Source organism: Stegostoma tigrinum, chromosome 31 (assembly GCF_030684315.1).
Source record: "Stegostoma tigrinum isolate sSteTig4 chromosome 31, sSteTig4.hap1, whole genome shotgun sequence".
Classification (NCBI taxonomy): domain Eukaryota; kingdom Metazoa; phylum Chordata; class Chondrichthyes; order Orectolobiformes; family Stegostomatidae; genus Stegostoma; species Stegostoma tigrinum.
The window spans coordinates 1,760,260-1,821,913 of NC_081384.1; the positions used below are offsets into that span (position 1 = coordinate 1,760,260).

The 61,654-nt window shown below is 47.7% G+C and overlaps 2 protein-coding genes across 3 annotated transcripts in view; one reads left to right on the forward strand and one right to left on the reverse strand.

Annotated features, from left to right (window-relative positions):
• The window catches only part of LOC125466245 (insulin-like growth factor-binding protein 4), a 75,502-nt gene extending 74,821 nt beyond the window's left edge, over positions 1 to 681 (forward strand). The window contains exon 4 of the mRNA XM_048560525.2: positions 1 to 681. This exon is cut by the window's left edge and continues 4,905 nt beyond it. The gene's annotated coding sequence lies outside the window, so the exon portion shown is untranslated.
• Positions 682 to 19,430: 18,749 nt separating this feature from the next.
• LOC125466135 (tensin-4-like) lies at positions 19,431 to 57,132 on the reverse strand. 2 transcript variants are annotated; one of them, XM_048560318.2, is made up of 15 exons: positions 57,030 to 57,132; positions 47,658 to 48,378; positions 43,553 to 43,695; positions 43,058 to 43,178; positions 39,002 to 39,368; positions 37,531 to 38,024; positions 36,199 to 36,285; positions 34,066 to 34,194; positions 31,879 to 31,968; positions 31,265 to 31,342; positions 30,462 to 30,542; positions 27,455 to 27,623; positions 25,962 to 26,030; positions 23,754 to 23,780; positions 19,431 to 22,252 (listed from the first exon to the last, which is right to left on the reverse strand). In XM_048560318.2, the coding sequence occupies exons 2-15, from the start codon at positions 48,271 to 48,273 to the stop codon at positions 22,111 to 22,113; spliced, it is 2,613 nt and encodes an 870-aa protein (XP_048416275.2). In that variant the 5' UTR covers positions 48,274 to 48,378; positions 57,030 to 57,132; the 3' UTR covers positions 19,431 to 22,110. The 2 variants fall into 2 exon arrangements, with proteins under 2 accessions (XP_048416275.2, XP_048416276.2); XM_048560319.2 differs by lacking the exon at positions 57,030 to 57,132 and adding an exon at positions 48,813 to 49,143.
• Positions 57,133 to 61,654: the final 4,522 nt, after the last annotated feature.

Sequence of the window (61,654 nt, forward strand, 5' to 3'; positions counted from 1 at the left end):
CCTCTGGGATGCTACATGCTGACAACTCCCTGATGGACTTGTGCCCCAAGGGGTTTTCCTTTACAAATTTTCCCCGAGAGACAGCTTACATAGAAGAGCCTAAGTACTTGGAGCATTCCACAGCAGCTAGGCCAGCCCCATCCTCCCTAACAGTGGGGGCATTAAAACCTCAATACAAAGTGACACTTTGGTGACTGCGTACTCTCAGCTTGATGCAGCCGCACACAAAGGTGGCCGTCAGGAGAATTGGTTTAACTGGCATCGTAACAAGATCAGATCCTGAATCGATTTCCCCTACTTCCACCAGGCTCTGCTCTTTCAATCTGACCTCATGCTTGGTGTGATGAAAATGTGAACAGAAACTCGGTTTGTTTGATGTTGTTGAATGGGGTCAGGCTCAATGGTGACCTGTTAGTGACAGGAGATGGTGTGAGGAACAGAGGCGGGGTTCTGAGGGCTCTGTAGCTATCTGTGGACAAACCGTGAAATCCAAACCTGATGGATATGATTTTCAATGGTACAGATCCTGGGGACAGGTGACTACCAATTCAGTTGACCTATATATGACAGTTACTGGTGACAATCTTTAATAGCCTGTGATATTCAGAATCTTTTTAAAACACTATGTTAGAGCGTGTTTTTGCAAAATATTGGAATGTAATAAATGCAGATTCCATTGGTGCTGCTGTGTCATTTCCTGCGCTTTGTTCAGTCTCTCTGGGTTGTCTGGTCTAACTCATTGTTGCTCTGTTGTTTGTGGGATCTTTCTGTGCATGAATTGATTGTTGTGTTTTCTGCATTATGACACTTTGAATCCAGTTTAAGTAGACCTATTTCATTGGCTGTTCAGTGCATTTTGATGACCTTAGGTCACATCAAGGTGCTATGGAAACTGCGCTCCCTGATTCAGCCCTCACTGCTCCACAGGAATCTATTTTCACTCATTCCCATGTCAGACTGAACCAGGTGGCCAGCTCAGGGAGAAAACCAGCTTGAAGGACCCTACCTCTGGGCCCTTGCTGTCCAGCCCCCAGCCCCCTCTGCCGTTTTGCCAGTGAATGGAGCCAGTAACTGGTGGCTTACTGCCTGGCAATGAGGCCTTAGATTGGTCATTAATACCCAATTAAGGTTTTTATCCCACACTTGGACTGAGTCAGCGATGAAGAGACTCTCTCCGAGAGACCTGTCACCCAGGGTTTCAATGAAGTAACATGAGGGAGGATTCTCCTTATGAGACTCGGGGTGGGGGGAGCACTGCAGGGCACTCTCTGGTGGAACCCCTTCCCCACCCCATTTCTCTTTCCCCTATTTGGCCTCACAACAGTAGCCCCCCCAACACCCAAATCCAAATATTGTCAGAGATTTGATCCATTGTGGTTGAGCTCTACAACACCCCGCTGTCCCCCCATCCCATCACCCCCCCCCCGCCAACCCAGGCAGTACCAGCCAATGCCCCACCTGGCACCCACCAGTAGTGGAGAAGGGCAGGTAGCCCCCTGATTGGGTGAGGGGGTGGCTCCAGCACTTTGTGGGAGGGGAATCCCACCTCCAGCAGCCAACACTCCTTTAGCCTGGGAGGGGATTACAGTGCCACGTAACTCAGCTTCTCTACATGCTCCCCATCAAACAGTCCACTAGCTTGGGAAGGGACCTGACTGTCCACCATTCTGTCTTCAGCTGCTGCAGTCTCTCCTGGACACTGGGCCCACGGTGAGAGGCAGGCTGTGGGCCGGGAGGTCAGAGTTTTGGTTCCTGTCCCAGCGTGGCACTCCTCGCCACAGGATCTCCTCGCTGTAGATGGAGAGTGGCAAAGGTTCACCCCATGAACTCCTGGGATGATGAGGTTGGTTCAATAAGCAGACATTGAGGCCTTACTTCTGGTGTTTAGAAGGACAAGGAAGGGTCTTATTGAAACAAATAAGATTCTGAGGGTTTGACCAGGTAGATGCTGTGAATGTGTTAAACCCTCAAACCCCTGAACCACCACCCACCGTACACCAGCTACTAACTCAGCAGAATGGACACTGCCAGGAGCAGCCAAGAAGTGTTTAAGGAGACCCCAGAGAAGTATGTGAGTGAAAAGAGGCTAGAGGGGTTTGCTGGTTTGGTGAGACCAACGAGGAGACTTATGGGATGACAAACACCAGAGAGGCTGAATGGCCTGTCACTCTGGTAACTCTCCTATACCTCAATCAGTCTGAAGTTTTAGCTTTGACACTGGCCAGAAATGTGAAGGGTACCAAGGGAGATCAGCTCGTTTTATACGTCTCCATCAAGAAGGCGAGAAGTCTCAATGGAAAAGCTCAGTATCCAGGCCCACAGACTGAGGGCAGCAATAGTCATACATTCTCAGAGAATCTGTTACATTCGCAGGAAGCTTCAGAATCTCAGTGATGGCATGAATGCAGAATTGACACCGAGACAAAGTGGGAGATGTTCAGATCGGTGAGGAAAGCGTTTCAGTGAAGAGGTTAGCTTTAAAGTAAGCAGAGGTTTGTTCAAGGAAGTCCAGAGTTTAGGGTTCAGTCTCCTGAGCACAAATGGGCTGGACAAAGGGAGTGAGGAATCCTGAAAATGTGACTGTTAGAGGGGAGTAGCATTCCTGCAGGATGGTTTTTAAGCTGGTGGAGGTTACAGAGGCCAGGGGGGGATTTGAAGATAAGAATTTTTAAATTAAGGTTTTTGTGGTCTAGACATCAATGTCTGTCAAAATGCTGACATTTTCAGAACTGTTGATGCTGGGCCTTTTCAGTCACTCACCACATTACCCCCAGTAACATCCAGGCCAGACTCTCGACGTGAGATCAGCACTTGCTGGACAAACTGTCCCTCATTTCTAATGGCCAGATTATCTTCATTTCTGTTGCTTCTGCCTGAAGACGAAACACTCTCACTCTCACTTTGGTGAACGAAAGTTGATATCCACAGATTAGCAAACACCACAAGACTCTTCAAAGTGGTAATAAAACTTGGACTCATTAATCCCCATAGTCAAAGAGTTCAGATTTCCTGAGATTCTAGCAGGCAGGATAGATGGAGTGAAGACACAAATTACGCATCAGTTCATTGAAATATATAGAACAGGTTTGAGGAGCTGAATGGCCTGGATCCAGTCTTCTAATGAATAGCTGAGACTTGGTGTCTGCTAAAAATGCCATGAATAACAGTAAGTATTCACTGTTAAACAAAATCTTAGATTTTTTGGTCTTCTGCAATGTTTGAATGAGAACCAAGAATTGGCCAAAATGTTCATTTAGTTTGAACAATCTAATCCAGAAGTGTCGCACTAATTTTACATCAACGCTGACTGATGCTAAAGAACATGTTGAGCAATTTTACTGCAAACAAGGACCAGTTGCTGGTTATTTCTTTTCATTGCTGATATTGCCAGGTCCATGCCTTTTGTCTGCGATTGCTCACGCACCAGGGATTAGGATTGAAGGGATTCTGAGCCAAAGATGAAATATCACAGCTGCTTTAGAATAACAGAGTGAGAGCGAACTGTGCAGAAATTCTTACGAAGAATCAGACTGATCAAACGATCCTGAGTGGTATTCAGAATAAACGTGAAGTGTGGCTTCTGGCATGAGAACAGCATCAACAGCCACAATCATCCTGAGGATATCGGTTTAAAAGAAATCCAATTCAAACAACATTCCACTGGAGCTCAGTTGACATTCGAAGGTTGGAACACGAAGGGAACACGATGAACTCCAATCAGAGTCTCATGATAAAGAGCTGATTAATTTCAGAATGAGGATGAGGAGGAATTGCTTCAATTTAATGTTGTAAATCAGTGAAAATCTCCAGCTCAAAAGGCAACGTTGAGGACAGAAATCAGTCATGAGCTAATTGTCAGGCCCAGCCAAATCAATTGGATGAATAACTGCCATCTGTTCACATTTCTTGGCTAATTGAATTTATACACACACACACTGACTCTCACTGGGGTACAGTCCCACACACACTGACTCTCACTGGGGTACAGTCCCACACACACTGACTCTCACTGGTGTACAGTCCCACACACACACTGACTCTCACTGGGGTACAGTCCCACACACACACACTGACTCTCACTGGGGTACAGTCCCACACACACTGACTCTCACTGGTGTACAGTCCCACACACACACTGACTCTCACTGGGGTACAGTCCCACACACACACACTGACTCTCACTGGGGTACAGTCCCACACACACACTGACTCTCACTGTGGTACAGACCCACACACACTGACTCTCACTGGGGTACAGTCCCACACACACACTGACTCTCACTGGGGTACAGTCCCACACACACTGACTCTCACTGTGGTACAGTCCCACACACACACTGACTCTCACTGGGGTACAGTCTCACACACACTGACTCTCACTGGGGTACAACCCACACACACTGACTCTCACTGGGGTACGGCCCCGCACGCACTGACTCTCACTGGAGTACAGTCCCACACTCACGGACTCTCACTGGGGTACAGACCCACACTCACGGACTCTCACTGGGGTACAGTCCCACACACACACTGACTCTCACTGGGGTACAGTCCCACTCACACTGACTCTCACTGGGTACAGTCCCACACACACACTGACTCTCACTGGGGTACAGTCCCACACACACACTGACTCTCACTGGGGTACAGTCCCACACACACTGACTCTCACTGGGGTACAGTCCCACTCACACTGACTCTCACTGGGTACAGTCCCACACACACACACTGACTCTCACTGGGGTACACTCCCACACACACACACACTGACTCTCACTGGGGTACAGTCCCACACACACTGACTCTCACTGGGGTACAGTCCCACTCACACTGACTCTCACTGGGGTACACTCCCACACACACACACACTGACTCTCACTGGGGTACAGTCCCACTCACACTGACTCTCACTGGGGTACAGTCCCACTCACACTGATTCTCATTGGGGTACAGTCCCGCACACACACACTGACTCTCACTGGGGTTGGGTGGGGGGATAGTTCCGTAATCACTGACAGTGGGACCGGAGGCTCTGTGTTGTGTTGTGTCAGTCTGTATGCAGTGTGTCAGGGTGAGTCTGTGAGGCCATTCTGTGGTCAGTATTTCAATGTCATTCCATGTCTCGATTCTTTATGTAGAGGGTTTTGATTCTGTGGAGTTTGTTTGTGCAGAGCCCGGTACTGAAACAGTTAAGGGAATGGGATGTAGCTTTATTTTCAAATATGTAACGAGTTCTTCAAGTATGAAGACTGAGGCTGGATTTGATCCAAAGTGTTACTCAGTAAAGTACCTGGTCAATGTACAAACTGAAATTATTGAACCAACACTGGAATGAAGCGTTAGTGATTCTAAGGAGTTTATGGTGCACAACCATATCTGTAATTATTAAAGTCTATTCTAGCAGGACAGAGTGAGCAGGAATTGGAAGTTGCCCTGGCACCTAGAGCCATGCAGGGGCTGACTGAAACAACTGTCTGTAAATGGAGCAAAGTTCACCATTCTGATGATCAGGAATGTTCTGTGTTAAATACACAATTGTGAAGCTAGTTAGGCAGTTCCCAGGCTCCTTGCAGCTGGCAAATACAGTCATAGGTTTCTCGAGCTGCTTTGAAAGTATGCAACACTTTGTAGCTCCCAGGGGCTCCAGTCGTACATCTCTTCCCATTGTCGTGGAGACCGGGGGTGCATTTGTTGCTGGGCTCTGGGGTTTGGGATTTTCTCCACCTGGTCTCTGTAGGGCAGCTCAGCTCAAGCTGCCTGGATCACTGCTGAAGTGTTTTACTCACATTCCCTCCTATTGGGGGGGACTTGTGTTTCTCCCCCGACGGCAGCTTTTATTTAATTTTTCATAAAACAGAGAGGACATATCTCACTTTATTGAATTTGTTGATCATCTTTTAAATATGGAATGTGGTAAAAATGGCACTTATCAAATAAGTGAATTATCAAATAGATAAATAGGAAAGGAATAGAGGGATAAGGATCCTGTAAGTGAAGGCAGTTTTAACATGGAAGGGCAAAATGTGTTGGAGCAGGGTGGGAGGGCCGAAGGTCCTGTTCCTGTGCTGCATTGTTCTTTCTTTATTAAATTCATTTGGGGGAAGTATTTATTGCTCATCCCATTATTGCCCCTGGAGAAGGTGGTGGTGAGCTGCCTTCTCAAGCAGCTGCTGTCTTTGAGCTATAGGGAGACTCACAAGATTTTGACCCCATGATGGTGAAGGAAAAGTGACATACGAGAGGGTGACAAATTTTGGGGCTGATTTCCAAATGCTTGACCCTCAAATGATGTTGACGACAATGAATCGGATGGAAAAAGTTGCTGGATGCAAAGCATTAACTCGATTGATTTCTGTCTTGACAGATACTAAACTGAGCTTCTCCAGCAGCTTCTGTTTTTATTTGCAATAGAGGAGGCGTGTGAAACTAAAGCTATCAGCAAAGTCAGACTGAGGTCAAGAGTGTTCAAGGACGAAAGAAGAAACTATCAAAGCACCGGGCGTGGTAGCTGCTTTTTGGATTTTGAGAGAGAAGGAAGTACTTTGAGGAAAGACAGACACAGAGTGCAGCTGTTCGAGGGCACCAGGATTTGAAGGGAGCTGCGTATATGATGGGGTTATCAGCAGGAAAGTGGATCAGGAGTGAGGAAGATTGTCGATTTGGAGAGGGAGCAGAATTGGAGCACAGAGCCTTCAGAGCTCCTGTATTAATGGGGGGATCAGACACAAACTACTGGCCCAGGAGAACTGCAAATTGCAAAGAGGTATTGATAGATGAATGAATGGGAAAATATATTCACAAAGTGGGTCTGAGTTAAAGAGAAGAAGACCAGCAGAGGTGGTGTTAACTTGGGCCCTGATCTTGGATACTTTAAGAGATGTCTCTATTCACTGGACCCCAAGTGATGCTCTGGATTGAGAAGACACAGCGAGTTTGCTGTCAACGCCTGCACTTAGAGTCTCTGACCTTAGGAGGGCACAAGGTAGAATATTCAGAAAGAGCAATCCGTTAAAAGGTCAAAGGTAGCTTCTCAGCCCCATCCTAACTAAATAAGACTGTGTGAAATGAGTTGGATAACTTTCAGAGGTATAGCACAGATGCAATGGGGTGAATGGACTCCTCGTATGTTCTATGATTTAACAAATGGACTTTCAACATCATTTATACAGGCTGGAATGCCCCAGTGAAATTCTAAAGAGGTGTTAATAAAAACATTTCAACCTGGCTCACATGAGGAGCGATGTGACCAAATGTCTGGTCAAAGTTCACTCCACCTCAGCTAGATAGCACAGAACGAGGCCATTCAGACCATCAATCCTCATGACAATCCTTGCGCACCCCACCATCACTGTAGTGTAGAGGAGGCGATGGCTGAGTGGTATTATCACTGGGCTGTTAATCTAGAGACCCAGGTAACGTCTGGGGACCTGGGTTCCACAGCAGATGGTAGAAATTGAACTCAGTAAAAATCTGGAATTAATAGTCTAATGATGATAATGAATCTGTTGTCAAATGTGAGCTAACTCCATCTGGGTCACTAAAATTCCTTAGGGAAGGAAATTTGCCATCCTTACCCACTCACTGGGTAATTAGGGATGGCAGTACATGCTGTCCTGAAGAATGATGCCCACATTCCATGAATACATTTAAAAAACCTTCTATTAATTTCTCCCTCTGTGTAATTGTCTGATTTACCCCAAAACAAAGGGACTTATTCACCTTGGCTGCGGCTATGTGATTGAGCTGGACAGTTTCTGCAGACACTCTTCTTCCTGCCTCACCCGTTAAATTTCTAGGTGACTGTCAATCCTTAAAACAAATTCACAAAATGAACTCACGCCAAACCTGGAAAGAGCGCCATAATGAAAATCACTCCACCATGGGAAATGTATCGCCCTCAACGAGCACTGGGTTTGGGAGCAGTGGGGGTGATGAAGAACTGGTGAACCCCATTGTTTGGGAAAGGTGTGGAGGGGTTCAATGGGCATCCTTCAGACTGCACCATCGCTCCACATTCTGCACCATCAGAACCCAGTTGCATGGATGTGGGTATCTGGCTGGCATTGACTGTCAACATCCAGCTGTCACTCCTTGTCCATCCTGACCCTGGGATCACAGGCAGGATGACTATCTCATACTAACAGCCTTGACTGGCATTGCTGTTCCCCACAGGAGAAACAGTCTCTAGATCCACTTGGTCAGAGGTCTTTGTCATTTAAAGGCCTCTATCAGACCCTGGGAGATAGTAAGAACTGCCAATGCTGGAGTCTGAAATAACACAGCATGAAGTTGGAGGAACGCAGCAGGCCAGGCAGCTCAGAAGAGCAGGAAAGTTGATATTTTGAGTCTGGACCCTTCTTCAGAAATCTGAAAACTTTCTGAAGGGTCCTGACCTGAAACATTAGCTTTCCTGCTCCTCCGATGCTGCCTGGCCTGCTGTGTTCCTCCAACTCTACACTGTGTTATCTATTAGGCCCTTTGTCTTTGATTTAATACAGGCAGCTCCTTCACTCAAATCCTGTTTGCATGAAGTATGCCTTTCTGGTGTTATCCTTGTAAATCTCCTGTGCCTTTTTATAACACGCAGGCTGGGTTCAGGCAGTGTCTAAGTGTAGACCAATCAGAAGCAATTTCAGTTTTGCACTGCATCCTGAAGTGTGGTACTTGGTGAAATGTTTTCAAGCAGAGACGATGACCTAGCAGTGTTATCGCTAGGCTGTTCATCCAGAGACCCAGGAAATGTTCTGGGGACCTGCGTTCGAACCCTACCACAGCAGATGCAGGAATTTGAATGAAGTAAAATTATCTGGAATTAAGAATCGGAAGATGACCATGAATCCATTGTTGATTGTCAGGAAAAACCCATCTGGTTCACTAATGCCCCTTCGGGAAGGAAACTACCATGCTTACCTGGACTGGCCTACATGTGACTCCAGAACCACAGGAATATGATTGACTCTGAACTGCCCTCTGGGCAATTAGGGATGGACAATAACTGCTGCCTTGGAGTGACGCCCACATCCCACGGCAAGCTCATTCATAAAGTCAGAAGGTATGGGATACGGGGTGATTTGGCTGTCTGGATGCAGAATTGGTTGGCTGACAGGAGACAGAGAGTGGTTATAGATGGTAAGTATTCTGCCTGGAGGTCAGTGCTGAATGGTGTCCCGCAGGGGTCTGTTCTTGGGCCTCTGCTCTTTGTAGTTTTTCTAAATGACTTGGATGAGGAGGTTGAGGGGTGGGTTAGTATGTTTGCTGATGACACAAAGGTTGGAGGTGCCGTTGATAGTATCGAGGGCTATTGCAGGCTTCAGTGAGACATTGACAGTATGCAGAGCTGGGCTGAGAAGTGGCAGATGGAGTTCAACCTGGATAAGTGCGAAGTGATGTATTTTGGAAGGTCGAACTTAAATGCTGAATATAGAATTAAAGACAGGGTTCTCGGCAGTGTGGAGGAACAGCGGGATCTTGGTGTTCAAGTGCATAGCTCCCTCAAAGTTGCCACCCAGGTGGACGAGGTTGTTAAGAAAGCATATGGTGTTTTGGCTTTCATTAACAGGGGGATCGGGTTTAAGAGCCGCGAGGTTTTGCTGCAGCTCTACAAAACCCTGGTGAGACCACACTTGGAATACTGCGTCCAGTTCTGGTCGCCCTATTATAGGAAAGATGTGGATGCTTTGGAGAGGGTGCAAAGGAGGTTTACCAGGATGCTGCCTGGACTGGAGAGCTTGTCTTATGAGGAGAGGTTGACTGAGCTCGGACTTTTCTCACTGGAGAGAAGCAGGAAGAGAGTTGACCTGATCGAGGTGTACAAGGTAATGAGAGGCATTGATAGAGCCGATAGCCAGAGACTTTTCCCCAGGGCAGGATTGACTGCCATGAGGGGTCATAGTTTTAAGGTGTTAGGAGGAAGGTATAGAGGAGACGTCAGAGGGAGTTTCTTCACCCAGAAAGTTGTGAGCACATGGAATACTTTTCCAGTGGTAGCCGTGGAAGCAGAGTCATTAGCAACATTTAAGCGACTGCTGGACATGCACATGGACAGCAGTGAATTGAGGGGAATGTAGGTTAGGTTATTTTATGTTTGGATTAGGAATATTCCACGGCACAACATTGTGGGCCGAAGGGCCTGTACTGTGCTGTACTTTTCTATGTTCTATGTTCTATCCCATTAATGAATAAAGGAAAAAAAGGACCTTCAGCATCACCTTTCCTGATTGTGTATCTGAGATCCCTTCGCTCCCACACTCACTGTGACTTCTATCCAATCAGGAGTATCTGAAGATGGGGTTTAGGGGTGGGGGGAGTCAGAGAGTGGGAGTGGGAATGGGGGGTAGTGGGGTGCTGGTGTACATTCCTAAACAGGGGGCTCAGGTGGATGAAGGCCCAGCTTTATTGGGAGCCTGAAGGGACACAAGGTAACTAGAGGAGATTGCAGAGAGAGGGAAGGGTGAGGACGCAGAGGGATCTGAAAACAAGGAAGAAAAATGTGAAATTTTGTTCCATTCAGCAGAGCAGATGGGACTGCAAATATAAAACTCACGCGATGGAAAATGGGTCCCACATGGTCCACAGGGAGAGACGGTCTGAACATTCCAGCGGCTTGTTCCACTGACAGAGAGAGAGAGACAGAGAGAGAGAGAGAGAGAAGGTGGGAAATAGTGGACATCACTCAGCAATGCCAGAGTACAGGGCAACACAGCGCCCCCCCACTGACCCCGGGGGGTGGTGGTGTGGGGCGAGGGGTGGGGGAGGGGGTTGCTGCAAGTAGAGTGGGCAGAGGTGGAGTGTATGCAGACATACGGAATATCTGTGGGGTAAGTTGGGTGGGGGTGTGGGGCGGAGTGCACTGAAACATGTAAATGTTCAGTCAGATCGAGCCCGGGGTGGGGGTTATTGAGATCAATGGATTGGGGATGGGGGTGAGGGGAGGGGCGTTGCCTCAGGCAGGACCCATTTCTATCCCAGCCACTGGGAATCTGTTCAGGAAGACAGCCTTATCCTGACAACTCCCTCCCAACCCCCACAAAAACCCTGACATTGTAAATAGATTCACAACCTTGGCTCCTCAACAAACAATGCCTTCTGGACCAGGGTGAAACCTCACCATGTTGACCAGCTCATGTGCAATTTCAGGCATCTGTACCTGCCCTGTGCTAATCACTTCATATGAGGGGGTGAAGGCTCACTAGGTTGACCAGCCTGCCCAAGCAACGAAGCTGTGCGGTCCACTCCCAGCAAACCTGGCCCAGGCAAAGGGGACGTCAAAAGCTTTAAAAACTCCCCTCCCCCCACTGCACCCCAAAACCAGCCCAGCTCACCCCCACCTCCCTAACCTGTCCTTCCTCCCACCTATCCCCTCCTCCCACTGCACCTCCATTTCCTACCTACTAACCCCCATTACCTGTCTGTCCTCCTCGGACTGACCTATCCCCTCCCTACCTCCCCACCTATACTCACCTTTACTGGCTTCATCCCCACCTCTTTGACCTGTCTGTCTCCTCTCCACCTATCTTCTCCTCTATCCACCTAATATCCGCCTACCCCTCTCTCCCCATTTATTTCAGAACTTCCTTCCTATCCCCCATTTTCTGAAGAAGGGTCCAGGCCCAAAACTTCAGCTTCCTGCTCCTCTGATGCTGCTTGGCCTGCCGTGTTCATCCAGCTCTACACCTTGTTATCTCACAGTCTCCAGCATCTGCAGTTTCTACTATCCCAAGCAAAGGGGCTCTGTTTAATAAGGGCTTAAACAACAGAAGGGTCAGAGAGGGGCAGGAAGAGCCAGGAATGGACTATGGGGGCCGGGGTTGGGGGGGGGGGGTGGTTGGTGACAAAACCATTGGCTGGGTAGGGGGTTTTGGAGGGTACCAGGAACCATCAGGGAAGAGGGGGAAGAGCTGAGAGGAAAAGGAGAGAGCCCAGGGACAGGAGGGAGAAGGGGAGAAGGCCACATTATTGCAGGGGGAGGGTGGGGTGGTTGGTCACAATGGGGTCATGAGTGTGTTGGAGAGGGAGAAAGTTGATTGACTAAGGTACAACAAATACAAAGGAACTGCAGATGTTGGAGATCCGAAACAGAAACTAAAATGGTTAGAGGACGTCAGCAAATCTGGAAACATCTGCTGGGACAGAGAAAGAGGGAGGGAGAGAAGTGATGGATCTGTGGTATTATAGGGCAGATGGTGTAATTTGCATTTAATAGGAATGTGGAATTAAGTGTCTAATGATGACCATGAAACTGCTGACAATTGTTGGCAAATTGTCTTGTTCACTGATGTTCTTCAGGGAAGGAAACTGCCATCTTACTTAGATATCAAGGTGTAGAGCTGGATGAACACAGCAGGCCAAGCAGCATCAGAGGAGCAGGAAAGCTGAGGTGGATAGAAGATGGATAGAGGAGAAGATAGGTGGAGAGGAGACAGACAGGTCAAGGAGGTGGGGATGGAGCCAGTAAAGATGTGTGTAGGTGGGGAGTTAGGGAGGGGATAGGTCAGTCCAGGGAGGACAGACAGATCAAGGCGGTGGGATGAGGTTAGCAGGTGGGAAATGAAGGTGCGGCTTGATGTGGGAGGAAGGGATGGGTGAGAGGAAGAACAGGTTAGGGAGGCGGGGACAGGTTGGACTGGTTATGGGATGCAGTGGGTCGAGGGGAAGAGCTGAGCTGGTTGTGTGGTGCAGTGGGGGGAGGGGACGAACTGGGCTGGTTTTGGGATGCGTTGGGGGAAGGGGAGATTTTGAAGCTTGTGAAGTCCACATTGATACCATTGGGCTGCAGGGTTCCCAAGCGGAATATGAGTTGCTGTTCCTGCAACCTTCGGGTGGCATCATTGTGGCACTGCAGGAGGCCCATGATGGACATGTCGTCTAAGGAATGGGAGGGGAAGTTAAAATGGTTTGCGACTGGGAGGTGCAGTTGTTTATTGCGAACCGAGCAGAGATGTTCTGCAAAGCGGTCCCCAAGCCTCCGCTTGGTTTCCCCAATGTAAAGGAAGCCACACCGGGTACAGTGGATACATTATACCACATTGGTGGATGTGCAGGTGAACATCTATTTAATATGGAAAGTCATCTTGGGGCCTGGGATGGGGGTTAAGGAAGAGGTGTGGGGGCAAGTGTAGCATTTCCTGCGGTTGCAGGGGAAGGTGCCGGGTGTGGTGGGGATGAAGGGGAGTGTGGAGCGGACAAGGGAGTCGCGGAGAGAGTGGTCTCTCCGGAAAGCGGACAGGGCCGGGGATGGAAAAATGTCTTGGGTGGTGGGGTCGGATTGTAGATGGCGGAAGTGTAGGAGGATGATGCGTTGTATCTGGTTGGTGGGGTGGTGTGTGAGAACGAGGGGGATCCTCTTGGGGCGGTTGTGGCGGGGGTGGGGTGTGAGGGATGTTCTGCGGGAGGCGCGGGAGACACGGTCAAGGGCGTTCTCGATCACTGTGGGGGGAATGTTGCAGTCCTTGAAGAACGTGGACATCTGGGATGTGCGGGAGTGGAATGTCTTATCATGGGAGCAGATGCGGCGGAGGCGAAGGAACTGGGAATAGGGGATGGAATTTTAGACCTTAAGACATAAGACCATAAGACTGTAAGACATAGGAGTGGAAGTAAGGCCATTTGGCCCATCAACTCCACTGTTTTAAATCATGGCTGATGGGCATTTCAACTCCACTTCCCTGCACTCTCCCTGTAGCCCTTGATCCTTGTGAAATCAAGAATTTGTTGATCTCTGCCTTGAAGGCATCCAACGTCCCAATTGTTTGCAGGAGGGTGGGTGGGAGGAGGTGTAGTCTAGGTAGCTGTGGGAGTCGGTGGGCTTGAAATGGACATCAGTTTCTAGCTGGTTGCCTGAGATGGAGACAGAGAGGTCCAGGAAGGTGAGGGATGTGTTGGAGATGGCCCAGGTGAACTGAAGGTTGGGGTGGAAGGTGTTGGTGAAATGAATGAACTGTTCGAGCTCCTCTTGGGAGCAAGAGGCGGCGCCGATGCAGTCATCAATGTAACGGAGGAAGAGGTAGGGTTTGGGGGCTGTGTAGGTGTGGAAGAGGGACTGTTCCACTTAACCTACAAAGAGGCAGGCATAGCTTGGGCCCATGTGGGTACCCATGGCCAACCCCTTTGTCTGTAGGAAGTGGGAGGAATCGAAAGAGAAGTTGTTGAGGGTGAGGATGAGTTTGGCTAGGCGGATAAGGGTGTCGATGGAGGGGTGTCAGTGTATGTGTGACTGTACCCCAGTGAGAGTCAGTGTGTATGGGACTGTACCCCAGTGAGAGTCAGTGTGTGTGTGGGACTGTACCCCAGTGATAGTCAGTGTGTGTGTGTGGGACTGCACCCCAGTGAGAGTCAGTGTGTGTGGGTCTGTATCACAATGAGATTCAGTGTGTATGGGACTGTACCCCAGTGAGAGTCAGTGTGTGTGTGGGAGTGTACCCCAGTGAGAGTCAGTGTGTGTGTGGGACCGTACCCCAGTGAGAGTCAGTGTGTGTGTGTGTGTGTGGGACTGTGCCCCAGTGAGAGTCAGTGAGTGTGTGGGACTGTACCCCAGTGAGAGTCAGTGTGTCAGTGTGTGTGTGGGACTGTGCCCCAGTGAGAGTCAGTGAGTGTGTGGGACTGTATCCCAGTGAGAGTCAGTGTGTGTGTGGGACTGTACCCCAGTGATAGTCAGTGTGTGTGTGTGGGACTGCACCCCAGTGAGAGTCAGTGTGTGTGGGACTGTATCACAATGAGATTCAGTGTGTATGGGACTGTACCCCAGTGAGAGTCAGTGTGTGTGTGGGACTGTGCCCCAGTGAGAGTCAGTGTTTGTGGGGCTGTACCCCAGTGAGAGTCAGTGTGTGTGGGACTGTACCCCAGTGATAGTCAGTGTGTGTGGGACTGTGCCCCAGTGAGAATCAGTGTGTGTGGGACAGTACCCCAGTGAGAGTCAGTGTGTGTGGGACTGTATCCCAGTGAGAGTCAGTGTGTGTGGGACTGTACCCCATTGAGAGTCAGTGTGTGTGGGACTGTACCCCAGTGAGAGTCAGTGTGTGTATGGGACTGTACCCCAGTGAGAGTCAGTATGTGTGGGACTGTACCCCAGTGAGAGTCAGTGTGTGTGGGACTGTATCCCAGTGAGAGTCAGTGTGTGTGTGGGACTGTACCCCATTGAGAGTCAGTGTGTGTGGGACTGTACCCCAGTGAGAGTCAGTGTGTGTATGGGACTGTACCCCATTGAGAGTCAGTGTGTGTGGGACTGTACCCCAGTGAGAGTCAGTGTGTGTGGGACTGTACCCCAGTGAGAGTCAGTGTGTGTGTGGGACTGTACCCCAGTGAGAGTCAGTGTGTGTGGGACTGTATCCCAGTGAGAGTCAGTGTGTGTGTGGGACTGTACCCCATTGAGAGTCAGTATGTGTGTGGGACTGTACCCCAGTGAGAGTCAGTGTGTGTGTGGGACTGTACCCCATTGAGAGTCAGTATGTGTGTGGGACTGTACCCAGTGAGAGTCAGTGTGTGTGTGGGACTGTACCCCATTGAGAGTCAGTATGTGTGTGGGACTGTATCCCAGTGAGAGTCAGTATGTGTGTGGGACTGTACCCCAGTGAGAGTCAGTGTGTGTGTGGGACTGTACCCCATTGAGAGTCAGTGTGTGTGTGGGTCTGTACCCCAGTGAGAGTCAGTGTGTGTGGGACTGTACCCCAGTGAGAGTCAATGTGTGTGTGGGACTGTCCCCCAGTGAGAGTCAGTGTGTGTGGGACTGTATCCCAGTGAGAGTCAGTGTGTGTGTGGGACTGTACCCCATTGAGAGTCAGTTTGTGTGTGGGGCTGTACCCCAGTGAGAGTCATGTGTGGGACTGGACCCCATTGAGAGTCAGTATGTGTGTGGGACTGTACCCCATTGAGAGTCAGTATGTGTGTGGGACTGTACCCCAGTGAGAGTCAGTATGTGTGTGGGACTGTACCCCAGTGAGAGTCAGTGTGTGTGTGGGACTGTACACCATTGAGAGTCAGTGTGTGTGTGGGACTGTACCCCATTGAGAGTCAGTATGTGTGTGGGACTGTACCCCAGTGAGAGTCAGTGTGTGTGTGGGACTGTATCCCAGTGAGAGTCAGTATGTGTGTGGGACTGTACCCCAGTGAGGGTCAGTGTGTGTGGGACTGTACCCCAGTGAGGGTCAGTGTGTGTGGGACTGTATCCCAGTGAGAGTCAGTGTGTGTGGGACTGTACCCCAATGAGAGTCAGTGTGTGTGGGACTGTACCCCAGTGAGAGTCAGTGTGTGTGGGACTGTACCCCAGTGAGAGTCAGTGTGTGTGTGGGACTGTACCCCAGTGAGAGTCAGTGTGTGTGTGGGACTGTATCCCAGTGAGAGTCAGTATGTGTGTGGGACTGTATCCCAGTGAGAGTCAGTGTGTGTGGGACTGTACCCCAATGAGAGTCAGTGTGTGTGGGACTGTACCCCAGTGAGAGTCAGTGTGTGTGGGACTGTACCCCATTGAGAGTCAGTATGTGTGTGGGACTGTACCCCAGTGAGGGTCAGTGTGTGTGGGACTGTATCCCAGTGAGAGTCAGTGTGTGTGGGACTGTACCCCAGTGAGAGTCAGTGTGTGTGGGACTGTACCCCAGTGAGAGTCAGTGTGTGTGTGGGACTGTACCCCAATGAGAGTCAGTGTGTGTGTGGGACTGTACCCCAGTGAGAGTCAGTGTGTGTGGGACTGTACCCCAGTGAGAGTCAGTGTGTGTGGGACTGTATCCCAGTGAGAGTCAGTGTGTGTGGGACTGTACCCCAGTGAGAGTCAGTGTGTGTGTGTGGGACTGTACCCCAGTGAGAGTCAGTGTGTGTGGGACTGTACCCCAGTGAGAGTCAGTGTGTGTGTGGGACTGCACCCCAGTGAGAGTCAGTGTGTGTGGGACTGTACCCCAGTGAGAGTCAGTGTGTGTGTGGGACTGTACTCCAGTGAGAGTCAGTGTGTGTGTGGGACTGTACCCCAGTGAGAGTCAGTGTGTGTGTTGGACTGTACCCCAGTGAGAGTCAGTGTGTGTGTGGGACTGTATCCCAGTGAAATTCCAGAATTAATAAATCTGGAACAATCATTGGGAAGTTTGACTGACAATAAATCGCTGTTGATGTGATGCTCAGTGTAGCTACTTGGCTGATCCTGATAGTTTCCTCTGCTCAGAAAGAAATCCTCTGAAGTATTTAGGGTCTGTGCTTTACCTCTCGGGATGAGGTTGTGTTTTTGGATGAAAGCTCATTCCTTTGTGACCATCCATCAAGACGTGGTGTCTGTCTCCCTCTTCTGGCACCTCTGTGTGTCAGCAACACGTTCCATCATTCATTTTGGCCTGTCTGAAAGTACAGTGCACTGCAAGATACCTGTCAGTCCCTGGGCATGTTCCATTTCAGTTGACTACTTTCTGTCTTGGTCAAATATCTGGCCACATTTCCTCCAACACCCTGAATAGCTCTTGCTCCAGGAAAGTCTATTAATATATATTTGTCATTTCATTGAGCTCCAGTCTCAACTAGATATTTTGGAGATGGACAATTCCAATGTCTATTCCCTTCGTGTGAGGGTCCGCATCCTGCTTTTCCTTGAGGAGGGGCCTGACTTGAATGTGAAGCAGCTGTCACTTTGTTCCAGCCTCTTCCTTCCAGAGGAGATTGTTTCTCTCGGTCGAACCTATCAAAGTTTTTCTCTTAAATACCTCAATTCAATCATCACTAAATTGATTTCAGAGGGATTTCAAGTGTGTTAAAACTCCCAGAATTGAGGTGCTGCTGTGGTGCAATTGTAGTGTCACTGTCTCTGAGCCAGTGTGTATCATAACGCCTGAGTCTAACATTGACCCCAAAAGCCCCTGCTTTAGACAAAGTTGATGTTTTGTGATGTTCACACCATTTATTGCGAGTTGAGACCAACAGGAAGGACAGGCAGAGGCAGTGACAAATGAAGGAAGAGGCAGATCTTATTGGGGGCTGAGTGGTGTGGGTGAGGGTGAAATTTGTGGCAGAATTGGACAAGACTCAGCGATGTCTATATCAAAGGCAGCGATTTCTCATTCCAGAGAAAATAGGAACTGCAGATGCTGGAGAATCTGAGATCTACACCTTGTCATCTCGGTCTCCCATTCCAGCTGTGTTTGCTAAGCAATGAAGGTGAGTTTTGCACTGCAGCTGAAAGTTGCCAAGTAAAAGGGGCATTGTTGCTTGTTAAACACCTTATCAATGTTACAACTCACCTCATTAATATTCCGCTTCCTACCTTACAGAATGTGCTGAATAAGCGCGATACTGAGTGGGCACCTAGTAGATTCAGCTCGCCACTTGCTTCAAAGGACCTCCATGTTGGGCACTGGGCACCAAAATCTCAGGGCAAGGTCCGTAGCCATCAGCCACACTCACCTTGTGCCCACAGGCATTGGCATCTGACATGTGGCAGCTCCATGAACTCCCATTGGCATGTAGAGTCACAGAGCATTGAAACAGGCCCTTCAGCCCAACTCATCCATGCTGGCCAGGTTTCCTAAACTAGTCCCATTTGCCTGTGTTTGGCCCATATCCCTCTCAACCTTTCCTATCCATCTACTTATCCAAATGTCTTCCAAATGCTGTAACTGTATCAGCATCTACCACTTCCTCTGACAGTTCATTCCACACACGAACCACACTGTGTGTGAGAAAAATTGTCCCTCAGGTCCCTTTTAAATCTTTCTCCTCTCACCCTAAACCTATGTCCTCTAGTTTTGGACTCCCTCCCCTGGGGAAGACTTTTGCTATTCAATGCTGCCCCTTGGGCTACACTGGGTAACTCTCACTGTAACATTGCAGCAATAACGCAGTGTGCCCGGGGGCACACACCTGGCTCACAACTGACGCCTGAGAATCTATCTCCCTCTGCCTTAAAAAATATGCTGACTCTGCTTTCAGTGCCTGTGCAGGAAAAGCGTTCCAAAGACGCACAATGCTCTGGGAGGAAAAAAAAGTGGTGAAATCTGTTCGGAATGGGGGATCCCTCATTCTACATTGTCGCCCAAGAGGAACGCTCTTCTCCACGTCCCTCTGAGACCCTTCAGCATCTGCCAGTTTCAGTCAAGACACTCCTTTCTCTTCTAAACTGCAGCAATACAAGCCCAGTCTTCCCAACATTTCCTGACAAGCTAACCATTCCTGGGATTAGTCTGAGGGGCCTTTTTGGAACTGGTTCCAACACAGTTAGACCCTTCATCCAATACAGACAGCAGCCTCTGCACAGTGTGGGCAGGACTCTGGGTTTTTACTGACACATCGCACCATGTCTCCTGTACTACACAACAGCTTCATGGTCCCACTGTGGAGTTAGTGAGTGGGAGAGAATGGGACATTTTGAAGTTACTAAAAGAGACAGCATGGTTTACTGGGAACAGGACACAGGCTGTCCCAACTTGGAATTATTTTTTTTAAATGCCATTCAGTGTTTGATCTCAGATAGACATATTTTATTTTGTAAGTACAGTATCAAAAATGATAAACACCAGCATTAATTAAGTTACAGACTGTTTGGAACATCCTAAAGAAGGGGCTGGATTGTACACTCACTTCAGGTGTGGCCCACACCCTGGGTAAGGCCCGAGGGACGGTCTACAGTGTGACATCCTGGCACCATATTACAGAGGGTCAGCGAGTGTGGCAAGTGGCTGCCACTTGCAATTCTGCAAGAACTAACTAGAGAGCCCAATCACTTTATTAATCCTTTATTACCTGCTGTGTTTTTCAGGGTCAGCTGTGAAACTGTTTGGGAATGTTTGGCCACAAGAGGCAGCACAGTGGGAGGGTCGGAGGTGGTGGGGTCACATGGATTCAGGTTCTCCCTCATCCCCACAAAAATCATGCAACCCAGTCCGGTATTACACCCAATGACATGACCTGGAGAAATGAGACATAATCCGTACCTCTCAGAATAAAACAGCTTGAATTCTGGAAACAGGAACCATCTGTGTTTTTAGATATACTGACAGAGACATTGCTGAGGGTAATGCAGTGGATCTTGTGGTTATACACTTTCTGATGGCATTCGATTGAAAGCCTGGGTTCAGACTAGTTTACAAGATTCAAGCCTGTGGGATGCCAGGGAGAGAGCCAATGCTGGCTCAGAGAGAGTTAGCAATGATAAAGGGATGTTTTTCAGGTTAGACTGAAATAAACAGCGGTGACTCTAAGGGACCAGCATCAGGACCACAGTTTGTCTTTGAGTTTTCACAGCACAGAAAGAGGCCCTTCAGCCCATTGTGTCTGTGCTGGTCATCACACATCCAACTATTCCAGTTGCATTTTTCCAGCACTTGACCTGTAGCCTTTGTGCTACAGCATTTCAAACACTTGTCTGAGCAGTTCTGAGAGACGTTCAAGCTTTCCTGCCTCTATCGCTTTTTCAGGCAATGAGTTTCAGATACCCAGGGTTAATTAATTTAGTCAACCTGAGGAAACAGGACACAAACTCTGCAATGTAGGTAAAGCGAAGGAGGATCGCAATAGGATTCAGGAGGACAGGGAGAGAGTTGATGTTGGGCAGACAAGAGGCTGATGCAATTTAACCCCAAGAAATACAAAGTGATGCACAGCTGAAGGGAGCAGGTAGAGGGAATATACAGGTGATGATAATTTTTTAAATGAGGGTGAAAGAAATGAAAAAGTTCACAAAGTTACACCAAATGTTTTTAAAATAGCTCTGTTCAGAGGCAGGGTATTTTGTCAGTTTCTGTAAACTCCCTTTTAGAACCCTGTGGGGAGGGATTTACTGAAAGGGGATTTGATTGGGAATGAGAAGGTGATTGTGGAGAGACTGGTGAAGCTGGGATTAGAAGGTTTAGAGGAGATTTGATATCAGGGTGTTTGATGGTTTGTTTGAGTGAATGAGGCAGCACTGTTTTCACTGGGAGGAGGGTCATTAACCAGAGGGGACTCCCACGGTGATTGGAAAAAACATCCAGAGGTGACATGATGACATTTTTAATGCAGAGTCAGATCATGATGAGCCCTGCCTCAAAACATCATTCAGGGAACTCACTAAATATCTGAAAGAGGACATTCATGAAGCTGTCGAGAAGTGGGCTGAGAGCCAGCACAATAACAATGGGCTGAATGGCTTCCTCCCTGTTCTAGCACTCTGTGATGATTCTATCACAAATCTGTCCAGTGCACTTGCAGAAATTCACCATTCTCCTTCGTCAGCACCTTCCAAACCCACAACCACTTCCATCTGAAGGATGAGGGCAGCAGATACATGGGAACACCTCCAACTGCGAGTTCCCCTCCAAACCACTCACCACCCTGACCTGGAAATGTATCCCCGTTCCTTTACTGTCACTGGGTCAAAATCCTGGAATTCCCTCCCAAAGGGGCATCGTGGGTCTACCTCCAGCACATGGGCTGCAGCGGTTCAGGAAGACAGCTCACCCCCACCTTCTCAAGGGGGTAATTACGGACGGGCAATAAATGCTGGGCCCAGCCACATCCAAATCCATAGAACTAAAAGGAAGAGCAAACCGAGGTTTTGATGCCTGTTGGAGGGAGTGAAGACAAGCTAAAGAAGGATGAATTCTCTGAATGAGGTGGGTAGTTTGGTAACAGAGAGAGGTTGAAGCTAGAGGAATGGGAGGAGAGTTTGGGTGATTAAATTGACACGGCAGGTCAATCAATAGTAGATGAGATGGAGAGGTGATGAGTTGTTGATATTACTAACATTATGGTGATGTGATAATGATGTTGGATGTGGAACAATTTTCATGAGAAATATGTTACATTCGACAATGCTGCAAGGCAGGGAACAGATGCTGCAGTAGGATTGTAATGTTATAATAAATATGGCTTTTGTAAAAAGCTGCACATATATTCCATGCACTGACAGAGCACCAACAGGATATCATTCCAGCACAGCCTTGTGTTCATGGAGGGTTACTGACAAATCTCTCAGTGTTTAGCTGCAGCTGTGAAACAAGATACAAGAGGTGGCATTGTGGAAGTGCCCGGTTAACCAGCCAGTGGGATTTCACTGCAGTGCATCAGCCTCCAGCTCTGAGTGACCCACACTGACCACCATGAGCAGGGTCCCAGCATGAACTCTGCAAGCTTGAGTTTTGGAACTCTCCACAGTTTCTCTGCTCCTGCTCACATTCTGTATGGTTCCAGGACAACTTTAGACACAAGGTTAATGATGAAGTGAGCAGAATGCTCCTGCTCAAACTCTGCAAATAGGTGACAGACGTTTTCTGATGAGTCACCTGGTTTCTTCGCCACAAAAGCAAAAAGCCTGAAAGTAAAACAGAAAAACAAATTAGGGGAACATCATGCATTCAAAATAAAAATGACCTCAAAAGCCATCTTCACAGAAACACTGCACATTAGTATTTCTGGTTCTGGAACAGTCTGTATTTGACTAAAAGAAGAAAAAAAATCACAGAAATGTAATGAAATCTAACAGTTACATACTTCCCACGAGGTGGATCATGTCTGAGAGTTTGATTTCCACTCGGTTTTCTTACAGTTTCCTGTTACTAACCATTTACTCCCTGACAGAAATTTCAAACTAACTTAAACCTCCAACCTCCCACACTCAGTCACTCTGTGAAAACACAGAGTCCAATCCTAATTTCCAAGGGAATGGGTGCTGGAGGTGGGGCACAGGGAGGTCACAATTGGTTCTTAGGATTAATTGGACAGGCCTTTGCTCCAACTGTGACCCCTGACCCCAACTGTGGTCAAAATGTGCAACAAGGCGTAATGTGAGACTGAAGCAGGCAGACAGCCAAAAGATCAGGAGGCAGGATTTCTTCATTCCACTTACATTAAACCAGTACACACATGACAGGGAATTGAGTTTAAGGTAGCACGGTGGCTCAGTGCAGTACTGTCTCACAGCACCAGGGTCCCGGTTCAATCCCACCCTGAGGTGACTGCAAATTGCTCAAAGACGTTCTCCCTGGGTCTGTGTGGGTTTCCCCTGGGTGCTCCAGTTTCCTCCCACAATCCAAAGATGTGCAGGTTAAGTAGATTGCCATGCTAAATTACCCCATACTGTCTATGGATGTGCATGCTGGGTGGGGAATAAACGGGTTACAGGGAGAGTGGGTCTGGGTGCAAAGCTGTTTGCAGGCTCAGTGTAGAATCAATGGGCCAATGGGCCTGCTCCACACTGTAGCGATTCTGTGATGCCAGGATTGATTGGGGCTAGATAAGGAAAGCAGAGGGTTTACCTGGAATGGCCTGGGGATGCCCTTTGTGTGTCCCCATGTGGCTGACGGGAACATTAGGAACAGGAATAGGCTATTTAGCCCAGAGAGGCTGTCCCACACCCCATACAATCACTAAACACTTCACTGCCCTCTTCCTTGCCCATCCTCAATTCTGCCACGGGGGAAATCAGAAACAGTGTCAGTTTCCCAGGTAACCCAGGGATGGTCTTGGAGGGGAGGTCAGCATCTCCTCAAACGTTTGGGCAGCTGACCCTTGACGCCAGCTAACTGTGGTCGACAGTGCTCTGTCCAATTGGAGCGATGATCCCTGTTTGAGTCAGCTACCCAATTGAGTTTGATTTGTGGAATGGGTCATATTATCTCCCAGACCAAGGAACAATTCGCCTGAAACTGGGTCCCCAAACCAGAACTTCTCCACTCCAGCAAACTCAACAGAGTCTTGATCGGGGCCGGGCTGACCCACACCCAGCCCCCACAGAGAGGTTAGCTTCAAATCAAAAACCATCCTCCCACCACTGTGCCCAATTATCTGTGACCACTCACTAAGCAAACTCTTACCTGGAAGGTTCATTATCCTTACGCCACCTGGAAAACACCAAATAATGGGAGAATGTAAATCTCTTCCAGATTCCCCGCTCAGTCATTCACCCTGCTACCATTTTAACTGTTTCACCTGCAGTTACTTTAACTGCTGTTGTATAGACAAGTGCACAGCAAGATCCCACAGGAGCAAAGCACTGAACGCTCAGTCAGCCTACATTCAACAGGATTGACTAAGGAACACTGATGCAGAAAATCTCACTCCTGATCAACACTCAGCCCCACCCACCCCAGTGAGGAGATACAGGAGGTTAATGTTATTAATAGCTCCATTGGAAGGAACAGCACAGAAAAAGCACTGAAGGCGCACAGACGTTACCTCTGGAACTGCCAATTTCCCCATTGTTTTGTTTCAGCTGCTTTGATAGAGTCTCGCCATTTGGCCTGAGGTTGGACTAGTTAACAAGGCAGGATTAACCCATCAGGGCTAGAGCCTCCAGCAGTGTACCACACAGGCAGCTTCACCAAACTGTAACTCAAAACATTAAAACCAAGCTCTGCAAACATTATCTCAGTCAGGGATGGATCAAGCAACAGGCCAGTCTCCTGATGGGAACACTGTTGCTGAGACTGTGCTCAGGAGGAGTAGGGGTTAGGGGTGAATCTCTGCTTCCTGTATCTCTCCATCACCCAGGGGGGGGGGTTCCTGTTGAATCATTGATCACAGTGATTGGTGAATAAGCTCTCACTGGATCAGGATCCTGATCTTTTGAAATCTGGACATTTCAGAGCTATCTGTGCATTTTAGGAGAGACTGACCTCATGCTGGAGATAGTGACGATGACAAAACATTTTCCACAACTATCAATCAATTCTGGGAAAGTAACTAATCTGCGGGATCGCAGTGACGGCCAGCTGTTCATGTCAGAGGGGCGTTTGAAACCACTGGGAGAGTGCCGCACTGTCAGAGGTTTCATTTTCCCAAGGCAATGCTCAACCAGTGCCCCTTCACCCCCTTGGGACTAAATAGAGTCATGGAGCTGTACAGCAGGAAAACCCATCCTTCAGTCTAACTCTTCAATGCTAACCAGATATTCCTAAATTAATCCAGTCCCATTTGCCAGAGTTTGGCCCATATCCCTCTAAACCCTTCCTATTCATGTATCCATCCAGATGCCTTTCAAATGTTGTAATTGTACCAGCCTCCACCACTTCCTCTGGCAGCTCATTCCATACATGGACTGCCCTCTGCATGAAACAGTTGCCTCTCAGGTCATTTGTAAAGCTTTCCCCTCTCACTTTAAACCTATGCCCTCTACTACTTTGGGAAAAGGCCTTATCTATTCACCCTATCCATGCCCCTCCTGACTTTATAAACCTCTGAAAGGTCACCCCTCAGCCTCCGACGCTCCAGGCATAGTAGCCTCAGCCTATTGGGCCTCTCCTGATAGCCCAAGCCACCCAACCCTGGCAGAAGAAGAAGAGGAGACAGGCGAGCCCCACCATGCCCTAAGCGCAATGTTTATCCCACACCCAGAGCTGGTACTTAACCTTCACCTTGTGGGATCTTGCTGTGGTCAAACTGGCTGGTACAGAATGATAGTGACTGCATTTCAGGAAGTGTTGGATTGATTGGAAAGCACTTGGAGACATTCCGCAATGGTGAAAGGTGCTACACAAAAGCAAGTCTTCCTTTCAGTAATGAAGGATGTACTCCAATCCCCTGGATTGAATGACATATCAATGAAGTAGTGTACATTGGCTACTTGTTACTCACTGTTCCCTGTGAGCTTGTTGGGACAGAATAACTGAACATTCAGGGCATAATTCTGCTTTTCAAAAAGGAATTAATCATTTCTCCTAACTCGAAATGTTTTGAATCAGAAGGCAGTTCCTGTGTTTGTCAGAGTGTGTGGGATTTCTATTTGGAACACCCAATGCAGGGTGGAACTCTGTGAGGTGACCTCAGCTCCGTGCCCAAACCTGCCTCTCTGCCTCTGGGACAGACTTCTCATGTCAGCACCTACCAGCTCAGCCACGTAAGTGAGCTGTGCTTTAAACCCCCAGCTCTGCTCACTCCCCACCCTGGGGTGAGGCTCAGTGTCACGCTTCGGTGTGGAGGCGTGGGGAGGTTTGGTGGGGGTGGGGGGGTGGAATGAGAAGCCAAATGCTCACTTTGCAGTTGCATTGCAGACTGTACCCAGACTAACACAGCGACTGACTTACTTCCTCTGCAGTGGATCCAAACCACAGTGATTGACAGAACCGGCAGAATAGTGTCGTCTGAAAAAAAGCCTTCAAAAGAGAAAGGCAGAAGAAGATCAAAATGTGACTCCAAATCACCTCAGATACAAACCCATTACTTCAACAGCTCAAGGTCAAACAGTTGGAGTAACCAGCCCTAAAATCCGCTCCTGTGAGGAACAAGGTTGAAGGCCTGAGGATAGAGTGTGGATGAATCTTTCACAGTTGGAGCTCACTGTCCACAGATCCCAAGCCTGTCCTTACAAGGCCAGCCACCCCCCCCACAAAACCCTCAATTTCACCCACATCGTGTGGCTACTCCCTGCAGTGACTGACCAACCCCCACCCCAACATTATGCTGAGACTTGGGGAGGGGAGAACATGAAAACAGGAGCTGGAGAAGGAGATGCTAACAAGTTACCAGGTAGCACTGGGCGAGAGTTACACACAGAGCACAGGAAACAGGGGGGTCTAGACGTGTGTAATACCACTAAATTGATTAGAAATTATTAAAAAAACACAGTTGGATTTTATGACGATTGGAGAATTTTCACAAGTTGCCCAGATGTTGACCTCTGAACCCAAAAGTGGCTTCGAGCGCATATCGCTCCTGGACCCTCCCTGCAATGTTCCTACATCTCAGTTACAGAAAAGCCCAGGTTCCTCTGAATTACAATGAGTCCTTGGATCAGTGGGGATTGAGATTCCAAAATTTAACCTGGGGCACTTGGAGCAAGGGGTTTGTGAGCAAAGGGAAATCATTAAAAAAAACAGCAGCATTGTCTTTAACTGCACACTGACCCCCTCCCTAGCTTTTACAGCTTGTTTTCAGGAATCATGTGAAATGGTTTGGTTTCTGGTGGAAGCAGAACAGGAAGTGCTGCCCATGGTCTTCCTGGTGCATCAAAGAGCAGGAATACACCCCTCTCCCTCATAGGTGGGTCCTCAGGTCTCTCCTTGCCCAGGATTGTCTCAGAGACACCCCCCCCCCCCCCCCCGCCGCATGGAATCACACCATCACCACCTTGCCCCCCCACCCCCAAACCCATCACCAGGCTGATCCTGCTCTCGTCGCTCCGCAGCTTCAACTGAGACTCAGATTTGTGGCCTTACTCACCCTCTCCATCACCCCCACAACCTCACTTCTCCCCCCCACCACCCCCACTCTCCCCACCCCCTCCCCAACCCTTCGCGCACTCCTCACTCACCCCAATTCCCTCACTCTGCACACCCTCCCCCAACCCTCTTTCTCACTCCGTACTGCACCCCACACCACAATTACTCCACACCCAACTGGAACCCCTTCCCCCAATTCCCCACCCCGTCCCTCACACCCCACCCCTCCCTCCCCTTGCTCTGCATGTACGTGGTCTCGCTTCCTCCCCCTCACCCTGCCCACCCCAAGTTAAAACCTGCAGGAAAGGCTTCTGTGTGTGGGAGGAGGCCACTCTGCCCGATGTTTTGCAGCTACTCACTTCCTCTTGCTGTCAGTCAATGTGATGCCTTGATCAGTCACTTTGAACTGGACGACGATGGGTTGAGGCCGTGGCTCCTTTTCTAGTGTTAAGGAAGCTGCCTTGAGCACAGCCTGCGGCCCTGTCAGAGACTCCATGTTTACTGAGCTCAGGTACAGAACACAATATGCTGGGAAAGGAACAAACATCTCGTCAACACCTGGCTCAGAGGCACTTTCCAAATCAAACACAGTCACACTGTTTCCACAGTGCCTTTTACACTCACAGGTACCTCACAGCCAATAGGCAGCCATTGTAGTAATGTGGGAAGCACAGCTGCCAACTGGTGCACAGCAAGCTCCCACACTGGGATAAAGTCCATTTAATCTACCCCCGTGATGTGGTTTGATGGTTAACTGTTTGTCCCGGGACTCTGGGGTGAACTCCTTTTCAAAATAATAGCCTCAGAGCCTTTTTTTTGTTTGCCTTGTCTGAGGGAGAAGGTGGAGACTCGGTTTAAAGTCCCACCTCAAAGACAGGGATGATGCTATTTTCCAGGGAATGACTCATGAGCTCTCCCTTTGGAGAGCTGTGACTGTGTATGGAAACAGCAGGTTCGCTGTGAGTGATCATCATGCTCAGTAAACAGCCCAGGGCTGATAGCTGGGTTAATGTTAATGTGGAACCGGGGTGGGGGGGATCCGACAGCAATGGTTCTCTGTAGCATTATAATGAACTCATCAATTAAGAGTGGTATCTCAGGAAAGACTTCGTCACTTCTGTGAGATCTATCACATTGTGTTATCAGAGGCTTCCATCAGAGAGAAGTTGCAGAAGCTTGAACACACACCAGCAGGTTGAGGAACAGCTTCTTTCCAGCTGTTATCAGACTGTTGGGTGGACTTTATCCTCAAACAATGTAACCTGCAACGTGACCCATATGTCTCAAAGTCTTTTTCATCTGTATATCCTTTGCTTGCTGTGATCTGCCCGTACCACTCGTAAACAAAGCTTTTCACTGTATTTTGGTACACACAATAAAATCAAAATATAACAAAAGGCTGCTAATGGCTGCCCGAATATTTTAATCAAGTTTAAGAACTTTAGGATCTTCAAACCACACCATCACTGGCAACACTTTAGTTGCCCCAGTACCCCTTGCTGGCGTGCCCTGGTGTCTACCATCTCTGCAGTCTGTGCTCCGAAATAAGGGTTGTTAAATAGAAGTTAAATGCTGTGGATGCTGAAAATCTGAAACCAAAACAGAAATTGCTGGAGACTCAGCAGGGTTGGCAGCAACTGTGGAGAGACAAACAGAGAGCCAACATTTCAGGTCCAGTATGATCCTTCTTCAGGAGTGAAAGGGGCTGGAAAATGGTGATTCTGATGCTGTTGATGGGGGCGGGGGTTTGGGAGGACTGGGATGGTGCCCAGATCAAAACATAAATGAGGGTAAAAGGGGAGGTTGGGATGTAAAATGGATGGAATTGTGCAGAGGACAAAATGCGTCAACTCTCCTGACAGCAAAGCTAACAAGACCCAGCTGAGGGATGGTGGGGGAAGAGTGAGGAAATTGGATAATTGTGGGCAAGCTGTGAAGTTGCGGAACTCAGTTTTGAAACCGAGAGTCTGTGAAATGCTATTTGATGTTGTTCGCGGCCATCAGCCTCCTTTATTCTGCATGGCCTCTAGAACCTGTCAGTAGTAGATGGCTGTGTCTAAACAGGAGAGGCATTGCTCTCAGGTAGAAGATGGTTTATTGCAACGACAACATTCAGAGAGTTATAGAGTCATATGACATGGAAACAGACCCTTCGGTCCAACCAGTCCACATGCTATCATGTTCCCAAACTAAACGAGTCCCAGCTGCCTGCTCCTGGCCCCTATCCCTCCAAACCTTTTGAATTCATGTACTTACACGAGTGTCATTTAAACTGTGTTCCTGTACCGAATCCACCACTTCCTCTGGCAGCTCATCCTACACACTAATCACACTCTGCAAAAAAAACTGTCCCTCGTGTCCTTTTTGAATCTTTCTCCTCTCACTTTGAAAGTACGCCCCCGGGTTTTGGACTCCCCCACCCTGGGGAAAAGGCCTTTGTTATTTATCTTATCTATGTCCCTCATGATTTTATCAAATTTTATAAGATCACCCCTCAACCTCCTACACTCCAGGAAATACAGTTCCAGCCTATCCAGCCTCTTTATACCTCAAACCCCCCACTCCCAGCAACTTCCCAGTAAACCTTTTCTCAACACTCTCCTGTTTAATAACATCCTTCCCGTAGCAGGGCGACCAGAACTCCAGAAGAGGCCTCACCAACATCCTGTACAAACTCAACATGACATCCCAACTCTTATATTTAAAGATGTCAGCAATGAAGGCAAGCTCGCTAAACACCTTCTCAACCACCCTGTCTACCCACCATGCAAATTTCAAACAATTATGTACCTGAACCCCTAGGATTCTCATTAGTCTACCACGTGGAACCTTGAGGACTCTCTAGAGCCAGACAGAATCCCTCAGTTCCCTACAAAGGCCAGTATAAAATCCCTGTCTCCACCCAAACACTAGGACCTCACATGATTGGGTGGAGCTAAGGCAACTTCAACATTAACCTTTCCAGAACCATTACCTTGGACAGCAGTCACATTCCTTTTCTCATGTTAAATCCCATCTGTTTCTAACAAGGGTTCAGAGATAATGGGAACTGCAGATGCTGGAGAATCCAAGATAACAGCTGGATGAACACAGCAGGCCAAGCAGGGTAGGCCCGAAACATCAGCTTTTGTGCTCCTGAGATGCTGCTTGGCCTGCTGTGTTCATCCAACTTCACACTTTGTTTCTAACAAGGAGCTGATTTGATCTGAATCATATATTTTATTTTTTCCTGATTATTCACAAGGCACCTTCATTACATCGGAGACTGACTCTGTCCGTTACTCTGATACTGACCCAGATAGAGAGGGGGTGTGGGGTCACTCTGTACCCAATCTCCTCACTGATACCCCACCAAGAGGCACTGACCTGCACTCTGCTTTCTCGGGGGAGACATGGAGCTGTCGGTTGAGTCTGGACTACCTGCTTCACTCTTGTCGTTCAAACAGTCTGCGAGAGAAACAAACAGTTCAAGGAGGACGGAGCAGAGAAACCACTTGCTGTCCTAATCTTTTCTCTCTGTCCTACCTCCTGCTTGTTTCTTTCCTCCATCGTGTAGCCACAGTGGCCCCCCCCGCCCAACACCACACCGCGCACATAGCCCAGGCCAAACAACCCCTGCCCTCTCTGCACCTCACCAACCCCGGGTGGGAGACCAGGACTGACCACTCAGGTGTATAATCAGTGCACACATGTAGACTGGGCCTTGGGTTCTACTTGCAGCCTGGGGCAGGTTTAATCTTGGTAGCCTCAATAAGAGGTCAATGTGGCTGGGTACCGAGGTCTGTTAGTGTCCCATGGATTTCTTTATGAATAGTCCCAGAGGGTGGTCCGTGTACCCAGCTGCTGGTGTGAGACGGGACCCACATGGTCCGGTGTTTGAGCACATTGTCCAGACCCTTGACTCTTGCTTCATGTTATCCACATGTCACCAACTGCTTTGACCCAGCTCTTAGCACAGGAGCACTGACGCCACCTCCTCTTGACCTCTGACCTGACCCCAACCCCTCATCTGACTCCTAAACTGACCTTATAACCCCGGATGTGACCCAGGCTAAGAATCTGAAACCGCTCTCTGACATGGAACTCATCCTGACCCTTATCCCTGACCTTGGCCACTGAGACCCCTCTCCTGGTCTGGTCACTTTTCCTGGCAGGTTTTGGTGTCTCACCTCTGTCTGGCAGGCGTAGTTTACAAGGTAAGCTCATGGCAGTGATGCAGTGTTGGTAGACAAGAGCTGACAGGCTCCCTGTTAGATAAACAGATCACTGTTAAAGCAGAAAAGACTGACCAATTCACAACAAGCAGATAGTCTGCTGACAGTTACCCCTCAGTGTAATGGTTAGAGGTGGCAGGCAGGTGTACCGACTGTGGGTCCAGGGCTGAGAGACTGAGGCCCAGGCTCTGTGCTGATATAGTTTTGTGAGGTGGCTGACTTGCTCACCAAGCTGGCTGGCTACAGTTCAGGCGCTTTGTCACCATGCGAGGCAATATTATCAGTGCGGCCTCTGCTACAGGAAACCAGTCAGCCCAGAGAGCAAACCAACAGCCTCACCCACACCCTGAGCGACAAGTCTTCGCACGAACCTTAAACATCGTAGTGAATGTGTAAGAGAGATTTTTGGATGGTGTCAAACCCTTAGTGTTTGTTTCCTTGACACGCTATTGTACAATGGCATTTGTGACCACACATAACTATATACAGTTTTTCATGAATAAAGGTTATTTTTGGAAAAGAAAAACAGTGAAACACACAGAACAAAGAAGCTCTGGGATGTTTCTTACCAAAATATGGCTCTTGGGGACATCCTTTCAAACACACTCCTTTTCGGGAGAATTCAATCAGAAAATGCCGGACCAAATCAGAGGGAGAATCTGTTTACAAAAGGGAAACAAGGGAATTAGAGCGGAATTGGGGATATCATTTTACTACATTTATAACCTAACAATGGAGCTCTCATCCTCATTCTGACAGCTGCCAGCGTATTTCTCTGTATCTGTCTGCCTGGCTGTGTTCCTTCTTTAAGATTACTGACCATACTCCAAGGCTGTAGTGGCCATCTCACAGCCCACCTCTCTCATATTACAACTCACACAATCTGAAAGGTCACAAAGCTGTTGTTAAAATTGACCTCTGTAGACAGGAGCAGCTGGAACATCCTCAACAACGTGTGATCTGTTGCCCCAAGACTGGTAATCTCATCCGCATCAAGTGCAGCTGAGAAATCTACCTCCGAATATCGGTAGCTCTTTCTCACTGACACACACACAGCTCATACACCACACAACTTCACTTTCACACCAAACATCAAACCCAATTAAAACAGGACACGACAAGTTCTGGTTCTACACTCAGCCATCTTTTGGACCAAGGTGTTTGACACTTATGCCCCATTTTGGATCCATTTGTCTTGATCAGCTCAGGACACCCCGATATACCTGCCGTTAGTAAGTCAGATCTCAGCTGGGACTGCAGCTAGCTCACCTCTGTTTATTCTCCAGCAGACTGTGACATTTCATTTTGGAGATCACAGAAACACCTAAACTGCCTCCCAAGCCACTCTGTTGTTTTAGAAACTCCCTTGTTGAAGCAGCATAAATTTAAAACAGTAGAGGAGTTTTATAGCATGTTCCTGATAGTTACTCTTGGAAAACAAGAGCTGCTTTGTTATGAATCAGCAAGATTCCAATCAAGAACACAAACCCACTTTGTCCCACATAAAGCACACAATTCAATTCTGTTTCTTACATAATCCACTGGTATTACTCGCAATATACAACACCCCCCCTCACTGTTACAATGTGCATTATAGTTTTATATAACACAGCCCCTCACTGTTACAATGTGCAATATCGCTTTATATAACACAGCCCCTCACTGTTACAATGTGCAATATAGGTTTATATAACACAGCCCCTCACTGTTACAATGTGCAATATAGCTTTATATAACACGGCCCCTCACTGTTACAATGTGCAATATAGCTTTATATAACACAGCCCCTCACTGTTACAATGTGCAATATAGCTTTATATAACACAGCCCCTCGCTGTCACAATGTGCAATATCGCTTTATATAACACAGCCCCTCACTGTTACAATGTGCAATATCGCTTTATATAACACAGCCCCTCGCTGTCACAATGTGCAATATCGCTTTATATAACACAGCCCCTCACTGTCACAATGTGCAATATCGCTTTATATAACACAGCCCCTCACTGTTACAATGTGCAATATCGCTTTATATAACACAGCCCCTCACTGTTACAATGTGCAATATAGCTTTATATAACACAGCCCCTCACTGTTACAATGTGCAATATAGCTTTATATAACACCCCCCCTCACTGTTACAATGTGCAATATAGCTTTATATAACACAGCCCCTCACTGTTACAATGTGCAATATAGCTTTATATAACACCCCCCCTCACTGTTACAATGTGCAATATAGCTTTATATAACACAGCCCCTCACTGTTACAATGTGCAATATCGCTTTATATAACACAGCCCCTCACTGTTACAATGTGCAATATAGGTTTATATAACACAGCCCCTCACTGTTACAATGTGCAATATAGCTTTATATAACACGGCCCCTCACTGTTACAAAGTGCAATATAGCTTTATATAACACAGCCCCTCACTGTTACAATGTGCAATATAGCTTTATATAACACAGCCCCTCGCTGTCACAATGTGCAATATCGCTTTATATAACACAGCCCCTCACTGTTACAATGTGCAATATCGCTTTATATAACACAGCCCCTCGCTGTCACAATGTGCAATATCGCTTTATATAACACCCCCCCTCACTGTTACAATGTGCAATATAGCTTTATATAACACAGCCCCTCACTGTTACAACGTGCAATCTCGCTTTATAATCTGTATATAATTTCAATGTTCCCTGCAATAGTAGATGATGTACACTTGTGTACAGATATCTAACAGAGTACAGACCTGGCGTTTCCTCTGAGTTTCTGAGATCTCCTGCAGACACTTTCATGGCCAATCCAAATGAACCAACGTACGTGGAGCTTTCTCGAATAACAAATGCACCCGGCTCCTTGTCTTTCAACATTTTCACCGCTGCAACAAATCAACCAACAAACAATAAGCAAACTTCCCCCTGTAGTGTCACTACCGCTGGACCAGGAGGCCAGGTATACGTGCTAGCTGCTGCTGAGGTATGTAATAACATCCCGGAGCAGGTTGATTGGAAAAATAGGTTGATAAAATAAATTAAACAAACTCCCAACTGTTGGAAAACCCATCTGGTTCACCAATGCCCTTTCGGGAAGGAAGCTACCACTCTTACCTGGTCTGGCCTACATGTGACTCCAGGCCCACAGCAATGTGGTTCGCTCTGAACTGCCCTCTGGGCAATTAGGGATGGACAATAAATGCTGCCTGGCCAGCGATACCCTCAATCCATGAAAAAAAAAATTTGCATTTATATTGCGACTTGCCCAGCTGCAGGACTTGCCATAATGCCTTGTCGCCAATGAAGTGCTTTTGAAGCGATGACACTATTTGTGACGTAAAGATTCCCTATATCCTACTAACTAGTTGTCTCCTGATTGTGTTGATAAGTGCTGGGATATTGAGGGTAACAAATACTGAAAGGCAATCCAACTATGGAAGGCATCACCCTGTACGAGTACATTTTCCACCTAGAGACATTTGGCAATCTGCTTTCATTTTTCACTTAGCAACAAACACAAATTAACACAGACATAAAGATCAGACTTTGGAGCAGGGAGAGGCCCTGGAGCCTATTCCACTTTTCAGTAAGATCATGGCTGATCTGATTGGACGGAAACCTTTCACTCTTCTTCGCTTAACAGAAGTCAAATGTCTACCTTAAAACATTCAGAGACTCAACTCCCGTTGGAATTCTCTTCCTCAAAGGCAAAGACTCAATTCTCTGGGAGAAATAAATTCTCCAAATCTTGGTCTTAACTGGGCAACACCTAATTTTTAAACAGTGACCCCCTTTCTAGAATCACCAACAAGATGAAACAGTGTCTCCACATCCCCTGGCCGAAACCCTTCTGGATCTTCTATGTTTCAATCAACTTGCCTGGAAGCCCTTTGAAACCCCAGTGAATACAACCTCTCCTGCCCACTGTCCCTCATCCTGTGCACCATTCCAGGGACTGCGACATGAAACTCGCAGTAACCCCTCCAATGAGACGGAATTTACTGAAAAGAAATTTATAAGTGAAATCTGGAGCTGTGCTGAATCACAGCATGTTTTTACTCATTCACGGGATGTGCACATTTCTGGCTTGTCAGCATTTATTGTCCGTCCCTAGTTGCCCCTTTGAGAAAATGGGGGTGAGCTGCCTTCTTGAACCGCTGCAGTCCATCTGCTGCAGGTTGGCCCACGATGCCCTTAGGGAGGGAATTCCAGGATTTTGACCCAGTGACAATGAAGGAACGGCGATATATTTCCAAGTCAGGATGGTGCGTGGCTTAGAGGGGAAATTGTAGGGGGTGGTGTTCCCATATATCTGCTGTCCCTTGTCCTTCTGGATGGAAGTGGTCAAAGATTTGGAAGGTGCTGCCTGAGGATCTTTGGTGGATTTCTGAGTGCATCTTGTAGATGGTACACACTGCTGCCACTGAGCGTCAGTGGGTGGGGGAGTGGGATGTTTGTGGATGTGGTGCCAATCAAGCAGCTGCTGTGTCCTGGATGGTGTTGAGCTCCTTGAGTGTTGTTGGAGCTGCCCCAATCCAGGCAAGTGGGGAGTATTCCATCACACTCCTGACTTGTGCCTTGCAGATGGTAAATACACTTTCAGGAGTCAGGAAAATGCAGGATAATGATGCCCAGGTTTTTATGCGCTTGGACACAGGCTGCTTTGGTATCTGAGGAGTTGTGAATAGTACTGCTTGGGCAGTACACATCCTCAGGGACGCAGCGCAGGAATTGGCAGCCTCAATGATGGCAGTGCAGAGTAACTATAGCTCAGGAGGTGCATCCCGCATTACGCTGAGCTATCTAGGGAACTTCAACATGTGTCTGATGTGGCTCAGAATGGGACTGAATCTGGGTGAATTGTCACAATAATTGCAGTGTGACCTTACCTTGATCCCGGCTGATATTCGGTTTGTACCAAAACTTGGATGTATCTTGTACAAATTTAACTGTAGGCTGTATCTCACACAGTAGATCTGGAGGAGAGGAATAACAAGAACATTTGAGAAGACAAGGTTAAAAATAAATTTGAGAAACTACACAGGTTTCCATCAACATCGTGAACAAGTCAAATGGAAACAACACTCATATTATCGCCATCACTGTCCTCAACTTTTTAAAAAGGTCATTTCTAGGGTGTGGACGTCGCTGCCTGGACAGCATTTATTGCCTGTCCCTTGTTGCCTTTGAGATGGGGGTGAGCTGGCTTCTTGAGCCGCTGCAGTTCCTATGCTGTAGGGTTGACCCACACTGCCCTGAGGGAGGGAATTCCAGGATTGTGACCCACTGACAGTGAAGGAACGGTGATATATTTCCAAATCAGGAATGGCGAGTGGCTTGGAGATGAACTTGCAGGGGGCAGTGTTCCCATGGATCTGCTGCCCTTGTCCTTCTTGAAGGAAGTGGTTGCCTGAGGATATTTTGTTCATCGCCAGGATCACTTGAACAGCACTAACAGCAAAGTCACCGACTGCATGGAGGATGCGTTCAGAGAGATTGTCACACAGTAAAACTTCCCAAATTGCTTCTTAACATAAAAACAAGGAGCAGGAGTAGACCATTCAGCCCTTTGAGCCTGACCCACGCACCCCCCCTCCCCCTTGTGGCAGATCCTCTACCCCAATTTGATATTTCTGCTTTCTCTCTATAGCCCTCGATGCCTTTAAAATTGTAGAAATATAGCTATCTCTCTCATGAATATATTCAGTGAATTTGCCTCTGAAGCCTTCTGCGGTAGAGAATTCCACAGGTTCACCAGCCTCTGAGAAAGAAATCTTCCCTCATCTCAATCCTACCCCATATCCTGAGATGGTGTGCCCAGCTTCTGGGGTCCCACAAACCAGGGGAAACCTCCTCCCTGCCTCTAGTCTGTCCAACCTTGTTGGGGTTTCACATGTTTCCCTCACAGCCCCTGTTTATCCTTTCCTTAAAGGAATAAATACAAGTGAAGAAGTAAAAAGGGCAATGTTGGGGAGGTAATGCAGAGGATTGAAAAGACAGAGGTTTTAAGGAGATTTTTTGAGGAGATAAAGGGTTGTAGGAAGGTGAAGGGATTGGGAGGTTGATCCACAGGAGATCAGAGAGAGGATCAGAATTCCGAATAGGATCTAGAATGAGGGGAGATTGCCACTCAAGGATTTCAGAAGCATTAAATTTGAGGATGTTTGAATAAGTGGAGGCCAGTAAGAGGCAAGAAACGGGTGGAACTGAGATTGGCTTACCTTTAAGGGAGGGGGTACTGGAAGCCTTTGCGAACCGAAGGTTGGAACAAGTATTGAGGGGCAGACTCGGTGTACTTGCAGAGCCGGACTGGTGTCTGTCATTCTTCAACTTGTGAGCGTTTTGCTCCAAGTACTGTGTGCTCCCATTCACCAAGAGGATGGGGATGTCTGTCCAGGAACTGGCAGCAGATGGTGGGCAGCTACTGGCATGCTCTTTAACCTGGGACACTGCTGGCTTACCCAGGGCACTGCCAGGGGCTGCTTGTTGACTCGTGTGGTCACCTTTCCCCCGGGAGCGTGGCACAGTCCGATAGTCTACAGGATGCCCAGGAGCCTGGTGAAGCTGCTGGTCACTGACAGAGCTCTTGTATGAGCCGGGTGAAGCAGTGTAAGGGCTAGACAGGTTTACAAACGATCCAGATGATCCATATGTGCTTCCAGTAGATCTATAAATCCGTCCTGCCTCTCCATCATCACTCAGCAGAGACTGGGAGCTAAGGGAAAGAACATTTGCCTTTGTAATAACACCTTCACAGGTTCAGTACCATCCAACATGTTACACATAACAACTTGTTAAAGAGTCCCCAGAGAGAACAGCAGCGATTACACACACAATAAAATCCCAACAACACCAATTTGAAAATGACCAGATGGTGAGGAATCACAGAATCCTACAGTGTGGGAAACAGGCCCTTCAGCCCAACAAGTCCACACTGACCCATGGGGTATCCCACCAAGACCCATCCCCAATAAGCTACATATCCCTGAACACTCTAGGCAATTTAGTGCGGCCAATCCACCTCACCTGCACATCTTTGGACTGTGGCAGGAACCCGGAGCAAACCCACGCAGACACAGGGAGAGCATGCAAACTCCATGCAGAGAGTTGCCTGAGGGTGGAACTAAACCCAGGTCCCTGGCACTGTCAGGCAGCAGTGCTAACCGCTGAGCCACTGTACCACCCCATCGGTTACATGATATTTAACAGAAACACTCCCCACAAACCTGAAGAATCTATTTATTGTTTTTGTGGGAGATCATAACAGGAAACATTAACAATCATCAGAGATGACAATACTGGGTTTCAGTTTAATATGTCATCCAAAGGGATGATCCTCCGACGGCGTGGCGCTCCCTCAGCGCTGACCCGACAGTGCGGCGCTCCCTCAGCGCTGACCCTCCGACGGCGCGGCGCTCCCTCAGCGCTGACCCTCCGATGGCGCGGCGCTCCCTCAGAGTTGGTCTGGCAGTGAGCCTGTATCATGTGTTTAAGCCTCTGGACTGAAACCCAATCCCACACCAATTGCAGAGTAAAGGCATAACTAGACTCTGAGCCACAGCTGACACATAGCAGGATCAGAGCTAATAAGGAAAATATCAATCCTAATTCCATTCATTGATTTGAGAGTTAATCAAACCGAGCTGAATTCCCATTCAAACTGCACATTGTTAACAATTGCAGAGACTGTACCTTCCCAGTGTGTCCCAGGCTGGTGAGGTTGACAGCAAGGAGATAGCACTGTCTGTGTGACTCGTATGGTCAGCGTTGAGTATGATTTCTGAACCTGCTGAGGTTGACAGATAGGATGTCGCTGCTCCTCTCTGGGTGCTTTTGTGTGCAGGTGAGGTACCATATTGTTCAGCTGCATTTGGCATGAAGATGGCACTGGGAGCAGCGTAACTGCTTGAAGCTGGCACAGGGATAGGATGAGAGCCCTGGTGTGGGGATATGGAGACTGGAGCAGAGCATGCTGTCCCCTGTTGCTGCTTTGAACTCAGTGCAGGTCCCAGTGACGACAGTCCAGTTTGACCAGGAAAGGTGTTCACACTTTGGGAACCTGGAGAAAAAAGGAAGTGAAGCCTTTTGAAACAATTTGTTTTGATCTTTGTTCATAATCATTCGATATATTTCTCAGAACCAGTGACAGGAGAATCCTGTCATGCCCATTGAAGCTGCTAGTTTGACCATCTCTCTGTCTATGTGCATTTTTCACCCTAACTCTTCTTTTCTGTATTTAACTTCTGGCTGGCAGGCAGTAGATTCCCCCAGGACTGGGGACAGAAACGTTCAGGGAATGGCCAGGGCACATGCTGTCCGTTCACATGATGTTGGTGCAGAGTTTGACACAATCCCATGTACCTGAACCAGCAGACGGAGTGATCAAATCTTCCGAAAGCACAGAGAATTTCATATCACCGTTACACTGGCTAGAAATTCATCTTGAACTGAGACTCAAACTGAGTCATTTCACTGACTTTTCTGTCAAAAACTTTACACTCCATTATCCAAAATTGTAAATCAGGAAAGGCACAGGTCAGGTGTGGGGTGGAATACTCCCCACTTTCCTTGGATGGGGGCAGCCCCAACAACACTCAACAAGCTCGACACCATCCAGGACAATGCAGCCGCTTGATTGCTATCACATCCATAACATCCCACTTCCTCCACCATCGATGCTCAGTGGCAGCAGTGTGTACCATCTACAAGGTGCACTGCAGAAATTCACCTAAAGATCCTCAGGCAGCACCTTCCAAACCCACAACCACTTCCATCCAGAAGGACAAGGGCAGCAGGTACATGGGAACACCAGGTATCCCTCCAAAACCTCACCATCCCGACTTGGAAACATATCAAAATCCTGGAACTCCCTCCCTAACAACAGCACACAGACTGTAGCGGTTCAAGAAGGCAGCTCATCACCACCTCCTCAAGGGGGCACCTACAAACAAGGCAATAAATGCTGGGCTCAGCCAGTGATGGCCACATTCCCCGAGTGATTTAAAACAAACAGCAGGGAAGACCACGAAGGAGGGTTGTCGAAGTCTGTAAATTATCTTTTATCATTTTGACCAAAGTCAAAATTCCCCCAACATGTACAAACATCCCACAATAACCATCAGAATTCCTTCTCCACTGTCCAGCCCCTTGAACCCTTCAAATCTTCCTCATCATTGCCACATTAACCCTGTCTGTTGCGCAGCCCTGGGGAGTTCCTGGTTAAATTCTTCCCAGTTCCTCACACACGTCTTGCTGGATTTGGAGAAATTTTTTCAAAGTTTGCAGCTGCTTTCTGCTTCAAATATTCTTGAGACTCTTCCCTTTCCCTTTGGTTTTTGCCCTCATTTGACAGCAGCCCCAGCCTCTGGCAGAGTGCAGCTCGAGGCTGTTTCCTGAGCCTCAGTACTCCATGCCAGAATCCCAGGGCAGGAACACACTGGTTCTGGGGATTAGGGAATGTTCAGAATGAGATTTATGATCCAAGTGGGTGAGGCAACTCTTAAACCTGTTCAAACACACAGAGCTAGAGATTTTGTCTTTAAGCAGTAGTTAAAACAAGAGAAGTGTCAACAGTACTTATTCTGCATTTGGTAATCTCTCTGGGGTTGAGATCATGCTGGTCACTGGAGATGAGCAGATTTCCCCGGTACTGGAGTCACTGACAGTAAGAAGACTGGGCACAATGCCAGACTGAGCCAATTCTGCACTCATTCATGCTCAGATTGATCTGGACCAGCTTCTCTGGGCAGACGTAGGTGAGGAGCTAACATCCTGCTGCAGCGAGTGCACCTGTAGAATGAGGTCAGTCTTTTCAAGTTGCCCTCACTGAGTGATATCGCTGACTCATCGAGAGTGAGAGACAAAACGCCAATCCTGAATGGAAGTGGTTAGTTTATAAGAAGATCCCTCAGTTTCCCCTGCTGCAGATATTTATAATGATTCTGCAACATATAATAGCCACGTTTTTGGTCTGTTGACAAAAGGAGGAAGAAACTACTTTAAAATCTAGGAGACTGTGCAAAGAGGTGGCTGCAACTTTAAATGCCACGTTTTACAGGAGAACATTGTGTTTTCCTGGACCAAGGATAGCGGAAGGTCAGAGCCCTCGGTTCTGAACTGAAGAAAACCACTCAACAACAAATGTTGTGATGGTCACCTGGTCAGGAGCCAATGACCTGTGTGGGGCCAGTGCAGCAGAAGAAAACCAGCCTGTAATGAAAAAAGCATCAAAATTTGTCTCTCTCTGTCTCTCGGGTAGACACACTGGGTAGTCTCCAGTGACAGCTCTTGGGATTTCCACTCACCTCTCTGTACAAATCCCTCATTCAAGGGGGGGGCCTAAAACATCTTTAAATACAAGGAAATGTCATTCTCCCAACCAGCGAATGAAAGAGAGCACTGGTGTGCAAAGGACATGGTGTCAACAACAAATTACTAAAAGGAATTAGGGAAAGGAAGACAAAGAAAGCAACACATGAAGTCCTGGGGTCTGGATGAGTGCTACTGAACGGTGGTCCCTGATTTTTTTTATCCTTTCTCAGTATTAATACCCAATTTACCTGTCTTTGTGTGACAGTCTATTTGTGAAGGGTTGGGAGAGGGAGCTCATTTTAAGAAGGGACAGGGTTTAAGTCGTAGAGTTATAAGTTAGCAATTCCCATTTCCTTATAGCCATTGATGAAAGACAATGTGCTTGTAAGAAACAGTTATTTTCTAGTTAAGTTCAGAAACCTGGTGAATGTTTTCCTTTAATCTAAGTTGATCAGCTAAATCAGGGATGTCAGACAGCTTGATTAGACCTTTTCACATTGTGTCATAACTCAAGGAATAGTGGGGTTTGATTTCCAGAGCACTGCCCTAGTCATAACAAACATGGTGCAGTCATTTAGTAATTGATCCATGCCAATTATTAATTCTTTTCTGAACCTAGCACCGCACCGTCGGAGGGTCAGTGTCAAGGGAGCGCCGCAGTGTCGGAGGGTCAGTGCTGAGGGAGTGGGCACTGTCGGAAGGTCAGTGTCGAGGGAGTGCCGCACTGTCGGATGGTCAGTGCTGAGGGAGTGCCGCACTGTCGGATGGTCAGTGCTGAGGGAGTGCCGCACTGTCGGATGGTCAGTGCTGAGGGAGTGCCGCACTGTCGGATGGTCAGTGCTGAGGGACTGCCGCACTGTCGGATGGTCAGTGCTGAGGGACTGCCACACTGTCAGACGGTCAGTACTGAGGGAGTGCCGCACTGTCGGATGGTCAGTGCTGAGGGAGCAGCGCACTGTCGGAGGGTCAGTGCTGAGGGAGTGGGCACTGTTGGAGGGTCAGTGCTGAGGGAGTGGGCACTGTCAGACGGTCAGTGTTGAGGGAGTGCTGCACTGTCGGAGGGTCAGTGCTGAGGGAGTGCCGCACCGTTGGAACAGATATTGAACCAAGGTCTATTTGTCCATTTGGGTGAGTTTGACATTTTTGCTTTTCAGATTCAATGTGTCACTTGAAGAAAAACTCTTTCAGTAATTGTAAGGAAGATAAAGCAATTGTCGGTTTATCTGTCCCTGCTGAGGAAAGCAGATGGTTTATCTTATAAGAGAGTTTAAAAAGTTCTGTTAGTGTTTTTCAGGAATTTGATCTCAGAATGTGCGTCTGAGTTTTCTGCTGGGGGCCTGTAGCCAGTGTTAATAGGTCCCAGCTGAACAGGGCATTGGCTGGTGACGGGACCTTGTTAAAAATTCCTGACCAAATTTACAAAACCCACATCCTTACCAAGAGAGGAGTTACAATGTGGTGAACCAGCAGAACGGGAGAATCCTGGGGTAGCAGGAAGGGAGCTAGGCGTGGAAGAGGGATGTCCAGTATCGAGCCTGTTGTATCGAGAAGAGTTGGGCTGCAGAGAGAACAAATTAATTAGTAACAATTCGAGTTACTGAGAGTGTGAGCATGCGTTTGAAAACAGAGAGTTTGAGCTAGAGGTTACAGAGTGTCAGTCGGGGGGAGTGCTGCAGTGTTCTACAGAGTACAGAGCAGTCCAATGACTGAACCTACTCAGTCCTTACTGTGAGTACAGCCCATGCACCAGACATTGTATGTGTGTTAGTCAACCCCCAGAACTGTCAGAGAATTGGTTTCCAAGTGGACAATCTGAGAGAATAAATCTGTCATTTATTGATGGGACCCAGCAGTGTCAGAGTCTCGTGCCGGGTTTGAGGTTAACAGACACAGGCTGACAGACAGTGTATGAAAGCTGCTGTAGATTCCTACCAGCTGATGGTATTGAGGATTGGTTGAGGTATCAGTGGTTTGGATTCCCAGCGAATCGGATTGGTGATCGTCATTGATTGACGTAATGCTGTGCTGAGAGTTGCTTGTTCTTCCCGAATCCCATTCGTCATAAATCAGAATTCCTGGGGGAAAGACAGTGGAAAAAGTTAAATGCCACCAGCCAGTGGAAATCAGCTGATGGGGAATAGAACCTGTGCAATGGGTCTGAAAATTGGCAAATGGAATTGTGTATGGGAAGTGGGTGTGGGACTGGGATTGGGATGAAGATTAAAAACAGAGACTGGGATTAATAAAAGGAAAGGTACAGGCATTAAACTGGGGACAGGGACAGGCTTTGGAATGGGATTGAGTTAGAGTCGGGATTTGGATTGGAAATGGAAATGGGACAGGAATAGAACCGGTATTGGGACTGAAATTAGAACTGGGAGAGAGATTTTGACAGGGATTGGGAGAGATTGGAGCTGTGTCCACTTCTGGTCACTCTGTTATAGGGAGGATATTATTAAGGTGAACAGGGTTCAGCAGAGATTTACCAGAACGTTGCCGGGAACGGAGGGCTTCAGTTATAAGGAGAGGCTGAGGCATTTTTCACTGAACTGAAGGAGGTTGAGGGGTAACCTGTTAGAGGTTAATGAAATCATGAGGGGTATAGATAAGCCGATTGGCAAGTGTCTTTTCCCTAAGGTGGGAGATTTCAAGACTAGGGGGCATTTCTTTGAAGGTTAGAGGAGAAAGATTCATAAGAGGGGCAACTTTTTTCCTAACACACAGAGTGGCCCATGTGCGGAATGAATTCCCAGAGGAAGTGATGGATGTGGCTACAGTTACAACATTTAAAAGACATTTGGGTAAGGACGCGGACAGGAACCAGGTGAGCACGCGGACAGGGACTGTTATATAGGCAACATGGTTTTATACAGGGAAGGTCATGTCTTACCAACTTAATAGAATTCTTTGAGAATGTGACAAAGTTGATTGATGAGGGAAAGGCTGTAGATGTCATATACATGGACTTCAGTAAGGCGTTTGGTAAGGTTCCCCATGGCAGGCTGATGGAGAAAGTGACGTTGCATGGGGTCCAGGGTGTGCTAGCTAGATGGATAAAAACTGGCTAGGCAACAGGAGACAGAGAGTAGTAGTGGAAGGGGGTTTCTCAAATTGGAGACCTGTAACCAGTGATGTTCCACAGGGATCTGTGCTGGGACCACTGTTGTTTGTGATATATGTAAATGATCTGGAAGAAGGTGTAGGTGGTCTAATCAGCAAGTTTGCTGATGACACTAAGATTGGTGGAGTAGCTGATAGTGAAGGGGACTGTCAGAGATTACAGCAGAATACACATAGACTGGAGAGTTGGGCAGATAGAGTTCAATCCGGGAAAATGCGAGGTGATGCATTTTGGACGATCAAATTCAAGGACGAACTGTACAGTAAATGGAAAAGTCCTAGGGAAAATTGATGAACAGAGAGATCTGGGTGTTCAGGTCCATTGTTCCCTGAAGGTGACAACGCAGGTCAATAGGGTGGTCAAGAAGGCATATGGCATGCTTTCCTTCATTGGGCGGGGTATTGAGTACAAGAGTTGGCAGGTCATGTTGCAGTTGTATAGAACTTTGGTTCAGCCACATTTGGAGTACTGTGTACAGTTCTGGTCGCCACATTACCAAAAGGATGTGGATGCTTTGGAGAGGGTGCAGAGGAGGTTCACCAGGATGTTGCCTGGTATGGAGGGTGCTAGCTATGAAGAGAGGTTGAATAGATTAGGATTATTTTCATGAGAAAGACGGAGATTGAGGGGGGAACCTGATTGAGGGCTACAAAATCATGAAGGGTTTAGACAGGGTGGATAGCAAGAAGCTTTTTCCCCCAGAGTAGGGGACTCAATTACTAGGGGTCATGAGTTCAAAGTGAGAGGAGGAAAGTTTAAGGGAGATATGTGTGGAAAGTTCTTTACACAGAGGGTGGTGGGCACCTGGAACGTGTTGCCAGTGGAGGTGGTAGATGCAGACACGTTAGCGTCTTTTAAGATATATTTGGACAGGTACATGGATGGGCAGGGAGCAAATGGACACAGACTGTTAGAAAAATAGATGACAGGTTAGACAGAGGGTCTTGATCGGCGCAGGCTTGGAGGGCCGAAGGGCCTGTTCCTGTGCGTAGGTTTGTTTCGTTGAGGGATCTGGGCCAAGTGCAGGCAGGCGGGAGTAGTTTTGTTTGGGATTATGGTCAGCATGGACTATTTGGACCAAAGGGTCTGTTTCTGTGCTGTATGACTCTATGGCTCTAAGTTCAGAGATTGAGAGGCGTGTGTTTATCAGCTGGTATTAAGAGCAGATTGTCAGAGCAAACACTATTGTCTCCAATGGATTGCACCCTGACAATCTTTGCTTTGGAGGGACAGGAAATCGTTACAAAACAAAGTAAATTATTCGGTAACACGTGACGGACTCAGAGTCAAATCTGTTTATTACTGAGCACATTCACACTTGCATCAAGCCAGATTGTGTGGTTAGAATAGTCTCCAGCAATGTCCCCACCCCTCCCACTCATCATGCTGACTATACAGCCACCCCCTTCACAACACGGCCACCCTCCATGTGTGACTGCAGACACTATCTCCCACCTTCCCCTCTCAATCGTACACAGTCACCCAGGCTCTAGGAAGATCCACATTTCTTGCCTGTTCATTCCTACCACCTCCCACCCTGAGCCAGACACTGCATACAGAAGTGCAGTCTCTGATTTTCACAGTGTGTGCTGACCCAGTACATCCAAGCAATGCACACTCAGAAAATTGAAAATAAAATCAGAGACTGAAGCCGAGTAACATTCAACTCAAAACTCAACTCACTCCACAGTGCTGAGTGTTTCCAGAACTTTCAGTTTTAATTCAATCAATCAATCAGGAATGGGTTTCTGATTCACTCCCACAGCATTGCACCTCGCCATCACCGCCTCCTCCTGGTGGAATTCTCGAGTAGTACACACCTGGAATTGTGCACCTAGGAGGATTGGTCACTATCTTTAAAGGAAGGCAGTTTGGGAACATTTCACAGACTCGTCCCTGCAATGGGTGGTTTGTCTACTGAGGAAATGTTAGGCACTGGAGTTCTGAAGAGTAAGATGCAGCTTGATTGAAATGTGTAGTATCCCCGAGTGGGTCTTGACCGGGAAGATGTGGAAAACATGGTGCCTCTTATGGGAGAGTCTAGAACGACAGGTCACTGCTTAAAAATCAGATCTTTCATTTAAAAAAATAGAGACAGGGACATTCTTCTCTCAAGGGTCATGAGTCCTCGGAACTCATCTTTAAAAATGGTGGAAGCAGAGTTTTTGAATATTTAAGGCAGAAAGAGAGATTCTTGTTAAAGAAGGAGGTGAAAGGTTTTTTGGGGGTAAGCAGAAACATGGAGGTATCAGATCAGATAGGGTTTTATTGAATGTTGGAGCAGAATGGCCTAATCTTGCTCCTCGTTTGTATGGACTGTACTGAAGGAGATCAGTCAGCCCACGGAAATTCTGATGATCCATTCAAAGGGCCATCCAGCCCAATTCCTCCTCCCATTTTGCAAAATCTCGATAAACGGCTTCTATTGGTCCATGTATTGCTTGACACTGCCCTGTCCTTGGGCCCAGTGTAGGAATTCAACTCCAAAACAACCAGAGCCTGAGTATGACCCTTAACCGGGCCACGGCCCTAACTCAAGCATGGGTCTTAAACTGGTCATTACCCCTACCCTGAGCATGACCCTTCACCTGAGCATATCCTCTAAAACAGCCATGACCCCTATCCTAAGCATGAACCTTAACTTGGCCATGGCTATTAATCGGAGCATAACCCCTAACTTGAGCACAACTCCTAGCCCATGAGGGACCCCTAGCCCCAACCCCAGCACAGAGTTCAGACAGAGGTTAAACATGATCTCAATCCTATGTGGAAAATGCACCAGGAAATTCTGAAGCAGCTGAGAGAGCTAGCCAGGGGTAGGTGTTTTGTGAACCCCATCACCAAGGGGAGACTACATCGTGTGCCTCAGTGTGAACTGTATGTCCATGGCTCACCATGGTAACCACAGATCGCTACCTGGGTGATGTCCATCCAATGGGGCCTCATTGGCCCTATCCAGGGATCTGCTGTTGCTGCTCAGGAACCTATTTCCTTGGTTATGGGTGCTGATTGGCTGAAAGGTGGGATCCAGCTCTAAAATCAGGTTGTTGAGATTTTCAATAGTTGCGTCTAAGGTGGGAGATAATGGATCATTTCCAGCACAGTTTGATTTTGACGTTTCAGAGTTTCTCCAGGTCTGTTCTGAGGGGTTTAGCACCTCCTGACGACCGGGGTGTGGTTTTACTCGAGCTGCAGTGATTCGCCGACATCCATCGTGGATTGGAGGCTTCTGACTGGTGACTGTGAAGGTCTGGGATCTGCCCAGCCCTGGCTCAGGCTTGACCTGCTCTGAGCAGCTGGGGTACGGAGGGGAGATCTCCCGGCAAACCCATCGCACAGGTTGGCAGTGGCTATGGGATTCTCCGGAAACAGGCTCTGGGTCTGGGTAGACAGCTCTCGGCTGGCTGTGACAGACAGAGGACCCACTCAGGAGAACGGTCTCCACGTGAGCAGATGGAGCCGGGCTCTGGCTCCTGTTCACGCGGATGGTGTGTCTTGACATGGTGTCAGAGAGGAAGCCTCTGTCTTTCATCAGTGCCTTCAGGTCTCACTTGGACTGAGATTGGAAGCAGTCCTCAAACTGTCACCACTTCTTGGGTTGGTCCTTCTGGCTATTGGGAATGTTTATCGATCAGGCCTGAAAAACAAAACCAAATGCCATTATTAATTTGCAATCAATTATAAATACAGCCAAAATACACAAGTTAAACATAAGCTTTTTAAAGGAGTTTTAATCATTTGTAGGAACAACAAGGGGTGGTTACAGGGGGCGGGAGAGGGTGACAGAGATAGGGATGGTGCATAGGGGCTGGAGGGTAGGGACAGTGCGTAGGGGAAGGGGGAGTGACAGGGATACGGAGGGGTGTAGAGGGGCGACAGAGATAGGGATGGTGCGTAGGGGAAGGGGGGGGGTTTACAGGGATAGGGAGGGGGTGTAGGGGAAGAGGAGGGGGGCGCGGTTACAGGGATGCAGGTCACAGGCCTCCTGTACAGAACTGCAAAGCTCCTGGAGCGGGGCTTGAATCACAAACTGATGACTCAAGGTGAGTGAGAGCAACAACTGAGACATACTTGACAGTAAATGGAAATTCTCTGGTCAGCTGGAAAGCAAACCGAATGGTCAGTCACATCTCTGCAAGAATAAGGAGCATAACAGCAACTTCCAATTGAATAGCAGAGTTAGCAATGTGCTGAATGGACTCAGCTTCTTCCAGCAGATGGGGAAGTTGCAAACAAGTGGGGGAGGTGTTTCTGGGACCTGTCAGTGCGTTACGTGGAATGCTTGAAAGGCAGAATGCCAGGTAAACACAATGCCTCCTGAACACCCACATCCTCTCTGACCACTCCCCGGGGTTGGGGTGGGGGGTTTGTGGTGGGAGGTGGATTGTGGTGCTCAGCTACATGCTGTGTCCAGGGAGTGGGTGGGGAAGGGATTACAGACAATGCTGACTTGCAGTCTACCACTGGCTCAGGCAATGAGCACGCACGCGCACACACGCACACACACACACACAGAGAGACAGGACAGTGCCAGAGGATGAGATCATTGTTAGATTTCTCAGTGTGCTGACTAGCAAGGAGTGGCTATGTACTGGTAACATTAACTTGGAATCGCAGAACTATTGCGAATCAGAATAATTCAAAGATTTTTACTTATATAAAAAAAAAAAAGCCCCAAGTCACAGGAGAGTGATGGTGCAGGAGGCCATTCAGACTCATTCCTGTACTGGCTCTTCAAATGAGCATCATTACCCAGAACCAATCTCCTGCTTTCTCTCCCATGACACTGAACACTATTTCATTCACAACCACCCAATACCTCTCCTGGATGCCTCAATCGAACCCGCCTCCTCCACATTTCCATGCAGCACGGTCCAGACCCTAACAGCTCACAGGCTGACCAAGGATTTTCCTTGCACCACCCTCGCTTCTATCCCAAAGCACTTTAAATCTGTCCCCTTGTTTGTTTTCCCTTTTGCAGTCAGGAACAGCTTGTCCCAATCAGATTTGTGAATTAAAGATGAGAAAGGGGAAGGCTTATTCAGGACCTGTGAGGTAACCGTTTCATACAGAAGGTGGTTCATGTATCAGATGTGCTGCCAGGGGAAGTGGCACCTGGATGGGTACATGAACAGGAGGGGTTTAAAAGGGAAGTGGGGCAAAGGCTGGCAAATGGGACTCGGTCAGATTGGGATGGTGGCTTAGCCCAGGTGAGTTGGGCCAAAGGGTCTATTCCTATGCTGAGAGACTCCATCTACTCTATCCAGCCCATTCACAATATTGAAAACCGTTATCAGATCTCCTCAGCCTTCAGGAAGAACTGCTCCAACCTCTTCAATGTCTTCTCACTGAAGTTTCCCATTTCAGGAACCATTCTAGTAAATCAGTTTCGCACTCTGTCCAATACACTCACATCTTTCCGAAAATGGCCTAATGGCTTAGTCCCTCAAGCTCTTAGGGAACTGGAGATTGGGGAGGAATTACTAAGCAGCTGGAATCTATACTCTTTGCAGTTCCAAAGGAGAGATGTGTGATTTTACTGACAGATGTCAGAGTCTGAGGGGGTTTGACAGGGCAGATGTGAAACAGTCCCCACGGGGTTATCTAGAATTAGGGGGACAGTATAGAAATAATCGCTGGTCTTCCTATTTCTTCTGAGAGCTAGCAGTCTGTGGAACGTACTGCTAGTTGGACAGATTTCTGATTGATGGTGGAGTTGGGGGTTATGGGGAACAGGCAAAAAAGTGAAGTGGAAACCACAATGAGGTCAGCTATGGTCTTAATGAGTGGTGAAGCAGGTTTGCTGCTTCGAACGCATGTGATTTTACATCAAGTGGGAAACTGTTTTCAGAACAAAGGGCAGTGTAGGCTGTTCAGCTTGTTTGAATCTTCATCTTTTAGATCACAGGCCAGCTGTTTCTTCATTTAATTGACCTTTTCCCATTCTATAACTCTGAGCCCCTACACAGTGGGAACCCATCCATCTCCTTTCTAACATTTCCAATTGGCCTCCAGCCTTGGAACGTTCTGGGGCAGAGAAGTTCCAGGTTGCATCTTTGATAGAGGTAAGGCTTCCTGAACCCCCCCCCCCCACCCCCCAGAATGGGCTAGCTGACCCCTTCCCCACGCACCACAACCCCCGCCATCAACCAGAGGGAACAGATTCTCTCACAATGTTGCCTGGTTTGGAGGGTATTAGCTCTGAGGAATGATTGGGAAAACTTGGTTTGTTCTCACTTGCAAGCCAGAGGCTGAGGGCAACCTGAGCAAAGTTTATAAAATTATGAAATGCGTGGGTAGAACGGACAATCGGAGTCCTTTTTTGTTGCATTCAAATGGCAATTACAAAGTTTAAAGGGAGAAGTAGGAGGTGGTGAGGGACAAGATTTTATTAGACACAGAGGGTAGTAAACTAGATTGAAATGCACTGTCGATGCAGATACAGGTACAACAGCAACATTTGAGGCATCTGACAGGTACATGAACAGGAAGGGAATAGAGAGATATGGACAGCGCAGAGGCAAAAGCCTTTTGGTTTAGAAAGTGGGCTGAAGGGCCTGTTCTGTTCTTTGCTCATCAGCCCTATCAAATCCTTCATCTTAAACAGCTCAGTTACACCACTCCCAAATCTGGTGTCTTCCTGTGTTGAAATTCTGGTTCACAGAATGAACTGATCCCATCTACGGTGGGGTTCACTGGGTCAGCACAGCTCCTGTGGTGGGAACAAAACACACTGGGCTGAGTGCATTTCTTAGAGCTCTGTCTGACAGTGTATTAAACAACCTACTGGGAAGGTCAGGCTGGAACTGTGATACTCCCACAGTCGAACAGGATGTTGACAGGAAGACTGATCATGTGGGCTGTAACCTAGGAAACTGACAGCACCATCTTCAATACCCATGGAAACACACCCAGCAACTAACACTTGGGGAGAGTCACCACCGCTTGGTCCCAGGGGGTCTCCAACAAAAAAGGCAGCTATTCTCTGGCACATTGTATCTGAAATATTCGCCCTTTTACTCTGTACTCGGAGATCCATCTGCTGTCTCGGTTTCCTAATCACTGACCCCACCCACTCCAATTTCTCCATGTACTGCCGGAACAGAATCTAGAAGCTTCCCCCCCGCCTCCCGCTTCGGCTGGACATCCTGCTGGTTACTACAGCAATGATGATTCAATTCTCCTATCAATAAAACTTAATTTCACCGCAGTCAGTGGGAGATTTTTGTGTCAGCTTTCTCTAACTGATTTCCCAGCTTCTCCACACGCCTAACCTTTAGATAACCCTCAGCAGAGCTCCTTCTGGATTAGTTGGAGGGTATTGTTAGAATTGCCAGCTGTTGACAACAAAAGGAAATTAGCCAGCAACACAGATTTCCTTAAAGCTTCTTGATTGCAGAATCTTGCTCAGAACCACAGCAAATCATAATGTCCTTTTGTGCAACTTCATGTTTCTGATTCATTCCTGTTTATGAAACTGAACGTTTGGAGCGTTGTACTACTCATTAGAGGAAATTGTACACTGTCTAATGTTTAAAAGTGAAGGCAAAGCTTCTCCAACACTGTCCCCATCAAACACTCCCAGGACAGGGACAGCATAAGATTGATTATAGAGTAAAGCTGATGGTTATAAGTTTGGAACATGCAGTCTAAGAAACCTTCCTGCAATTCTGCAGCACATCATAGCAGTTCTGCTGCCACTGAAAGTCTGTGGTAGAGACATTTCTGGATGTGGTGCCAATCAAGCGGCTGCTTTGTCCTGGATGGTGTCAAGCTTCTTGAGTGTTGTTGGAGCTGCTCCCATCCAGGCAAGTGGGGAGTGTCCCATCACACTCCTGACTTGTGCCTTGTAGATGGTGGGACAGGCTTTGAGGAGTTGGGAGGTGAGTTAGTCACTGCAGGATTCCCAGTCTCTGACCTGCTCTTGTAGCCACTGTTTACGTGGCTAATCCAGTTCAATTTCTCATCAATGGTAACACCCAGGATGTTGATAGTGAGGGCTTTGTGATGGTATTGCTATTAATTATTAAGGAATGATGATTAGATTATCTCTTCTTGGTGACTGTCAGATCCTGGCATTTGTGTGGCACAGATGTTACTTGGTACTTGCCAGCCCAAGCCTTCATATTGCCCAGATCTTATCGCATTTGGATACGGACTGCTTCAGTATCTGATGAGTCACGAATGGTGCTGAACATTGTGTAATCATCAGTGAACATCCCCACGTCTGACCTTATGATGAGGGAAGGTCATTGATGAAGCAGCTGAAGATGGTTGGGCCGAGGACACTACCCTGAGGAACTCCTGCAGAGATGTCCTGGAGCTGAGATGACTGACCTCCAACAACCACGACCATCTTCCTGTGTCAGGTAGGACTCCATCCATGAGAGCATTTGCCCCTGATACCCATTGATTCCAGTTTTGCCAGGGCTCCTTGATGCCACACTCGGTTGAATGCAGCCTTGATATCAATGGCTGTCACTCTCGCCTCACCCTCTGGAATTCAGCTTCTTTGTCCATGTGTGAACCAAGGCTGTAATGAGGTCAGGAGCTGAGTGGCCCTGGCGGAACCCAAACTGGGCGTCACTGAGCAGATTATTGCTGAGCAGGTGCTGCTTGATACTGCTGTTACTGACACCTTCCATCACTTTACTGATGGGGCGGTAATTGGCCGGGTTGGATTTATCCTGCTTTTTATCTACAGGACATACCTGGGCAATTTTCCACATTGTTGGGTAGATACCCGTGCTGTAATTGTACTGGATCAGCTTGGTTAGGGGAGCACAAGTCTTCAGTACTATTGCCAGAATGTGTCAGGGCCCACAGCCTCCAGTATCTCCAATCATTCCCTGATATCACATGGAGTGAATTGAATTGTCTGGAGACTAGGATCTGTGGTGCTAGGGACCACAGGAGGAGGCTGAGAGAGATCATCCACTCGATAGGTCTAATCACTTCTGGTGAAGAGTCACTGGACTCAAAACGTTAACTCTGCTTTCTTCCCACAGATACTGCCAGACCTGCGGAGTTCCACCAGCTATTTCTGCTTTTGTTTCAGATCTAAGTATTCAAACCCCATTTTCCAGCACTTGGTCCATAGCTATGTATGTCCTAGCACCTGCCACAAGTGCACACCCAAACGCTTCTTCAATATTACCACCTTCACGGGCAGTGTGCTCCAGCTTCACACCACCCTCTGGGTGAAAATGTTTCTGACATTCTCTCCAACCCTCTTAACCCATCCCTTAAATCTATGCCCCTGGTCAGTGATCCCTCCATCAACAGGAAAATTCTCTTCCTGCCTTTAGATAGTCTTATGCCCCGCTTAATTTTATAAATCTCAATCATGTCCCCTATCAATCTTCTCTGCTCTGACGAAACAACCCCAGTCTGCCCAATCTTTCTTCATTACAGGCAACATCCTGGTAAATCCTCTCTGTGCCCTCTACAGTCTTTTATTTAACCTGAATTACTTATTGATATTTCCTGGAGTCCAACAATTTGCATACAAGCGGACCAGAGACTAAGTGCTCTTCAGTAACATTTGAATCAGAAGTTTTGGCTGAGCTCCTAGCCAATGTAGTTGTCAGTCCCACTCACTGTAGAACAGGCACAGATAGTGTGAGGAGATCCAGGTTCAAATCCCAGCTGTTCTAGAGATCTGTAACAACTTCTCTCAATGGGAGAGTTGATTAGAAAATCTCTGAATCAGTTTTAATCGCAGTGAGGTAGGAAGCAGAATCATGCAGATGGTCAACTGATAAAACTTGGGACAGCCTCGCTTGGAATTTGCCGAATTAAACGAGTATTTTTATCAACATATTTCATGTTGTGTTTCAATTTTTCCTTTGGCGCACTTACTAAAGTGATAAAAGATACAAACCAAATGGAGCGGAGGTCGAGGAAGTGAACACGTTACCATCTCTCTCCTACTGCAACTCTCTTGTAATCTCTTCAGCCTTGAAACTGCTACTCTCCTCTCTACCTATCTTGTTTTCTCTCCATCTTCGGTCCACCTCCCCCTCTCCCTATTTATTCCAGTTCCCTCTCCCCATCCCCCTCTCTGATGAAGGGTCTAGGCCCGAAACGTCAGCTTTTGTGCTCCTGAGATGCTGCTTGGCCTGCTGTGTTCATCCAGCTCCACACTTTGTTATCTTGGATTCTCCAGCATCTGCAGTTCCCATTATCTGATACAATCTCAACAGCTTCCAGTTTGGCACCTGTAAACTTCACTCAGAATAAGTAGGTATCACTGAATGGACTAGAACATCCCCAATTGCCCTGGAGAAGGTGGTCAGCTGCTGCTTTCTTGAACTACAGCAGTCCAATGGGCACTGTTGATGCAACATCTCTACTGCCTCGGGAGGCTGAGGAAATTCAGCATGTCCACAATGACTCTTACCAATTTTTATAGATATACCACAGAAAGCATCCTATCCAGATACAACACAGCATGGTTTGGCAACCGCCATTTCCAGCACCGCAAGAAACCACAGAGTAGTGAACACAGCACAGTGCATTCAGGCAAACCACCCTTCCTTCCAGTGACTCCATCTACACTTCCCACTGCCTCAGGAAAGCCACCAACATCGTCAAAGACCCCTCCCACCCCAGTTATACTGTCACCCTCTTCCACTGAGGAGACAATATAGAAGTTGGTATACATGTACAAACAGATTCAAGGATGGCTTCTTCCCACTGATATCAGACCTTTCAACAGACTCCTTTAAGTATTAATGTTAATCTCACTCTGCACTCTCGGCAACTGTGACACTTTCCTGCACTCTGTTCTGTTACCCTGGTGCAATTGTATAGCATGGCCTGCCTGTAAAGTGCATAAAACACATTTCATTGTACCTCAGTACACATGACAGTAATGAATAATAATCAAATGTTGCACTGATTCCACCACAAGAGTGTTAAGCTGAAGGTTCTCAAGGCTCCTGAATAAAATCTCTGGTGGAGTATGTCCCAATAAAACCCTCCACTTAGTGCCCTGAAGCCATGCGCTGGTGTGGACTATCTACCAGGCCCCTGCAATTACACCGTTCAGTAACACTCTGAAGTACATGTTTGTTCAGAGGAGACATTTCACTGGTTTGCAGGTAGATACAGGAGTAGCATCAGGTGCAAAGATTTAAATAGGACAACCTCACAGAATTTAAATGTTTGGAATCAGAAAGAAATAGAATCATACAAAACTAGAGATCAGTCATCCCATCATACTAATGTTGAGTCTTTGATTAATCAGATTAATCCTTCTGTCCATTCTTTGTAGTCTTGAATAATTCTCCTGTGGAAGTGTTTAAATGATTTCCTTTTGAATATTCTTGTTGAATTCACTTCCAGTGTAAATTCAGATGGCACATTCCAAACCACAACTCACTACAGGAAGAAATCCCAGCCCTCTCTTTGGTGTCTTTGTTACTGATGGAAATTTTATATCCTTGTGTTACTAAAGCCTCCTCCTAAATATTATCTCAGTGAATGTTTCTTCATGGCATTAGTTATTTCACAAGTTGAAGGAAACTAAATTCCTACTTTAATGGACACTGACTGACCCATTTTTGAGAGGTATTTTGTAAACTGATCACTGCATGTGAACCCCAAATTCACAATCCTCCAGCCACTGGAAGATCAGAGACCTTCCTCCCTTGCTGCATTTCACCATCCTCTACTCTTTCTTGTTCAATACCTGGCTCAGTCTGCAGCCAGCCCAGCAGTTCATCCCTGGTATAGGATCTGCTTGCTGCCCCTGCTCTTCCCTGTTCCACAGTGCACAGGAAGATGATTCAGTTAATCCCCCATTCTGCTTGGAATCAGCCATTCAATCTGCATTACAGCCCTGAGACCCCCCGCCCTCCTGTCCTGCCCATTACCTCACACTGTGGCACTGCCCAGCCAGCAGGACCTTCAGCCCTCCCTCCCTGGTCAGAGGGCAGATTCCAATCAGCATCCTTACCCACTCCCAGGATATCCCACTGGCATTACCAAAATTCCCACTCTTCCTGATTCCATCTTCTGGATCTCACTGAAATATCACTTTCTCTCCTGAACATTCAGCAGTAGTGAAGCAATCCCTTTGACCAGAAAGCTGACATCCTCCGGACCTCATACCTGTTTTCAGAAACAAACTAAACCCTGTCCTTTGCCCAGCTGTGTCTTTACCATCCATTTCGCCCCACACTGTTCTCATTTCCTACTTAGATTTCAGATAGCATTTACTCCAAAATCTTCCATAATTCCTGATGATCATTTTAGCCAACAACAAACGTGGTGCTTACTTACCTTCGCAATGCTACAGGGTCCCGGACACAAGCTGCTGACTTATCCACTTCAGTGCAGTGCTCCTGGCCTGCTGATCTTTTATCACCGATTTCTCCCTCCCACGGGAATGAGTGGACTGCTGCTGGAGGGCGGGGTCGGTTTAAACGAGAACAAGCAAACTGGTATCATCAGGCAGCCACTCCCTCAGCAATGTACACAAGCGAGCAGAGCTTAAAGATTGCAACACAAGTTCTCATTCTCTGTTTAAGAAATAACACACAACAAGCATCTGCCAATAGTAACACATGCGTTTTCAAAACTAAACCTTGATCAAGTCATTTCAGATTCACATCGACATATTTCACTGTGTCAAAGATTGCTGTTATTGAGTTAAAACATGAAGAGAATTGGCTTTGAGGGTATGATTTTCCTGGGTGTGTGATGGGAGCTTAGAACACAAAGTGTAGAGAGAGCTTTACATTCAGTTTAAAAGAGAAATGGGAGCTTTACGTTCAGTTTAAAAAAGTAGAGGGAGATTGACTCTGTCTAAACCCTGTGCTGTCTGAGTCCTGGGAGTATTTGACAGGGATGGTGTTGTCGGATTTGTGTTTTTTTGATTAACATGAGTAAAGGGAGCTTTCCTCTGTATCTAAAGCCTGTGCTGTACCTGTCGTAGGATACTTGATGGTAACAGTGTGGAGACAAATTTACTTTCTGTTAAAAAGAGTAGGGAGAGTTTTACTGAGATAATAGGAACTGCAGATGCTGGAGAATCCAAGACAACAAAATGTGAGGCTGGATGAACACAGCAGGCCAAGCAGCATCTCAGGAGCACAAAAGCTGACGTTTCGGGCCTAGACCCTTCATCAGAGAGGGGGATGGGGTGAGGGTTCTGGAATAAATAGGGAGAGAGGGGGAGGCGGACCGAAGATGGAGAGAAAAGAAGAACCCTCACCCCATCCCCCTCTCTGATGAAGGGTCTAAGCTGGTGAGCCTGACATTGGTGGTGAGCAATTTGTTGGAGGCTATCCTTAGGGACAGGATTTACATGTATTTAGAAAGGCAGGGACTGATTAGGAATGTGGCTTTCTGTGAGGGAAATTGTAATTCATTGACGTGATTGGGCTTTTTGAAGAGATAATAGAAAATTGATGAAGACAGAGTGGTTGATGTTGTCTATGTGGACTTCAGCAAGGTATTTGACAAGGCTCCACCTGATAGACTGGTTAGCAACGTTGGATCAGATGTAATTCAGGGAGTGGTAGCCAATTGGATACAAAATTGGCTTGAAGGCAGGTGACAGAGGGTGGTGGTAAAGGTTTGATCTTCAGACTGGAGGCCTGTGACCAGTGGTGTGCCGCAAGGATCGGTGCTGGGTTCCACTGCATTTATATAAATGATTTGGATGTGAATATAGGAGGTATGGTTAGTAAGTTTGCAGATGACACCAAAATTGGCAGTGTAGCAGATAGTGAAGAAGGTTAACATCAGAGTACGGCAGGACTTTGATCAGATGGACCGATGGGCTGAGGAGTGGCAGTTGGAGTTTAATCTAGATAAATGTGAGCTGTTGCATTTTAGTAAAGAAAATCAGGGCAGGACTTATCCAGGTAATAGTAGGGTCTTGGGGAGTGCTGTCACATAAAGAGACCTCAGTATGCAGGTTCGTAATTCTTGAAAGTGGAGTCACAGGTAGACATGTTAGTGACGAAAGCATATAGTAAGGTTGTCTTTATTAGACAGTCCATTGAATACAGGCATTGGAAGGTCATGTTGTGGCTGTACAGGGCATTGGTTAGACCACTTCTGGAATACTGCATGCAATACTGTCTTCATGATGTAGGAAAGATATTGTTAAACTTGAAGGAGTGCAGAAAAGATTTACAAAGATATTGCCAAAGTGGTGGGTTTGAGCTTTAGGGAGAGGCTGAATAGCCTGGGACTATTTTTCTTGGAGCATCAGAGGCTGAAGGGGGGCCTTATAGAGTTTATAAAATCATGAGGGGCATGGACAGGGTGAATAGACAAGGTCTTTTTCCCCAGGGTGGGGGAGTCCAAAACTAGGGGGGCATAGGTTTAAGGTGAGAGGGGAAAGGTTTAAAAGGGCTCTAAAGGACACTTTTTAACGCAGAGGGTGGTGCGTGTATGGAATGACCTGCCAGAGGAAGTGGTGGGGGCTGGTACAATTACAGCATTTAAAACGTATCTGGATGGGGACATGAGTAGGAAGGGTTTAGAGGGATATGGACCATATGCTGGTAAATGGGACTAGATTAATTTAGGATATCCTGTCGGCATGGACGATTTGGATGAAAAGGACTGTTTCCATGCTGTACATACTCTATGACGGTTCTCCTTTCAGACTATTCTTAAAGACTGCCTCAAATTGTTCATCATCTGCACAATTATATCTTTATGTGGCTCATGGCCAAGTTTGATTTTATAATCTCTCTGAGCCACCTTGACATAATTCGCTATTTAATAAACACCAAATGCTTTTGATGAGGGTGCAGACAGACCACGGATGGCAGAGAATGCAGTGGGCTTTGAAAACAAGGATGAGAAGTTTAGAGATAATAAAATGTGAGGCTGGATGAACACAGCAGGCCAAGCAGCATCTCAGGAGCACAAAAGCTGACGTTTCGGGCCTAGACCCTTCATCAGAGAGGGGGATGGGGGGAGGGAACTGGAATAAATAGGGAGAGAGGGGGAGGCGGACCGAAGATGGAGAGTAAAGAAGATAGGTGGAGAGGGTGTAGGTGGGGAGGTAGGGAGGGGATAGGTCAGTCCAGGGAAGACGGACAGGTCAAGGAGGTGGGATGAGGTTAGTAGGTAGCTGGGGGTGCGGCTTGGGGTGGGAGGAAGGGATGGGTGAGAGGAAGAACCGGTTAGGGAGGCAGAGACAGGTTGGACTGGTTTTGGGATGCAGTGGGTGGGGGGGAAGAGCTGGGCTGGTTGTGTGGTGCAGTGGGGGGAGGGGATGAACTGGGCTGGTTGAGGGATGCAGTGGGGGAAGGGGAGATTTTGAAACTGGTGAAGTCCACATTGATACCATATGGCTGCAGGGTTCCCAGGCGGAATATGAGTTGCTGTTCCTGCAACCTTCGGGTGGCATCATTGTGGCAGTGCAGGAGGCCCATGATGGACATGTCATCAAGAGAATGGGAGGGGGAGTGGAAATGGTTTGCGACTGGGAGGTGCAGTTGTTTGTTGCGAACTGAGCGGAGGTGTTCTGCAAAGCGGTCCCCAAGCCTCCGCTTGGTTTCCCCAATGTAGAGAAAGCCGCACCGGGTACAGTGGATGCAGTATACCACATTGGCAGATGTGCAGGTGAACCTCTGCTTAATGTGGAATGTCATCTTGGGGCCTGGGATGGGGGTGAGGTGTCCCCACACCTCCTCCCTCACCCCCATCCCAGGCCCCAAGATGACATTCCACATTAAGCAGAGGTTCACCTGCACATCTGCCAATGTGGTATACTGCATCCACTGTACCCGGTGCGGCTTTCTCTACATTGGGGAAACCAAGCGGAGGCTTGGGGACCGCTTTGCAGAACACCTCCGCTCAGTTCGCAACAAACAACTGCACCTCCCAGTCGCAAACCATTTCCACTCCCCCTCCCATTCTCTTGATGACATGTCCATCATGGGCCTCCTGCACTGCCACAATGATGCCACCCGAAGGTTGCAGGAACAGCAACTCATATTCCGCCTGGGAACCCTGCAGCCATATGGTATCAATGTGGACTTCACCAGTTTCAAAATCTCCCCTTCCCCCACTGCATCCCTCAACCAGCCCAGTTCATCCCCTCCCCCCACTGCACCACACAACCAGCCCAGCTCTTCCCCCCCACCCACTGCATCCCAAAACCAGTCCAACCTGTCTCTGCCTCCCTAACCGGTTCTTCCTCTCACCCATCCCTTCCTCCCACCCCAAGCCGCACCCCCAGCTACCTACTAACCTCATCCCACCTCCTTGACCTGTCCGTCTTCCCTGGACTGACCTATCCCCTCCCTACCTCCCCACCTACACCCTCTCCACCTATCTTCTTTACTCTCCATCTTCGGTCCGCCTCCCCCTCTCTCCCTATTTATTCCAGTTCCCTCCCCCCATCCCCCTCTCTGATGAAGGGTCTAGGCCCAAAACGTCAGCTTTTGTGCTCCTGAGATGCTGCTTGGCCTGCTGTGTTCATCCAGCCTCACATTTTATTATCTCGGAATCTCCAGCATCTGCAGTTCCCATTATCTATGAGAAGTTTAGAAATGGGTACATTCAGATCCCATGTAGGTGAGTGAGTGAGTGAGACACAGTGTGAATGAGAACACATGGAACTGTGCATCGGGTGAACAGAGGAATTGAAAGAATTGTGCATATCTGGCAGGAGTCTGTGGTCCATTCACCCATTCATATTTTTTCATTATTCAAACCAATGCTGCATTATTTGAAAATACAGTCACATGGTCAGTTTGTGATACAGAAAAATAGCACAGACTTTCTGACTCCTGAAACTGTGATGAATGAAAAAACTCCAGAATAATGATTATTTGGTTTATGTGCAATTTGACTCATCTGCTGAGGATGTTACTGCAGACCTGAATCTCACCACAGACAGAATCTGTCAATTAATCATTCTTCAAGCAGCATTT

Bases quoted from the DNA above. Each gene is read 5' to 3' on its own strand.
- LOC125466135 (XM_048560318.2), bottom strand. From the start codon at position 48,273: ATGAAAGACAGAGGCTTCCTCTCTGACACCATGTCAAGACACACCATC. The intron at 43,179-43,552 runs GTAGGAATCTAC...TTCTCTCTGCAG, and splicing joins ATCCTCAATACCATCAGCTG to CCCAACTCTTCTCGATACAA. The intron at 31,343-31,878 runs GTAAGAAACATC...TTTATCTAACAG, and splicing joins TCCCCAAGAGCCATATTTTG to GGAGCCTGTCAGCTCTTGTC.